Source organism: Microcaecilia unicolor, chromosome 4 (genome assembly GCF_901765095.1).
Source record: "Microcaecilia unicolor chromosome 4, aMicUni1.1, whole genome shotgun sequence".
NCBI classification, from domain to species: Eukaryota; Metazoa; Chordata; class Amphibia; order Gymnophiona; family Siphonopidae; genus Microcaecilia; species Microcaecilia unicolor.
In genome coordinates, this window is record NC_044034.1 from 280,088,812 (window position 1) to 280,145,285 (window position 56,474).

Here is a 56,474-nt window from a genome sequence, read left to right on the forward strand (position 1 = left end):
AAGGGCAAATGAGGGAAACTCACATCCTGGAGTTAAATGTGTGGTTGCATGGATGGTGGCAACGAGAGCGCTTCAGTTTCCTTGATCATGGGATGATTTTCCAAGAGCTACTGAGCGGTGACACGTGTCCATCTTACAAGGAAGGGACAAAGTGTCTTCAGCAACAGACTGGCTAAAGTATTAAAGAGGGCTTTAAACTAGATTCACTGGGGAAGGGTGAGAAAAGCCCAAAGTCATTAACAACCCTCTGGAAGATAAGACACCAAGTTTGGGGCTCATTTTCAAAGCATAAATATTATACTCTTCCAGTAAAGGGAAAAAAGAATAACATCTGGAGAGCCTTGTATACCAATGCCTGTAGCATGGGACACAAATTTCTAGATCTAGAGGCTGAATGAGAAACAACCACCAAAGTGGAGAAACAGGATCTGCTATGAACAAGGTAAGGTGAAAGAGGGAGTAGCACGACCAACAAAACTCTTCCAATGAAACCCATGAGACGAAGAAAGTATAATATTTATTTATTAGGATTTATTTACCGCCCTTTTGAAGGAATTCACTCAAGGCAGTGTACAGTAAGAATAGATCAAACATGAGCAGGTTTGATTTCACAAGTAATAGGATAAACTCGACATGGCACCATGTTTCAGCAATAGTGCCTGCCTCAGGAGTCTAAAATTTACAAACATATCAACATATATGCACACACTGTAATACAATAAATAAATAAAGTGTCAATCATAAATAGACAGATCAAACAAATATGCAGAAAACAAGGAGCAAAGAGGAATAGCTAAAATATTTGATTCAAAATTCAACAAAATTTACATACAAAGTGAAGATGTACGCATTCCATAAAACGCACGTCTATGTAATTAAGAAGTATATGCATGTTTACAAAAAGATGACCATGTACAAATAATTCCAAAATAAGAGAACTAACCTGTATTTAGGTTACTACACCCAAATGTAGTAGTGATTGATTCAAAGAGGTACTAAATATAAATCATTCTATAATAGAGAGAAATATATTAATAACTGTAATTGCTTATCTATAAAATAATATACATATATTGGCCCTTTTACTAAGCCATGTAGGTGCCTAGCAGGCTTATTTTCAAATGATAAGGACGCCCATCTTCCGGCACAAATCGGGAGATAGGCGTCCTTCTCTTAGGGGTGCCCAAATCGCCATAATCGAAAGCCAATTTTGGGCGCCCTCAACTGCTTTCCATCGCGGGGATGACCAAAGTTCACGGGGGGTGTCGGCAGCGTAGCGAAGGCAGGACTTGGACGTGCCTAACACATGGGCGTCCTCGGCCGATAATGGAAAAAAGAAGGTCGTCCCTGATGAGCACTTGGCCGACTTTACTTGGTCCATTTTTCCTTGCGACTAAGCCTCAAAAAGGTGCCCGAACTGACCAGACAGAGGGGATGACCTCCCCTTACTCCCCCAGTGGTCACCAACCCCCTCCCACCCTAAAAAAAAACTTAAATTTTTTTTTTGCTGGCCTCTATGCCAGCCTCAAATGTTATACCCAGCTCTATGACAGCAGTATGCAGGTCCCTGGAGCAGTTTTAGTGAGTACTGCAGTGCACTTCAGGCAGGTGGACCCACGTGTGGTGGTAAATGTGAGCCCTTCAAAATCCACCACAAACCCACTGTACCCACATGTAGGTGTCCCCCTTCACCCCTTAGGGCTATGGTAGTGGTGTACAGTTGTGGGGAGTGGATTTTTGTTTTTGGGGGGGTTGGGGGGCTCAGCACACAAGGTAAGGGTGCTATGCACCTGGGAGCAATTTATGAAATCCACTGCAGTGCCCCCTAGGGTGCCCGGTTGATGTCCTGGCATATGAGGGGGACCAGTGCACTACGAATGCTGGCTCCTCCCATGACCAAATGGCTTGGATTTGGTCGTTTCTGAGATGGGCGTCCTTGGTTTCCATTATCGCCGAAAATCGGGAACGATCATTTCTAAGTTCTACCTAAATGTGGAGATTTGGGCATCCCTGACCGTATTATTGAAACGAAAGATGGCCACCCATCTTGTTTCAATAATACGGGTTTCCCCGCCCCTTCGTGGGGACGTCCTGCAAGGACGGCCCCAGGAAAACTTGGGTGCCCCGTTCAATTATGCCCCTCCATGTGTGCCCAACGTGCATCAATTTGCAGTTAGCACTCAGCTACCACGAGGCCAGGGTGGTAATTTTTATTTTTTTACATGTATTCGCTACATGCACCGGAAAATAATTTTTCTTTTCCTGTGTTCAGCGGAAACCAGGTGGTAATTATCATTCTACGCACATAGATGATTACCGCATGGTTACCACGTGAGACCTTACCACTAAGTGCGTCTGGTAGCGCTATACAAAAGCTAATAATAATAATAATAAAGTCAATGGCTGGTGGTAAGGTCTCAGACCCAAAATGGATGCACGCCAATTTTTATTTTGCCGTACATCCATTTTTGGCAAAAATTTTAAAAAGGCCTTGTTTTACAGGTGCGCAGAAAAATGGATCTGTGCACGCCCAAAACACGAGCCTACACTAGCACAGCCCATTTTTTTGTGCACCTTAGTAAAAAGACCCCATACAGATGAAAGGGAGAACAAAAAAACATACATAATTCTGAAAAAGTACATAATAAAAAAAATATGTAACAAAGAGGACATGGTAATTGTGATGGTGCATATAACAAGATCAGTAAGACAGTGCTGATCAGGTGCACATAAAGAATACTGTGTAGATGGACAAGCAGAGGTGCACAGAGAAAATGTTGAATACAGCCAATAATATGAGCATTACATAAAAAATGGCAAAAGCGTGAAAAAAGAATGTGAAAACAAAATAAACAGTGACTTGGGGGTCCTTTTACTAAGCCACAGTAAAAAGTGGCCTGCAGTAGGGTAGGCGCATGTATTGGGCTTGCGCCAGGGCAGTTTTTACCGCAACTACAAAAAATGGCTTTTTGAACATGGGACGAGAAAAGGGCCTGCGGTAAAAATGAAATCAGCGCACGCCCAAAACCGACCTGAGCCCTTAATGCCACCCATCGATGTAGCGGTAAAGGCTCACATGCTACACGCAGGGTGACCGGTCGGCGCACTCCAAGTGCCGATTACCGCAGGAACTGGAACTCGTAGGAGAAAATAAATAAATAATTTGTTCACACGTGATAGGCTCGTACCATATCTGAAATTACTGCCAGGAGGGCACACTGGCCTGATGGTAGTCTAATTTGGGCTCACACTGCATGCACATAGAGCCTACCGCGGCTTAGTAAAAGGGCCCCTTGATTAATAATCTATGAAAATAGAGAAAGTATAATAAGCAACATGAACATAAATAGAGCACATTGGTGTTGGCGCAGTGAGGGTACAGACATAACGGAATGAGTGTGTGGAAAATGCGGGTCTTACCTTTAAAAAGACTATGGATTAAATACACCAAGGCAATATCCTGCTATGATATTGATGGTATCTAAAAATGCACCAAAAATTAAAAATGATTATTATTGCAAACAAAGTTACATAGAGGCTCATTTTCAAAGCACATAGACTTACAACGTTTATATTGTTTCATTTATAATTCAGTGTTCTTTATTTTTAACACAGAGCCCTGAGGCAGGTGCTTTGCGCAGAAACATGACCCATGTCGGGTCTATTTTGGAATATCAGTTTTTAGAATAAAAGAACTGTGTCCCATTTCTGAAGGCTCTTGATTAAATTTCCAAACATAAGTTCTCCTGATGAATAACGCAGTGGAAAACTAACAAGGGCCTGCTTAGCTGTTTCTGCAGAAGGCTAACAAATCTGATGTTCTTACCCACCATTGCTGGTGCTTCGTCAGTTGTAATAGAAAAGCATTTGTTTTTAATACAAGTGCCTCCTTCATCATTTTCCAGACCAATAAACTGAGCAACGACCTTCATAATATCTTGGCCTGTTGTGGTTCCAGTCATAGGTGAAACAGCACACGCCTCCTCCATAACTGTGTTGAGGAATAAAACTATGCAATTAGCATTAAATGTGAGATATCATTTGTATCAGCATTCTCATCTAAGTCAAACTTACAGCATCGCACTTTGTGAAGTCAGTTTTTAATTGCCTGTCAAGATTGTCAATAATATTAAATAAAACCAGCACTGACAAGTTTCACAAACATGTCGGTCTTTTTAATCTATCTATCTAGTGTGAGAATCAGAGAAACCACAGATCCCAGAATGCACTGCAGGAGAGGGAAAACCAGAGCAGAAAAACTACAGATCCCAGAATGCATTGCGGGAGAGGGACAGACAAGCCCAGAACAACTACAGAACCCAGAATGCATTGCGGGAGGGGAGGGGAGGAGGCAGGAGCATAGAGAACACAGATTCCAGACTGCCTGGAAGAATAAGAGGGGTGATGACAAATGAGAACCTGAGTTGCAGGAGAAGGAAAGAGATGGGGCCGATTGGGAAATGAAGTCAGCTGGGGAGGGTGTGGAACATATGAGTGGGGTTGTGGAGAATGAGGGGATGGAATGGGAGGAGTTGGGGGAGACAAAAGAGGAAGCAGTAGGAGAGGAAAGGATGGAGGTGTTGGAGGGAGAGATGGAAGAAGGGGAGTAACTTCCAGATAAGCTGAAATTCATGAGGAGGCAGTGAAATCAGGAGGATCCGGTGGGTGGATGTCAAGAGATAAGTTGTTGACAGTTGTGGGTGGTGGTGGATCATTTCCAGCCTGACTTGTTGAACTGTGTTTAAGCTGGGCTTGCTGAAGTGAATTTTGAGGCCTTGCTGATTTCTGAGGCCTTACTGAGGAACTGTGTTGAGAAGCCTGGCTAGCTGAACTGTGTAGAAAAGCCTGGCTAGCTGAACTGTGTGGATGTGAGAGTGAACAGCACTGATGAGTGTGGAGTTGGAAGCAGACAGCACGGACAAGTGTGGGAGCGAGAGCCGATAACTCGAGCGAGAGGAGCAGTTGACTATATATATATATACTAGCCGTTGAGCCCATAAAAACGGGCTGGTATTGAGGTTTTCCTCCCCCCGCGAAGTCGCCACCGCTTCCCCCCCCTCGACGTCGCCGCCGCCACCCTTCCACCTGGCCCGGGCCCTCTCTTTACTTTTGAACTTACACATCCATTCGCCGAACGCAGCAACGCACATCAGCTGAGCTGCCCCTTCCTTTTCTGCCTGTGTGTGTCCCGCCCTCGCTGACATTACGTCACAGGAGGGCGGGGCCACAGGCAAAGAAGGAAGGGCTCAGTGCAGCTCAGCTGATGTGCGTTGCTGCGTTCGGCGAATGGATGTGTAAGTTCAGAAGGAAAGAGAGGGCCCGGGCCGGGTGGAGGGGTGGCGGCAGCAACCTCGGCGGCGCAGTTTCCCTCTCTGTCCCGCCCCCCCCCCCCCCGTCATCACGTATTGACGCGGGGGCGGGACAGAGAGGGAAGTCTCTACTGCGCATTTGCGAGTGAGTCGGTCACTCGCTATTTATATGTTTGATACTACTACTTAACATTTCTAGAGCGCTACTAGGGTTACGCAGCGCTGTACAGTTTAACAAAGAAGGACAGTCCCTGCTTGAAGGAGCTTACAATCTAAAGGACGAAATGTCAAGTTGGGGCAGTCAAGATTTTATATATATATATATATATATATATATATATATATAATACACAAAACTATTAATGGTACCGGCATGTGCCATGTTTCGTAGTGGGCTATCTCAGGGAAAGGTCCTTTCATAGTCTCTCTGACATTGTTACAATAGTGGTTCCCACAGTGTGCCGCACAGTGCATTTTTTCTAGCAAAAAAGGTGCCGGTACTCAAATGCTAGGCCACCCTTCAGGGGTGGGGTGATCACTGAGGTACCCATCCCACAATAGCCAGGACCTTGCAACCAGTCACAGAATCTATGACAATGCAGAATTGGTGTGTAGAGCCTGAGCTCTTTCATTAAAACTCGGGGACCATAGGTCAATTTTAGCAGACAATGGAAAAGGTGCCGGTACTTAGTACCCCCTCAAAAAAAGCCCTGGTGCCGCCGCAGCAAACTCTCTGGGGTGCTGTGGCAAATTCTGACCTCCCTCCTACCGCCTACAATCCAACATTGCTCCCTATTTTCCCCTCCCGTAGGTCCAGAATCTGCCGCTTCCTCCTTCTTCCCTCGCTGCTGCTACAGTGCTTGCAGCTTACATTTTTGGGCCGTCCGGGATTCACACAGGCACTGCAGAGACTTCCCTCAGCCACGTCCGGCCCTTGTAACAGGAAGTTGCATTAGAAAGGGCTGGACGTGACAGAGTGCCTGTGTGAATCGCAAACAGCCCAAAAATGTAAGCTGCAAGCACTGCCGCGGCGGCGGGGGAAGGAGAACAAAGCAACAGCGATCCTGGACCTGCGAGAAGGAAGATACCAAGCAATGCTGGATTTGGGGAAGGCAGAGGTGTGCTGGACTTATGGGAGGAGGGGACCTGCAGGGAAGGGAGAGTTGTGCTGGACTTTCTGGGAAGAGGAGGCTGCAGGGAAGGGAGACCTATGTGGTGGGGGGAAGGGAGATCCATGTGGCTGGGGTGGGGGGCAGTGGTATAGCTATGTGGGGCCTGAGGGGGCCTGGCCCCCCGTAGATTTGGCCCTGGCCCCCCTGCCGATGATCCCCTTGAACCCCCTCCCGCCACCAACCCTCCCCCGCCATCGCCGCCTGCCCTGCCGCCGCATCAGATACCTTGTTTGCTGGTGGGGGTCCCCGAACCCCGCCAGCCGAAGAGAGTCTTCTTCAGCGCCGGAGTAACACCTTCGTTCAATGAAGTTCCTGGTGCGATCAGCTGTTTTGACGCCTTACGTCCTGCACCATGCATGTAGCCCCGTGCAGGACATAAGGCGTCAGAAACAACTGATTACACCAGGAACTTTGTTGAACAAAGGCGCTACTCCAGTGCTGAAGAAGACTTCAGCTGGTGGGGTTCGGGGACCCCTGCCAGAAACAAGGTATCTGTTGCAGCGGTGGGGCTTGCGGCGGGGGAGGGTTGGTGGCGGGAGGGGGGGTTCAAGGGGGTCGTCAGCAGGCCGACAGGGGGGTCCAATGTGGCAGCGGTGGCAGCTCGGCGGGGCGGCGGCTAAACAGTGCCCCCCACCTCGGGCTCTGGCCCCCCCTCCCGGTGAGGTCTGGCTACGGCCCTGCTGGGGGGAGGGCGCGAAAAATTGCTTGGACATTATGGGTGCTGTGAACTGAAAAAGTTTGGGAGCCTCTGAACTAGTTTCCTTCCTACTGAGCACGGTAAAGGAAGGACAGCAAGGCTCTGGGTGCACCATGCTTTTTTTTTTTTTTCTGAGAGAGAGAGCCCATTGTTTAAAATTTACCAATAAAATAACCCAATCAATACTTCTTCCACAAATGGCTTATTGCAACTCTTTGTATGGAATGTTGTCCTTTAAGTTGTAGGAAGGCTCCAGCTTCGTTAGAACACAGCCACTAGGTTGATTTTTAAATCAGTTAAATTTGATAGGGTTTCGCCCCTTTTGGAAAACCTCCATTGGCTTCCAGTTCATGTATTGAGTTTAAAATTGCTTGTTTAATTGTTAAATCTTTATACGGTTTAAATTCTGTGGGATTAGTTTTAATCATCAATTTACCTGGTAACTGGTTTTCCTCCCAAAATTCGCAGAAGCTGAATTTCCCTACTTTAAAAAATGTTGCAAAACATTGAGCGTTCCTTCTCTTATCAAAGAGCAAAGATTTGGAATTGCCCTTTCTTCTTACTATCATTTTTGCAAATCCCTTAAGACGTATCTGTTCTCGAGTTAGCTTTACATGCTATTTTATGAATGGAATTCTAAATTTGTAATTCTCCTCTATTATTGGAGGACTCTTTTGATGTAATTTGCTTTGATTCCTAGTGATAACTGCAGAATATAAGACCTTGTATAATATAGTATAGTTTGCCTGGGTAAATGGGTGTTTCATAATTGCAGCTACCCCTGCAGGCTGATGGTTCATTGAGTGCCTCTTTTCCTTTGACTGCTGCTGCTGTTTGCTGGCCTCCCCCTAGCTGCCACCCTAGGCAACCATCTAGGTTGCCTAATGCTTATGCCGGCCCTGACCACTGGTATCTATTGTTGCTGAATGTGTTAAGAGCAGAGTTCATTAGGTGGCCTTGACCTGAGCATCAGGCAGAGGTGACTTTTTTTCATGTCACACTGGCTGGGGAACAGTGAGTTAATGAAATTAACCTTTGGTTTCATAATCTGCAAAATTACAAACATTTTTTTAATTTGCTTTGTCTACTTTTCAAATTATTCTGAAAACAACCTCCTTGAAGACTGGGGCAACACCCTGAAAAACAGTTTTTCCTTATCTCAGTTATAAATTGGTCCATAAATTACAGGTACAAATCAGAGGAAAAAGGTCAGAGCTTTCCAAGTTGTGGGTGGGGACCCCAAAAGAGGGTTTCAAAACCCGTGTTTAGGGTGGGACTTGTATGGGCTTTCCATAGGTGCACCTCTGGGGAGGGGAATGGGTGTCTCACAATTTTATTTGGCCGCAATCATGGGGTCAAGGACCTCAAAAAGAGTCATAAGCATTGTTATGGGTTCTTTCCAAATTTATGTTCATGTTTTTTTGTCCTTTATTCTTCTGTCCAAGTCCAAAGCATCCACCCACCCAGACAGTCACTCAGTCATGAACCTCTCAGAATGTATCTCTTGCACACATGAACTTTCTCCCTCTCCAAAATAGAAAATAACGCGGTGGATTTGCATCTTACATTTTGACACTGGAAAAGGAATTGATCTCTCTGCATTTGGGGTTGTAGATGCAATTCTGCCACATGCCTTCTCCTTCGATCTGAACGTGAATGAAAGATGTTTCAGGGGTGAGGAGACTCTTGCCTGATAAGAGAAAATTATATTCACTCTTCTTTTGCTCCGTGCGCTCCCTTCTCTGTACTTAGATGTAGGGCAGGGACAATTTAGCTGGAGGGGATTTCTAGGCACATGATCAGTGGCCTCCCCGTGATCACACTAGGAGACCTAAAAGAATGTGGAAAAAAAGGCAGAGCAAAATGTGACTCTGATGCAGGCTCCCCCTGTCTCCTTCCCAGCCCGGGCATGGCTTCGCCGAGGCTGGAGACCTTCTGCTGCCCCAACAGGGACGCAGCCACCCACTTGGTGCTCAGCTTCCAGCCGCGGCTCTTCAGCGCCCTTTGCCTAGGCAGCGCCTCGCTCAGCCTGCTGCTCACCGTCCTGCAGCTGTCGCCCAAGAAGAGAGAGAGCTACAGGAAAGTGGGGCCCAGCCTTTTCCCGAAACCTTCTTCCTCCTCTCGGATCCTGCTCATGATCAGTGCCTGCGACCTCCTGGGCTGCCTGGGTAAGAAGCAGAGCTCCCTCCTAATCGGGGTTTAGAACTAGGGAAGGGCGACTAAGCTTAACTTTGGTTAAAGTTAGACCGATTTGTATAGAAATAAAACAAACCGAAACAAAACAAAAAAAAAGAAATCAACTTGAAAAAAATGATATTACGATTTGGGGGAATTAGCAGCGTGGTTTTCACTCTTCCTGAACTTCCAGCCATGAAACCAACCAGATCAGCTCTTAAATCTATTGTGAGGAGGGAGCGCCGTGGAGAACCCAGACCTTGATGGTGCAGGGTATCATTTTGGGTTTCTGTTTCATCGGTTCTTGAGCAAGATATTAGAAAAGAAAAAATGATGATTTTTGCAAATCTTCAGTTTGGTGCATTTATTAAAAAAAAAAAAAAATAGTGACTCTCAAAAAGAGAAGTGGAGTGTCCTAGTGGTTAGGGTGGTGGACTTTGGTCATGAGGAACTGAGTTCGATTCCCACTTCAGGCACAGGCAGCTCCTTGTGACTCTGGGCAAGTCACTTAACCCTCCATTGCTCCAGGTACAAATAAGGACCTGTATACAATATGTAAGCCACATTGGGGTAGAAATGTAACAAAGAAATGATATTCCTATACAAGGCAAAAATTGTGGGTTGCAAGATTAAAACTTTATTTTATATTGAATAAAAAAAAAGTCCGCTTTCTTGGCCTGGTGCAACCTGTTTATTTTTATTTGTTCATTCTATACTGCCCTTCTCCCTACCAACCCACATCAAAGCAGTTTACACAAATGATCCAGCTTTAAATATAAAAGCAGTACATATAGATAAATATAAAACATACACAAATTTTCCAATAATCACACCCGTATTTCTTGAAACCCATTACGATCCTGAAAAAAGGTATCCTAAAAAAATAAGAGCCCTGTTTACAAAGGTGCACTAAAAATTAACACGTGCTAACCATGTAGATCCCCATAGGAATATTACGGGCATCTACACAGCACACGCTAAAAAAGTTAGCGCACCTTTGTAAGCAGGGCCCTAACTTTTCAATCCTTTTTTAAACAATTCCAGTCCTATCTCAGGGCCTCTTTTACCAAGCTGCGCTATCGATTCCCAGTGTGGCAAATGAGAGGAAGCTCATTCAATTCCTATGGGCTTCCTGTCATTTGCCACGCTAGCGGTGGGTGGCAGCCCATTCACTTTGAATGGACTGTGTCAGTGTACATGAGGTACAATAGAATAGTACCTCATGTACATATTAGTTGAAGCAGACAGGCTCATTATTGTAATACATAGTTCATTTTACCATAAGGTATTGTATTTTTCTGGACAGCTTGTGCTGTGTACTTTGACCCTCTCCATTGTATGTTGCTGAAACTCCCAACATACTTCTCTGTAGGGTGGCAGGTGTGGTTCAGCAGGAGTGTTTATTATCAATACTGTCTCCTCAGGAATGAACTAAAAGTCAGAACAAACTAGTCAGGGAAAGAATGAGGAAGCATGACTTCTGCATAGATGTGAAGATAAAGGAAGTGAAAGGGATCTGGCCTGGGTTTGTGAGGATTAGGGTTATACACTGCCAAAAAAGTTTAGTTTGTGCTGGTTTGAAATGAAATGGGGGGGGGGGGATGGGATTTGATATACTATCTTTCTGTGGTTACAGTCAAAAGTGGTTTACATATCGGTACTTATTTTGTACCTTGGGCAATGGAGTGACTTGCCCAGAGTCACAAGGAGCTGCAGTAGGAGTTAAACCCAGTTTCCCTGGTTCCAAAGCCACTGCACTAACCAGTAGGCTATTCCTGATTCTTGGCCATGTTTTCATGTTTGATTGACCTATTCATTTTTTCCTGCATGGACAGTGGAACATCTTATTGGTTGGAGGGGCCAGTAAAACCAATCTCTACTTCCGTCCCCAAGCTCTCTAGTTGCTGATGCTGTGTTAGGCAAAATGTTGGTGGGACCAACCCTGTTCTATACATTTGCACTATTTGCATGCAAGAACTGAAAAAATGTGTGCAAAAGTTTGCATGCAAGAACTTACAAATGCATTCAATCATTTGCATGTAAGAACTTAAAAATTTGTGCAGTTGTGTGTGCACATAGAAGCAATTTGTGTGCATGGTAAATTTGTAGGTGCCCAAATGAACCAAATATTCATTCCTGGTGAGTTTAGATTGTGAGCTTTTTGTGCTGGGTGTGCACGAATGTGGGAGCAGGTGGGTGGAGGGGAAATAAGGCTGTAGAAGTGTGTGTACACCTGTTGGTGCCATCCTTTGTCAACTGCTTCAGGTATTTCCCCCTGTTGCTGTCTGCCTGTGTCATTTGTAACAAAGTTGTGGAAGTGTATGGGGAGTGGGTGGGCTTTGCCATATGGATGGTAACCCAGTGGTTGGAGCAGTAAGTTGAGTACCAGGATCATAGCTAGCTATTTGCAGGCGGAACAACCAAACAGGGTGCAAGGGAGGTGGGGCACCAAAATTGTGCCTCATCCATTGTCTCCCCTGCTTGTCCTTGATGCAGTGGACAGGATGGGAGCACTAGGGGGCATGTCACACCGGGCTGGGGACATCCCTGCTGAGAACCAAGGAATCCCAATTTAAATCCTACAGTGGCTCCCTGTGATCTTGGGCAAGTCACTTTACCCTTCCAAACAGATTGTAAGCCCTCTGGGGACAGAACAATACCTTTTGTACTCAAATGTAACTCACCTTGAGCTACAAATTAAAAGGAGACAGAGACAAGAAAAAGGAAAACTAGTCTCCATGGTCAATAGGAACAGAGATGACCCAAAGTATGCGACTGAGGAGTCAGGAATTCCACCAGTGGCACCGACTTTATTAGTTACCAAAGCCATAAATAGTTTCAATAACCCGACATAGCTGTGTTTCAGCAAAAATTGTCTGTGTCTGGGTTCGAGACTGTCTGGATACTGCAACCAGCAGATGTATACAAGCATACATATGAGTCATGAGAAAGATTTGATTGACTCGGTCATACATGCCTGTCACGCAAAAAAAACAAAAAAAAAACACAGTGCTGATACATTTCTTTCCCCAAGGTCAGCTTTATAACAGTTCTAATAGCTATTTCTGGAGAAAGCAGTATGATTTTTTTTTTCAGAGGCTTGGTTCTCTGAAAATATTGACCCAATGTTTCTGGTTCTTGAACTTATCTGCGTTAGTCACATTTTCATCCTGCATGCCAAATTTGGTGAATTTCCAATCCCAGAGCTGCCAAGTTATCCAGTTCCAGGAGATTTTCTAGACCAGTCCTGGATTTCTGACAACCTCATCCTGCTGCATTATGGGACGTGCAGCATTGATTTCAATGGGTAGAATGGAGGTACTTCTTCAAGATAAAACTTTAAGTCAGGACTGGCCAAAAGGTCTCCCTCCTGGAACTGACTAATATGGCAGCTTTGCAATCATGCCTAGACAGATGGACATCAGTACCTTTTACATAGTTTATTCAATGTTGCATTGGTTAGAAAGCATAAAGAGGAGATATTAAGCTATTTTTGACTTGGCTTAACCATCAACAGATTTGTGTACAAAAAAGTGTGGCTAATACTTTGATACCCTCCTTTTTCTTATTGTGCAAATTTTCATAGGACAAGACTGCAGTAGAGTGGTGCCATGTAAGACTGTATTTGTTCCCTCTAGGTATAATTACACGATCTTCTGTGTGGCTAGGAGCCCCAGGCTTCACCAGCAACATCTCGGCTTTGAATGGGACAGATGTGTGGCCTGCCGTGTTTTGTGTGGGAAGTGCGGTAGGTATAGCGTGTCCTTCCACTTTTCTTTTCTCTTTTGTTCCCTCTTCATCGCATAAAAATTCATTGCCATGTAATACAAAACCAGAAGGCCTGAGCAACTCTGCCCTGCAATGAGAAAAAGAAGCAAGTTCCTATTTTTACTGAAGCACTTGCTTCCTTTTGCCATTGCAGGGCAGAACTGTGACCTGAGCTTTTCCAAATATCTTAATGATCTATTTATAAAGGAGGATGTTTCAGTCATGAACAAGTTTTCTAATTTTTAGTATCAAATTCTTTAAATCTGTAGTTCCCCTTGTTAGGGTGCTCTACCTGATGCTTGCTTTTACTTGTTTGTCACTTGGGAAACCCAGTTCCGGCTACTGTAGGGTTTATCAGTTAATTAACACTCTGTTCATGCAGCATTTTGGAGTCTAATATTTTTTTACTTGACAGGAAAACCAAAATAGGAATATGCTTGAAGGTGGTAAAAAGAAAAAGCATTACCAGAGCTGACCACAGTTTTTTTTGGATGTGTTACCATGCCACCAGGCAGACTGTATCCTCCGATCCCTTAAAATCATAAAATTGTAACCTGGAGTTGGTGTTTAGCCTAGGCAATCGCCTAATGCAGTGGTTCCCAAACCTGGTCCTGGAGGCACCCCATCCAGTCAGGTTTTCAGAATATCCACAATGAATATTATATGAGAGCGATTTAAATACACTGCCTCCACTTGAATATCAGCTGTGAATATCCTGAAAACCTGACTGGATGGGGTGCCTCCAGGACCAGGTTTGGGAACCAGTGGCCTAAATGTACCTGGAATATGGATAACACCTGTACATAAACAATATTTGTAGGTTGGGACCAGGGCTGGGATCGGAACCCTCCGGGAGGCCGATAAGCAACTTCACTCTTTATCCATAGTTGTCCGCTCTCTCAAGGATGGTGTTCTGAACCGTTTACTCAAATAAAGTCACTTCTAGCAAAATACAATGTAGCAGAGGCCCATTCAAATGCAAGTGGCAACTGTAGTATTTACAATGTCTCTGATGCTTTACCCCTTAACTCAGAGAAAGTCCAAGCTCCTTTATCTCTTTAGTGAATTGCCATAGTACTGCAAGACAAATCAAACTATATATGGCACTTGCTAATAAACTGCAGTTTTATTTCTAAATGTGCAAGCATATCTCTCTGATTCATCTATTGGTTGGTATATAGGAGGAAAAAGACTTCAGATGCTCAATATTCTCTGTTGCCTCAATTTGAACAGTGAATGATTGAATGCCTCTATTCCACTTCTATCAGCAAAACTTTCTGATGTGGAAAGTGCATGAGCTCCTCATTAGTCTAAAAAAAACCCTCCATAAGTATTGCCTTTGTTCTGCTTATGCTAATAAGTACAATTTTTATATTATACTGCTGCTTTTTCAGCGGTACTTATCTGGGCTTTAGTGGTAACTGTGGTTAGGAACGCTCTACAGAAAATTCCTGTTACATTCTAAGCTTCTTAAGGAGCGAATTTCATAACCATCATGTAGCCCTAGAATCATAAATACATACAATATTGAATTATAGAGTGATATATGGTACCTGGCAGCTTAATCTTGTGGGATCTCGCTTACCACTTTATCTCCTGCCTTCCTTATCAAAGACCGCAGTTTTGAAAATGGCCGCTGGTTTTTAAACGCTTTTATCCTGAGCCTATCATCATCTAGCTTCAGTTCTTAAAGCTATAGTATCCCATCAGTTATATTAATCAGAAAAAAGGAAATCAGAGTAAAGAAACAAATGGAGCCTATTAGATAAAGGCATTCCATTCAATCCGATTGTTTAGTCCTGACGGTGTAAGAGATTTCAGCCTGTATATCCAGCGCTGTTCAATCTGATGAAGTTTACGATCTCTATCCCCTCCCCTAATGGATTGTAATACATGATCAATAGCCAAGCATTTAAAGTCTTCAAATACATGAGGAATGCTTTTACTATGAGCAACCAAAGGAGCCTTTAATCTTTGATGGCATAGGTTGAATTTATGGTCACTAAGGCGCTGTATTAAGGAGCGGGTTGTCTTTCCCACATATACTTTTTCACAAGGACAATGCGAGAACAATGCAGTTCAGTACAATGTCCACTTACAGTTAGGTGACAGCTTCAAAGAAATTCAGGGGCCCCAATGCAGAGTACAGGTTCAGCTGGGATGATAGTGGCTCCTCAGGATCTCTGTAGCTCAGAAGTGGGCAACCATAGTCCTCTGCTCTGAGGCTACCAAGTAGTAAATTTAAAACAAACCTCAGAGTGCCACCTAGTCCTAGTATTTTTGGAAAGAGTAACCAAGCGATTCATGTCTATCCAGTTCCACTCCACTCAGTATTCTATAGACCTCTATCAAATCTCCCCTCATCTATCACTTCTCCAAGCTGAGGAGCCCTAGCCGCTTTTGCCTTTCCTCAAAGGGAAGTCGCCCCATCCCCTTCATCATTTTTGTGACCTTTCTCTGTATCTTTTCTAATTCCACTATATCTTTTTTGAGATGCGGTGCCCAGAATCGCCCAAAGTATTCATGGTGTGGTCGCACCATGGAGCGATACAAAGGCATTATAACATCCTCATTTTTTGTTTTCTATTCGTTTCCTAATAATTCCTAACATTCTATTTGCTTTCTTAGCCACCGCTGCACACTGAGCAGAGGGTTTCAACAATGACACTTAGATCCTTTTCCTGGTTGGTGACTCCTAATGTGGAACCTTGTATCATGTAGCTATAATCTGAGTTCCTCTTTCCCATATGTATCACTTTGCACTTGCTCACATTAAACGTCATCTGTATATATATATATATATGTAAATTAAATGAATAAAATTTAAAAATCCCATAGGTGACACAGGAGACTATACAAAATTAACCCTTTAGTGTCCAATGTTCCCATCAATCTGTTCCCATATGGCTTATTACAGGAACATTGGATACTAAAGGGTTAAACAGTTTTGGCTTGCACACCACTAATCCTAAATGCAAATTCCTTCACTTTTGTCCATCAAGGCAAAGCTTTATGCGTTGCTAGATGTCTATGGCTTGTACGAGGCTGAGAGGAGACAATACTCTCCTTGGTTTGTATATATATATATATATATATATATATATATATATATATATTGTGAGAATCAGAGAAGCCACAGAGCCCAGAATGCAGGGGGGAAGAGAGAAAAGCCAGAGTGGAAAAACTACAGATCCCAGAATGCATTGCGGGAGGGGCGGAGGCAGGAACGTAGAGAACACAGATTTCAGACTGCCTGGAAGAATAGGAGAGAGGAGGACAAACGAGTACCTGAGCCACCTGAGAGGAAAGGAGAGGGGGCTGATTGGGAGATGGAATCAGCTGAGGAGAGGGTGGAACACCTGAGGGAGGGGGTGGAGAATGGGGGGATGGAATGGGAGGAGTTGGAGCAGATAGGAGGAGAAGGTGTGGAAGAGGAAATGGAGGTGGGAGAGGAAGTGGCTGGAGAAGAAGAGTGAATTCTGGAGGAGTCCAAAAGTATCAGGAAAGAGTAATAGTCAGGAGAGATCCAGCGGGTGGTTGTCAAGAGGTAAAGTGTTGACAAGTGAGGGTGGTGGATCTTTAAAAGCCTGGCTAAGCTGTGCTGGGGAAAAAGCCTAGCTAAGCTGAACGGTTTTGAGGTTAAGTATCTTGGATATAAAGTGGGGAATGGACAGGTAAGACCCTTGTGTGACAAGGTGAGGAGTATCCGTCAATTTCTCTTGCCCACCACCAAGAAAGGTTTGAGAGGGTTTCTGGGGTTAACAGGATACTACAGAAGGTTCATTCCTCACTTTGCCTCTCTGGCAGCTCCATTGACAGACATGTTGAAAGGGAATAGACCTAATCAGCTTAGATGGGGAGAGAGAGAGAAGCAAGCCTTTTCGGCTTTACGGTTAGCATTGTGTGAGGAACCCCTGCTTAGAACGGTGGACTTTGAGAAACCTTTTGTGTTGCATACAGATGCTTCAGGTGTGGGGTTAGGTGCTGTATTATCCCAGGTACATGAGGGGGAGGAACACCCAATTTTATATTTAAGCCGGAAGCTGCTGCCTCATGAAACTCGGTATGCCAACATTGAGAGGGAGTGTCTGGCCATTAAGTGGGCTATTCAAGAGTGTCAGTATTATTTGGAGGGACGCCCTTTTAAACTGATTACTGACCACGCTCCTTTAAAATGGTTAGGGCAAATGAAGAACAATAATGCGAGACTCATGAGGTGGTATTTGGCATTACAGCCCTTTCAGTATTATATTGAGCATCGGGCGGGGAAGTTATTGCAACATGTGGGTGTGTTGTCCAGGATTGCTAGTCTGGATGGAGAAAATGGTAAAAGGGAAAGGACTAGCAATATTTTGAGCAGGGGGGTATGTGAGAATCAGAGAAGCCACAGAGCCCAGAATGCAGGGGGGAAGAGAGAAAAGCCAGAGTGGAAAAACTACAGATCCCAGAATGCATTGCGGGAGGGGCGGAGGCAGGAACGTAGAGAACACAGATTTCAGACTGCCTGGAAGAATAGGAGAGAGGAGGACAAACGAGTACCTGAGCCACCTGAGAGGAAAGGAGAGGGGGCTGATTGGGAGATGGAATCAGCTGAGGAGAGGGTGGAACACCTGAGGGAGGGGGTGGAGAATGGGGGGATGGGATGGGAGGAGTTGGAGCAGATAGGAGGAGAAGGTGTGGAAGAGGAAATGGAGGTGGGAGAGGAAGTGGCTGGAGAAGAAGAGTGAATTCTGGAGGAGTCCAAAAGTATCAGGAAAGAGTAATAGTCAGGAGAGATCCAGCGGGTGGTTGTCAAGAGGTAAAGTGTTGACAAGTGAGGGTGGTGGATCTTTAAAAGCCTGGCTAAGCTGTGCTGGGGAAAAAGCCTAGCTAAGCTGAACGGTTTTGAGGTTAAGTATCTTGGATATAAAGTGGGGAATGGACAGGTAAGACCCTTGTGTGACAAGGTGAGGAGTATCCGTCAATTTCTCTTGCCCACCACCAAGAAAGGTTTGAGAGGGTTTCTGGGGTTAACAGGATACTACAGAAGGTTCATTCCTCACTTTGCCTCTCTGGCAGCTCCATTGACAGACATGTTGAAAGGGAATAGACCTAATCAGCTTAGATGGGGAGAGAGAGAGAAGCAAGCCTTTTCGGCTTTACGGTTAGCATTGTGTGAGGAACCCCTGCTTAGAACGGTGGACTTTGAGAAACCTTTTGTGTTGCATACAGATGCTTCAGGTGTGGGGTTAGGTGCTGTATTATCCCAGGTACATGAGGGGGAGGAACACCCAATTTTATATTTAAGCCGGAAGCTGCTGCCTCATGAAACTCGGTATGCCAACATTGAGAGGGAGTGTCTGGCCATTAAGTGGGCTATTCAAGAGTGTCAGTATTATTTGGAGGGACGCCCTTTTAAACTGATTACTGACCACGCTCCTTTAAAATGGTTAGGGCAAATGAAGAACAATAATGCGAGACTCATGAGGTGGTATTTGGCATTACAGCCCTTTCAGTATTATATTGAGCATCGGGCGGGGAAGTTATTGCAACATGTGGGTGTGTTGTCCAGGATTGCTAGTCTGGATGGAGAAAATGGTAAAAGGGAAAGGACTAGCAATATTTTGAGCAGGGGGGTATGTGAGAATCAGAGAAGCCACAGAGCCCAGAATGCAGGGGGGAAGAGAGAAAAGCCAGAGTGGAAAAACTACAGATCCCAGAATGCATTGCGGGAGGGGCGGAGGCAGGAACGTAGAGAACACAGATTTCAGACTGCCTGGAAGAATAGGAGAGAGGAGGACAAACGAGTACCTGAGCCACCTGAGAGGAAAGGAGAGGGGGCTGATTGGGAGATGGAATCAGCTGAGGAGAGGGTGGAACACCTGAGGGAGGGGGTGGAGAATGGGGGGATGGGATGGGAGGAGTTGGAGCAGATAGGAGGAGAAGGTGTGGAAGAGGAAATGGAGGTGGGAGAGGAAGTGGCTGGAGAAGAAGAGTGACTTCTGGAGGAGCCCAAAAGTATCAGGAAAGAGTAATAGTCAGGAGAGATCCAGCGGGTGGTTGTCAAGAGGTAAAGTGTTGACAAGTGAGGGTGGTGGATCTTTAAAAGCCTGGCTAAGCTGTGCTGGGGAAAAAGCCTAGCTAAGCTGAACGGTTTTGAGGCCTTGCTGAAGAGGGCGTTGTTGGGAAGCCTGGCTAGCAGAACTGTGTTTAAAGCCTGACTAGCTGAACTTTGTGGGAAGTCTGGCTAGCTGAGCTGTGTTTGAAGCCTGGCAAGCGGAACTGTGTTGCACCGCCTTGCTAGCGGAACTGTGTGGCAGTGAGAGCGAACTGCACGGACGAGTGTGGAGTCGGAAGCGGACAGCACGGATAAGTGAGAGAGACAACTACGCGGCCGGGAGGAGCGGCTGACAATATATATATATATATATATACCATATATTAAAATGGGTGCTAACATTTGTGCACCAACTACATGCTTAAATTATTAAAATAAGCACTGCATTTTTTCTAGCGAAAAAGGTGCCGATACTCAAATGCCAGGCCACCCTATGGGGTGGGGTGATCACCGAGGGACCCATCCCACAATAGACACATAACTTAATTAGCTTAACACGTGGCAACCCTTTAGTAAAAGGGCCCCTTAGAGGATACTATATATTGTTTGCAGATCTCTGGTATTTAGGTACAGCAGTGGCGTAGCCACAGGTGGGCCTGGGTGGACTGGGGCCCACCCACTTAGGGCTCAGGCCCACCCAACAGCAGCACACATTTTGTGGTAGCTGGTGGGGATCCCAAGCTCCGACAGATGAAGACCTCCTCCTGATGGTGCTGAAAACATTGCTCTCCACTTCAGAAGTCTGAGCTTCCTAAGGTGCCGATACTGGCAACTGCGCATGCTCAGTTTTCAGTGCATGCCTGCAAAGGTAGAGAGCAGTGTTTTCTTGCCAGCTGAGATATTTTTTTAAGTTGGAGGGGGAGAGGGGGAGAACACTTGTGCCCACCCACTTCTTGTCTAGGCCCATCCAAAATCTGCTGTCTGGCTATGCCCCTGAGGCACAGATACATATAACTTTGTAACTGCTGGTGTGTAAATGCATGTGTATAGGCATAGCTTTCCTTTATAGAATGGGTAACTAAATATCAGTGCACACTTATTGAATTATTTATTTATAGTTTGCTCATACCTTTTTCAGTAGTAGCTCAAGGTGAGTTACATTCAGGTACACTGGGTATTTCTCTGTCCCTGGAGGGCTCATAATCTAATTTTGTACCTGAGGCAATGGAGGGTTAAGTGACTTGCCCAAGATCACAAGGAGCAGCAGTGGGATTTGAACCGGCCACCTCTGGATGTCAAAGGCTGGTGCTCTATCCACTAGGCTACTCTTCCAGTTACCCTCCTATGTAAATGAGTTGTGTGATGGATATTTCATGTTCTTGGCTACGTTGTTTGTTACATACAATTGAAATGGAACAGTAGCACTAATACATATCAACTGATAAATAGCTTGAGGTATAACAATGTTCGTTCTTCTGCAGATGTGGATCCAGTTGTTTTATAGTGCCAGTTTCTGGTGGTTGTTCTGTTATGCTATTGATGCCTATTTGGTGGTTCGAAGATCAGCAGGATTAAGGTACAGTACCAATGTTGAAAATGCCTCTTGTTTTTTTTTTTTTTTTTTTCATCTATGCAGTTTTCCTGCAGATAAGATCTGATCATACACTTTCCTTTCTGAGAATGGTATGTGCTTTAACAATCACTGGTTATTAATCAACTCCATATTACTTAACTGAAGCTGCTCACCAGGAAAGCTGTGTATCCAGTGGCGGCCCTACCATTAGGCCAACTCCCCTCCACAGCCTACCTTCTTTTTTTGTTTTTCAAAAAGTGGCGGTAGCAGCGATCCCCATACGCTGCCCTGCCGCCGGCACCAACATCTCCTCTGTACTGCGACTCGCCTCTCTGATGTAGCTTCCTGTTTCCTCAGAGGTGAGCTGCAGTACAGAGGGGACACTGATGCTGGCGGCAGGGCAGCACATGGGGGTTGCTGCCATCACCAACGTTTGAAAACAACAATAAAAAAGGAGGTAGGCTTGGAGGGGTGGGACAGAGATGCTAGACCGTGGCTGGGGGGTGGGAAGGAGTTGGTATGGGGGGCATGATGCTGGGGGGGGGGGGGCACTATTTGATTCCTGCCTCAGGCAGCAGATTGCCTTGAGCTGCCCCTGTGTGTATCACACATTTTGTCCTATACAGCACTGTCAGACTAAACCCCTCATTTAATGTTATTCCTACAGTGGATAGCCAGCATAGAATAGAATGACCAGGAGAAGAGTTGGATTACCAGCTCAGTTTTTCTGCTCCCAAGGTGGTCCATGGCTAGAGATTTTGCAGAGGCAGTGATCATTAGGGATGGGCTGTCATTAGAAACGAATGTCATTCACTAATTATAGTGCACACTATTGGGGAAAGCGGGCACACGTCTTGCAAATAGTGCTCGCACTTTAAGAAAAGTGCACACTATCCCTCTAATTCTATAAACTTGTTCACCCAATTTTACACTTACCCCCGGATTCTATATATGGTGCCCTAATTTGGGTGCTGAAATTTGTGTGTGAATCAAAGATGTGCATGCAAATTAATTAGCTAACAATTCATTAGCTAGCAATAAATTGATGTCAACAATCAATTATTGTAGTTAACTGGCATAAATTAGATTTTGTGCACGCATCTTCCTTGCACTATTTTGTAACCTCATATGCCTAAATCCCCTGGCAATCAATTCAAAAAGGGTGTGACCAGGGGGCATGGTAGAGGACGTTCTATAAATTTGCACACAGAGTTATAGAATACCACCATTCCCGCAGCCAAATGGCAAAGAGTTGGGCGCCAGCATTTACTCTTGCATCTTCATAGTTGCTATTCTGTAAAGATGTGTGTGAAAAGATTTATGCGCAGATCCAAAAATGGGGCATGGGTGGGTCAAGGACGTTCCTGGAATTTGCACACAGTGTTACAGAATTAGGGAGATCCATGCCTAATTTAGACACGAGGGTTTACACCAAGTCCTCGCACCCAATATTGGGTGCGGATCTTGGTGCTAACCGCTATTCTATAAACAGCACCCAACTTGGAGCTCCATTTATAGAATTGTGCATTTTTATCAGAGCCCAAACGTGGACACCATTTACAGAATTGGGTGCATAGTGCTCACTGTTAACAACACTCATTTAGAAATGAAAAGACAGAAAAAAAACATGAAATGAAGATGTCTGGCTGCCATAGAAGAACTGTGGCACATGGACTCTCAACCAAGGCTGTTGCAAAACAAAGTAGGAGGTGTGAAATAAGGGGCACCCTGGGCGGGTTGTGAATGAAGATCCATGGAGCCAGATTCAAGACCTAGTTTCATCTGAGTTGGAACCCAGAAAATGGGTGGGAGGAAACTGCTGCATTGAAACAGAATAGGGTGGTAAAATCATCATTTGAACACCAGAAGTTTTGTTTGAGTCCTGGTTTTTGCCCTGCCACCCCCCATTCTGGGATTTCCAAGGCAGCCTTTCTGCTCTCCTGAAGATGCACTGTGGTGAGACCGGGATACACAGGACTAAAGTAGATCTCTGGAATGTTTACAGACTCACCTGACCACCTTCATTCAGATGAACTAAATCTGATGTCATCAGAAAGGAAGGGAAAAAGCCCCTTCAAAATACATAACTTGTAGAATGACTCTGTCAGTATCTTCGATAATGAAACTGATAAATCCAGAGTTACATTACCTGACTGGTATGATGAAGTATTTGTATCTATCTATTTATTTGTGTTTTTGTATACTGTTTCTTAAAAAGCTACAAAACACAATTTCATACAAATATGAGAGACAATTCAAACCCAATCTACCCCATACTCATCTCAACCCCACCATAACCCCCATCCTTGCTAACCATCATATCCCAAAGATTGACTTAACTATCCAGACTTTTAAAAGTTTTTACAAAAATGTAGGATACTTGTAATATTCTACAACTCATTAAGAAATTTATTCCACAAAACAGGGGCCACATAGGAGAAGGCATGCTTCCATGTTTCACTCAATATGACACCCTGTGGTCTTTCCAACAAATCCTTTTTGAGAAGAGCGTAAAGCCTTAAGTGGTCTATACTGCGTGATACAGGCCACTAGAATTTCTACAGCCAGTCTTAGGAAAATCCTAAAAACGAAGGGGTAAAATATTCAGTTGTCAGTGGTGAGCAATTTTTAGCTGCCGTCGACTTTATGCCTGGATATTTAATGCCGGAACATGTCTAGGCACTGGGATTGAATATCCAGGTATGTTCCGATGGCCAATACAAGCGAAGAAGATGAGCAAATAAAAACATAACTGTAAGGCTAGAAAGTATAAAATCCAAACCCATAATAACCAAGTTAAAAACTTATTTCATCATCCATAGAGTCATACTTATGTATGTTTTCATTTTTCTGGATCAGATATGTGTATTTTGGACTCCTGAAGCAGACACTACCGCTGAAACACAGCTCATGTTGAACTGTTCCTGAAGTTCATGTAACTACTTTCATATGCAGATGGCCAGCACTTTTCCAGTTAAGGGCCTATATTCAGCCCTTAACCAGATAAGTGAAACTGGACAAAGACAGGACTGTGTTCTGTGTGGTCTGATTAGTCCGGTTGCCTTATCCAGTTAAATGATCAATATCAGCACTTAACCACAACAGTGGGGCTTATTTTCAAAGCACTTTAAAGTTTCATAGGTTACAATATAACTTTGTAAGTTTAAGTGCCCTTTGAAAATACGCCTCAGTGTCAACTATCCAGTAAATTCCACTGAATAGCCTACACAGACAATTTAACTTGGCAGGAGCCTCTCCTGCCTGGTTAAACCACTTCGAATATTGACCCCCTTAAACTTAAAATGTTAAAATGAATCCTTTGTTCTATAGGCAACCAGTGCAGCTCCCTTAAAATAGGACATATATGCACTATGCAGTCAGAAAGCATGCACACTGCTTGTTGAGCATTCATCATTGGTTTCACCATAGGTATAGATTGTGGTGGGCATGGGTGGGTGGTGCCCCTTCAGATGTTGCAGGTGTTAATGTTGAAATTCTGACTGAAGATTGCTGAAGGTGTTTATGCTTTACCCTCTCTATTCTTTTGGTTCAGTACCATTGTGCTTTATCACATGATGACATGGGGTCTTGCCATCCTGCTTTGTGTGGAAGGTGTTGCTATGCTTTACTATCCTTCGGTTTCCAAGTAAGTAGAAAGCATGAGAAATGTGATTATGTGATTGAGGGGCCCATTTACTAAGCCATGCAAGGCTCTAGGCGTGCCCAACACACGCTAAAATGGAGTTGCCACCCGGCTACCCCGTGGCTCTTGCGGTAATTTCATTTTTGGCGTGTGTCTGATATACGCTTCCGAACAATAATTTTTATTTTTGGCCACAAGTATCGGACCCGTGCCAGGTGTCATTTGGTGCATGTAGGTCATTACCGCCCGATTACCGCATGAGATTTTACTGCTAGGTCAATGGCTGGCGGTAAGGTCGCAGACCCAAAATGGACACGCGGCAATTTTGATTTCGCCACGCATCCATTTTCGTCAAAAATTTTAAAAAGGCATTTTTTTTTACAGGCGTGCTGAAGAATGATTCTGCACACGCCCAAAAGCCGCGCCTACATTACCGCAAGCCATTTTCAGCGCACCTTAGTAAAAGGACCACTCAAACAATAATGCATGTACCATTGATAGGCACACACTAATAAGTTCTGAGTCTTAAACATTGTTTTTATTAAACCAAAGGTGTGAGGCAAACACAAAACTTTGAATATTGTGTGCTGTTCATGAAATTGCCCTAAAATGAAAACTAAATAAAAAAAACTAAACTAAATGAACAACAAACAAAAAAGAATCCACAAACAATATGGGAAACTAAACTAGTCTGTCCTGTGCAGGCACCAACTATCACAGGAAACCAGAAGGCAGAGCATTCTCATGTTGCTCCTGCAGAAATAACACAAAATAACTATTTGAAAAAATGGCGAGCCGGATATTCAAAAGCACTTATCTGTACAGCAGCATTATGGATAAGTGCCCTATCTGCCAATATTCAGTGACACTCTCCAGATATTCTTACAGACCTGGGAGTGGAGGAGTGGCCTAATGGTTAGTGTAGTGGGTTGCAGATCTGAGTAACTGGGTTCGATTCCCACTGCTGCCTGATGGTCATCAGTGGGTTGAGATCCTGGGCAGCCAGGTTCAATTCCCTCTGCAGTTCTGTGTGACCTTGGGGAAGTCACTTAACCTTCTGTTGCCCCAGGTGCAACAGTAGTACAATGTACTACTTAGACTGTGAGCGTACTAGAGACAGATGTAGTACCTGTAAAATGAAAACTGTAAATCACTTAGGTCTAAGCAGTATATAAATACTTGTATGAATGAATGAATGGATAGTGCCAGGTGGAGCAAGAGTGTACTGTGGGCATTTCATGTAACTCTACAGTTAGTGATGATACTCAACCGTTATCTGCAAGCTATTCAAATACAATTAAGCCAGCAAAAAGGCTGTCCTCACTTAAACCACAAGGCTGAACTTTGCTGCTATCCAGTACCAGACACTGCTAAATATGTATTTTCAGTGCTGTTCACTGGATAGTGGCAATATATAGAACAGATTTAAACACCTTAGCCGACATTTCAAAATCACACTGACCCTAGTGTTTCTCCACTCAGTAAACAACATAGGTCCAAGATTTAGTTTAAGACAGACTTTAGTCCTCTGAAGATCTCTCACTCTACCTTGATATGGAACATGATGTCCCATCTTGTTCAAAGTAAGCCGTTCCCTATAATTCCTGATGCAAAGCAGCAACATTGCACTAAGGTCAGCACCAGTTGAATTTTATATTTCTCTTTGAATAGTTTTATGCCTTTATATGTGCTTCTTCTCATGTTCTAGCTGTGAAGAGGGACTGGAGCACGCAATTCCACATTACGTCACAACCTATGCGCCGCTTCTTCTAGTCCTGTTAGTCAATCCAATCCTATTCAGAAGGACAGTAACAGCAGGTAAGATAGGAAACCACAAAGAATGACCTTCACACATAAAAATGCATCTGTTTTATTTTTATTATTATGTACGTTTGTGTTTGTAAACAAACTGCTTAAATCAGCCAAGGCCTGATGTGCAGCCTAGTTCGTTCAAATTGGAAAAACTTCCTAAATTATCTATACCCTCTATTGCTGACCAAACAAAGGAAATGTGTATTGCAGAATAGTCCAGTGGTTTCTAGGGTAACTTTGTATAGCATTTCCCAGTAAGACATGTGTTTATATGCAGGAAATGGGTTTTTAAATTGCATGTGTATATATGATCTTACCAGTGTACATGCCAACAAGAGAAAGCATACTTTTATGTAGACCATCAATGGGTGTTCCTACAGGATAGAGTTGCAGCATACACACACTGGGCTCAATATTCAGGCGGTGGCAATGAGTGTTGTGCTTACCGCAACTGGCACTAAACCTGGAAATTTAACGCCGGACCATGTCAGGGCACCAACATTGAATTTCCAGGTTTGCAGAGCTGGCCAACATGTATCTGGTTAAGGGGCCCTTTTACAAAGCAACGGTAAGCCCAATGCAGGCTTACCATGCGCCAATATGGAACTACCCGCTGATCCAAAGCGGTTACCGGCGGTAAGTTCCAGCCCCTGTACATGCCATTTCCTGTGCTGGGGAAAATAGGGCTGGAATTTTTTGCACGGCGGCTACCCGGCGGTAATTTGGCAGCGCCATGCGCTACCTGATTACCAACAGGTTAGCGCATGAGCCCTTACCGCCACCTCAATGGATGGCAGTAAGTTCTCCCTCCAGCATGGCCATGCGGTGAGAGCAATCTTACCGCATGGCCGTGTATTTTTGCAGCCTTTTTACCTGCTGCGGTAAAAAGGGCCTCAGCGAGCAGCAAAAACAGCCACTGCCATAACTGCAGGGCTCTTTTTACCACAGCTTGGTAAAAGGGCCTCTAAGTGCGATATTCAGCACTTAACCAGCTCTGTGTTACTACATAAGAATAGGACTGACTTTTATGCAATCCTATTTATGCGGTTATCGTGGCCGGTTAAGTGCTGCCTCCACCCCTGGAACACCTCCAAAGTTTGGTGCTAACTGGTTAAGTGCCGCTGAAAATGACTGGTTAGTCCTAAGCAGGCAAATTAACCGGCCAAGAGCCATTTCTGGCTTATATGGTGTGAAGCCCTACCCCAGTGCATCCCAGGATGCATTGGGCAGGGCTGGGCACCGCCTAGGCGGCGCCAATGGAAAAAGAGGGAGGCCACCCCCCTCCTCCAACAAAGGTAGGAGGTGGGGAAGGGACGCTAGACCACCAGGTGGGGGGGGGGGGGATTGACTTGTGGCCCACAGGGCCACCAGGGACACTTGAGAGGATGCTATGGAGGTTGGGGGGGCTGGAGACCCACTGGATTTCCAGACCCCCTGAACTTGTGTCAAGGGGGGAGGTCAGGGGGACTGGATGTCCACCGGACCTCCAGCCCCTGTTTCGCTTGGCTCAGGGTGGGGGTACTTGGGATCTGGTGGTCCCATGAGCCTCCAGCCTCTGTGTTTGACAGGTCTGGGCTTTTGACAGCCCAGACCTGTCAAACAAGTGCGGGAGGATTGTGCCTGAGTGCACATGTCCAGCATCTGTCCTTCCTACCCCTCTGGCCCAGCACTTCTCTCCCTGCCCCCCCCCCCCCCCCACACACACACACACAGCTCTTCCTGCTTTTAACCTTTATCATCAGGCAACAGGCCAAGACACAGCAGGTGATAGCAGTAGCAGATGGAAATGCACATGGCCAAGCCCACCATGGAATCTCTTCCGGCCCTGAGCAGTAGAACCACCTGACATGGCCCACTGTTCTGCTATGAAGAGAGACAAAAACCACAAGCCCAATATCACAGAATCGCTTGAGCTCTATTTTTACCTACTTTTCCTTGCAAGAAATTTTTGTACTGATCTGAGGTTTTCTGGAATTATATTAGTTTTTTTCTCTACCACCACTTGGAGGCCATTCCATGTATCCACTACCCATTCTATGAAAACACATCTATTCAATTCAATTCAATTTATGTCTTTTATACTTCTAATATCCCCTGTTTAGGGTTCAGTGTGGTTTACAACATTAGTAGGGCAGCAGTTTCAGATTTATAATTAAGACATTGGTGAATACATTCTTATTAATTAGATATAGTGTTGTAGATTGTTATTCTGTACGATTATAGTCTGTGTTAAGTTAGATATTTCTACAGTGTTTGGCGGTCAATGCCCAGTGGGTATTATGTTGCAGTCTTTGGGATGAAGAAGGCTCTTTATATTGTTTATGATACACACCATTGACTCGCATTTTGTCCAGCTTCATTAGCTCAAACGTTGGAATGAAGTTTATCCTTGCAAAGGGAGGTCATGATTGCTCACCAGTCTATTCTGTGTTTTTCAGTTGCCTCACTGCTCAAAGGAAGACAAGGGATCTATACAGAGAATGAAAGACGGCTTGGGACTGAAATCCAAATTCGCTTTTTCAAGATCATGCTGGTGTTCTTTATTTGGTAACTTGTATTTGAGTTGCATGTTTGGAAGTATGAGAGTAGACAGTACCACACATGAAAACTCACTTGGAAGCGTGTTTGTATAAACCAACAAATTTCTAAAATGTTGCATCGTGCATGATAAAGGTCAATGCTTCTGGTGCTCACAGGTCATCCATAGAGTGCAGTACTGCGGAATAGTACATATCGGGCCCCTTTTACTAAGCCACCACATAGGTGCCTACGCACGCCAAATTGGAGTTACCGCATGGCTGTTGCGGTAATTTCAATTTTGGCACACGTCCACTACGCGCGTCTGAAACATATTTTTTATTTTCTGGCACCCATAACCTGCGCCTACACCACCACCAAAGGCCATTTTTCAGGGCGCCTTTGTCAAAGGACCCCATTGTTTATTAATAAGTTCACTAGGGCACTCTATTGATGCCGTTGCCCCTAAAATGGAGAAAAAAATGAAATAAAAAGAAAAATCCTGAGAAACTCAACAAAAGGAAGATTTTGGTCTTGTGTATATACACAGAAACACACATACTTTGGCAGAGGAGAAGAATAAATGATTATTTAGCAAGGTAAACAATGGGATTAGATGAGACTGTGTTTTTCAGTCTTTTACACTGTGACCTGGTGAACATGTAGAAAAATGTTCCTATCCATTCATTTTCAAATACATCTGTCTTTCAAAGCTCATATACCAATATTATCTTTGAATAATACAGATTCAGGCTCAATAGAAGATCTCACAACCTGCAAAGAATCCACTTTTCACCATGTTGTACTTTGTTTTGCTTATTGGTCATGCACGCCTTGAAACAGCCCACGGTAGCAAAACTTTGGGCACAGACGGTGTGACTGACTTCTTTTACACAATGTGTCTTCTACTAATTTAAAAGCCTTTTTGCCATGTTTTTGGGTTGGATCTATGAAAAATTAAAACTTCCTGTGGAGTTTTTAGCAAAATTTCGAGAGAGAGAGATAGAGAGAGAGAGAGGGTTTTTTATGCCGATGAAGAACGTTTGACCTGATTTCTATCCTCTTTACCCTGCTAACACATATTGGGTGGAGGTTTGGGTGCAGAGGCCTTTTCCCTTTCTCATATACTGTTTGCACTCCAGAGGAATATATTATTACAATAAGTACTTTGCAGTTTATACAAGACAGGTTTTGCCTTTGTATATTCTCTCTTATTTTCCCATTTGTTGAATTATCTGGATAGCGCCGGGGCAGTCACTCATAGTTTTCAGCTGCATTATCTATGAAATGCTTTACCAGTTGGCCCCAGTTAACACTGTTTATGTGGGTAGCTGCACCTGCTGCCTGAATGAATGCCGCTGAGAGAGGTATGAAGCAGCACCATCCGGATGGTGTCACTGAATATAGACTGTGTCGACACTATCTGGATAATGCCAGGGTATTCTAGGGGGCAGAGGAACAAGTTATCCGGGTAGCAGCAATTTTCAGTGCTCCTATTTGGATAACTATCTGGTAAATTTAGGACAACAAAAATATCTGCTGTGTCCGGATATTCAGCAGACACAACTATCCAGATACGGCTGCTGGGGTTTTCTGCCCATGGAGGCCGATGTTTAAAAAATCTAAACATTGCCTGCCAGGGGCTCATTATCTGGGAGTATGCACTTATATGCATAAAGATAAAGCAAGTGTAAATTTGCATGTCAGCATGTGTGCGCTGCTGAGGCAAGATACGGGAGCCTGTTTTGTAAAGGCACATAAGCCCTCTGTTGTCTTTATACAATAGGCTTCAAATAGGCACCTTTTTGGACTTCTTCCCTAGGTGCCCTGTTATAAAAATTTGCCCTCTAGTAATCCACTTGGTAGAAATTATAAATGAAATTCAGTTTAATCTGATAAGCTTCACATAGGCTCAGTGAAAAATGTATTATTTTAGAAGCTCAATTTTGCATGAGTCATCTAGGTAGAAAAAGAAACTTCCAGGTCTGGATGTGTATGAATTCCCAAGTATTTTATAAAGAGCTTGCTGACTGCGCATAATCCATGGGATTCTATATATCGTGCTGAAACTTCTGCGCAGAAATCTAAGTGTATTCCATAATAATGCGTATAATGTAATTAGTTAACAAGCTAATCAGCGCTGATAATTGGATGTTAGCAAGCAATTTAGACAAGTTGCCATTAATTAGAATTTACATGCACAAATGGATGCTGTAACATGCTATGCACAAATTCTAAGTGGCATTGTTGAAAAGTGGGTGTGGTTATGGGCATCATGGGCATTTCTAAAATCTATGCGCATTGTTATAGAATACACCTTCTCTGCGCCTAATTTAGGTGTCGGGATTTACACCAGGTTTTAGTTGGCGTAATTGACTGTTACTAAATTTAGTCACCTGGACTGGCACTCGGCGTATTCTACATACCGTGCAGAAATTTAAGCGTATTCTATAAAACTTAGGTGTGCTTTAGAGAATACGCCTAGGCGGGTTTTTTTTCCCATGGAATTTTCAGGTGCCATATATAGAATCTAACCCAATGTGTGTATATAGATAGACACATATAAAGATGTGGGATGTATAGTGGAATAGCCATTTTAGAAAGGAGCACGTTCAAAGAAAGTGACATCACTCAAGGTTTGAATGTGTAAGTGCCAGTACCCATTTTGCAACTTGTAAGCACCAGACGTTACAAAACTGGACATTCAAGGGGGCACAATGAAGGAGCCAAGCTAGAAAATACAAAATGTTGGATTTTAGAGATAAGCACAATTGCACTTTCTATCACTCTTTCAAACCCAAGCCAAACAAGTAGTTAGTTGACATGCTTGCCTGGAACAGGGGCAAATGCCGATATCTAAGTTTTGTAATGTACTGCTGTTGCAAAAGTGGGTACTTGTGCATACTCTGGAGGCCTGTCTAAAACACATCCATAACAATTTTCAAGTTTACTGGTACGTCTTATACTCCCTATCGGTATGTCCTCTAGGCAGTTCACACTAAAACAAATTAGTAGACAACGGGTTTGTCTACTGTCTGCTCGCTTACTGACAAAATGACAAACGTCATCTCTCTTTCCCTCTTCTCCTATGTGCACTAGGGCTGGTCTGAACTCCCCCATTCAAAACAGTGCTTACTGTGGATCCATTCACATAAGACACTGGCTGTCTAAAAATTGTTATTTACATGTGTAATTGTCATACAGGCCTTCTACAATGATCTAAGTGTTGTGTTAGTTCGGCCTCTGTTTCACTAATTCAGAATGGAGGAGTTTGTGCCTCCATGGTCTTATACACTCCCTATAACTGTTCTCTGCCCTCCAAAAACTTACGTAGTATACATACTGGACCCAGGGCTTCTCCCTGTTTCTGGCATGTGCTTAAGGCTTGTGAATTAGGGAGTTACTTTTATTATCGAGAGTCCAATGACCAACAAGCCCTACTGTTATAATATCTGAAGATATTACTGGTAGAGGAGTCTAATTCCTTGCATCTATTTGTCCCCTCTGCAACAGCTGGTCCTCAAACATCATCAATGAAATCCTTTTGTTCTACCTTGAGCTGCAGGCACATATCAGCGATCAAGTCCTGAAAAATGTCAGGAATGCTGTGCTGATTACATGGTTCATAATGGTAAGTCAGGTTGGTCAACCATAGTTTTTTTTTTTTTTTTTTGAATGGATAAGGTTAACAGCAGCTTGGAGGGATCAAGTCAGTTAGCTCAGCTCTCTAAAGCATTATTCTCTAACATCTGTGTAAACCTAGAGCCTGTTTGACCCTGGGCTTTGTTAACCCAGCCGTTCATTCTCACGTGAAGTCTCATGTGTAATAATATTTATTTATTTATTTACTTTATTTACTGGGATTTATTTACTGCTTTTTTTAAGGAATTCACTCAAGGCAGTGTACAATAAGAATAAATCAAACATGAGCAATAGACAATTACAGCAGTAAAAAATATTCAAATAAGTATGGTATAGTATACTACTTTATTTTGCTTATGGGATCTCTTGGTTCCAGTGGCAATCCTAGGTTGGCTGCCACCCGGGGCGAATTGCCGCTGCGCACCCCCCCCCCCCCCCCCCCCCCCCCCCCGGGTGCATTCTTGGCTGCTGGAGGGTGCAGAGAGCAGCCGCGCGCCTGTCGGCTCCACTGGCTCCCTCTGCCCCAGAACAGGAAGTAACTTGTTCTGTGGCAGAGGGATTAGGGAACCAGTGGAGCCGACAGGCATGCGGCTGCTCTCTGCACCCTCCAGCAGCGTGCACTCGGGGCGGACCGCCCCCACCGCCCTGCCCTTGCAACGCCACTGCTTGGTTCCAAATCAATTTCTATAACTTCTTACCAAGTGGTGCTCAGATATTGCTCTCCCAGCTTGTGTCTGCACTAATAAGTTTTACTTAATTTGAATGGACCTCAATGCATCCACACTTGGCAATTCACCCTCAGAGTGAAAACAGCCCTTTCATTACAAAAGAACACCAGAGATATCCATGGAGCTAGTCTTATCACCGGTCCTTTTTTTCTTTTTCTTATCAAGACAGGTAGTTCAGATACCAATGTAAAAAACTCCTGCTAGGAGAAAAAACATTGGTTATCCAACTATCAGTCTCTGTGCACATAAACACCTGCTGTGAGAAAATGTGAACTCTAACTGTAATAATTCTCCATTTATTAGCAGCGTTAGCCTCCCTGAGGATTCCAGCACTCCAACTATCCACCGTCGGCCCCGTACTTATCTCTTTCGCTGATTCTGTTCCCCTGCACTGCAATGTCCATTTGCAGTCTGGTTAACATCTCCCAGCCGGCTGGTGCATGCTTGGTAAATTCCCGGTGCTAATTCCTCCTTCGGTAGGTTTACCCGCTGATATTGTTTCTTCTACTCCTTCAACAAGAACGTCTCGTTTCGCAAACTGTTTTGCTGCTTCAGGAAGGAAGTCTTCGCTCAATATTAAAAAAAAAAAAAAAGGGACCAGTGATAAGACTAGCTCCATGCAGCGAGCTGCAGGAAGACTTGAAATATACTAACCAATCAGGGTTAGTTCCTGCTGTTCAACCCAGAAGCAGGAAGCAAAGTCAGAATATAATTACAGAGAAATGTTCTTTCTTTCTTAAATATACCTCTTGATCCTCATGTTTTTTTTGTTGCAAACTGATACAAAAGAAATACATTAAAGTTTGAACTGCTTTTGCAAGTGATGTACTGATTCACATCTACTACAACATCCATCATTGGGGCTGGCTGAACTGATTTCCTACAGCTTCACATACTAGCAGCAGCAACAGCTGATATACTGCAAAGTCAAAGAAATATCTATCTCACCTTAGTACGTCATCTGTCATGTATTGATTTAAATCTTGCTTACAGCTCATTTATCATCATATAGCTGAGCAGGTAATGCAAATGTATAAAAAGCAAAAAGATAAACCAAAATATATAAATAAATCAGAATACATAAAAAAAAATACAGCATACACAAATATATAAGCTTTTACACCTTTGTAAAATTTGAAAGAATTATTCTCTAAATATAAAGAACCAGGGAGCGCATTCCTTAACAAGAGAACAAATGTTTGGTTCTACTCTACTGTCATTTGCTGCTGAATATTTTCCAGTCTAGATAACCTCTGTTTTCCTGCATATGGTCATTAGTATCCAAAAAATTGTAAGTCTCTCTTAGGTTAGTCTACAGCGTATTGAACACTCCAAAGACATAAAATACAGAGAGGTTGATATTTAAAAGTCAGTTATTGGGATCGAAATGGCTGCTTCCGGATAAGTGCCAGTGAGAGGGATATTCAGAAGCTGTTACTCAGAGAAGCACCGATGAGAGGGATATTAATTGGCTTCTGCCCTGATAAGTGCCAGTGAAAGGGACATTCAGCAGGTCCTACTTGGATATGTGCCAGTGAGATGGATATTCAGTGGCTACTACCTGGATAAGAGCTGGTGAAAGGGGTGTTCAGTGACACTAACTGAGGGGCCCTTTTACTAAGCTGCGTAAGCGCCTACACACGCCAATTCCGAGTTACTGCCCGGCTACTGCTTGGCCCTTGCAGTAGTTTCATTTTGGTGCGCGTCCGCTACGTGCGTCCAAAAATTATATATATATATTTTTTTTTCTGGTGCGTGTCAGCTATGTGTGCCAAGTGGCATTTCACATGCGTAGGTCACTACCGCCCTGTTACTGCGTGAGTCTTTACCACTAGGTCAATGGCTGGCGGTAAGGTCTCAGACCCAAAATGGACGCGTGGCAATTTTCATTTTGCCGCACATCCATTTCTGGCAAAAATTTTAAAAAGGCCTTTTTTACAGGTGTGCTGAAAAATGATTCTGCGCATGCCCAAAACCCATGCCTACATTACCGCAGGCCATTTTTCAGCGCACCTTAGTAAAACGACCCCTTAATTTCCTTCTCACTACCTTGGCATTATTTAGATAATAACGGGGCAGTCCATGGGTGGAGCATGGGCAGAATGAGATTATCCATTATTAGAGATATTCAGACCAATAACTGGATAGCTGTCTGAAAAGAGTTAGGACAACAAAAAGGCTGAATACTGCCACTAACTGAATACCACAACAGTTCTGGCGTTTTAAAAAGTGCTGACCACCGTGGGCTCAGTATCGGAGTAAAATTTGTTATTTTCTACAAAAGAAATCTAGAAATCAAAAAGGTATTTTTTTGTCATATTAGCCAGTAAAATATTTTGCAGGTGCACACATCCAAGAAAGTATGATCCCTTAGCCCCGGTGGATCTTTGCCTATTGAGTGTTCTGGGCAGGGCCATGGAGTTGGAGTTGGTATCATGGGGTCAGAATCGGAAGCAATTTGGGGGTCGGAGTCAGTAAGATGAATGAGCTTCAAAATAAAATAAGATGATACCCTTTTTATTGGACATAACATACATTTCTTGATTAGTTTTCGAAGGTTGCCCTTCTTTGTCAGATCGGAAATAAGCAAATGTTGGTAGATGACAGTATATATAAGTGAAACATCAAAGCATTTCAGTGGCAGTCTAACAGGATGGGAGTGGATAGGTGAGAGACAGGGAGATATGCATGGAGACAGGAGGGTGAGCTTTTCTGAATAGCATATTTTACTATTTGGCCAAATACGAATACTGGGCCGTTGAGGTTTAACATATATAACAAAAGAAGCAACATAAAATCAGAGATTAAGTGTTTATTTCAGAAGGATTTAGCACAGTAGAGCCCCTGATTATTTGTATTTGAATTTAAATCACTATTTAGCCAAATACGAATAATGCATTCGGGGCACTAATCGGGCAGAATGAAATCTGAATTTTTGGTACAGCTCTACTTACTATATTATAATATAGGTAAATGTATCATTTTATACTTATATATCTTTATCCTGCATCTAAATTCTAAGGTACTGGTAAATATATGGACCAAAAAGATAAATATGCAGAGCACAAAAACATCTAGTAAATAACCAATTTTGAATAAAAAGATAGATAATTTTCTGTTTTGAAAATGGCTATAGTCCCCACTTGAATTTGGACTTAGACATCATATTGAAAATGACGTAACTTTGAAAATGAGCAACAAATACACAGCTCTGGTTCTGGGCTGAAAGAATCATCTGGGGCTTTGCATAGTACTGTAGTTGGTGGTTCTGCATTCAGAAAAAGGTTACATGCAAGAGCCAGTAGTGTTCTTGTACTTCAGTCAACCATGCTATTTGTTCCCCAAATGACCGCCTTAATGAGGTCCATCTTTTACAAAGCACAACCAAAATTGTCTTAATAAACATGGTTCCCAGAGAGAACAATTTTCTATATAGGAAAATATTTAAAATGTTATCACTTTGATTCTCCCTCCAGGGAATACTCAATCCAATGCAGGGCTTCCTGTTTAGAGTGGGAAAGCGTGGGGTACAAATGTAACAAAAACAAAAAACACTTCTATACACAAACCCTTGGATTCCATATAAGGTGTGGCGAGTAGCACATATTAAATTGGGTGTGTGCCAAGTTACACGCACTACTTGAGTAACAACCCAATCAGTGATGATAATTGGCTGATAACCAATTAACCACTAATTGGCAATAATCTGTAATTTACACATGCTTCTTTGTAGGCATATTCTAAAAAGAGGTTTGTGTAAATTCTAACGCATGTAGCTGAAAAGGGGTGCAGCCATGGGAGGAATGTGGGCATGTCAAGGGTGTTACTCAAATTTACACATTGTTGGAAGAATGTGCCTACATTTAGGCGCAGGTCAGGTTTTCAGTGGTGTAAATGGCCGTGCCTAAATGTACTACTACTATTAAGCATTTCTATAGTGCTACCTGTACAGATTATAGGCAGGTACTTTCTCTGTCCCTAGAGGGCGCACAATCTAAGTTTTTTTACTGGGGCAATGGAGGGGTAAGTGACTTGCCCAAGGTCACAAGGAGCTGCAGTGGGAATTGAACCCAGGTCGCTAAGATGAAAGCCCACTATACTAACCATTAGGCCCTATGTGCTATTCTGTACACCTCACCTAACTTTAGGCGTGTTATATAGAATAGCGCCAAGCGTTTTTTTCAGGCACATCTAAATTTTAGACGCCATCTACAGCATCTGGCCCAAAAGGATCTGATTTATAAATGATTTTTTTTTCATACATAAAAATTCTGGATGCATATGGTCCATATTAGCAAGGTTTTGTCCCCTTATTGCTTTCTCCCTATTCACTATATGTGCTATGGTTTCACGCCTGATGTATGTTAACAGCTGAAGTTAAGCTGCTTTAGATGCAAAACCTCTGCATTGTTAGGGGTTGTTCCCAGCACTTTATGGAAGGCAGTTATGCAGTTCCTGCAGAGCAGTGGTCACTACTGTGTATGAATGACACAGCAGATAGTGTAGAATGCAGTTAACTAGACCTCTGAGGTGTAGCTGTTTCTCCTTAACATGTAGTAAGGATCCTCATGCCAAATGCAAAGCACATTCCTTTCATCTTCCTCCCAAATCAGATTTCCACAGCTTTATGTGGCTGTTGTTGCTCACTAACAGTTAATGTTGTGGTGGTGGTGGTGGTGTGTGTTAGCCTATGGCCTTTGAGCTTTAGAAGAGAAGATTGCTGGACAGGAATTACTGAGTGTTTAATATACATGGGGCTATGATTTAGTTTGATTTTAATGAATGCATAGCTGTGCTTTTGTCTTCCTGTAGGCAGTGAATGGATTTACTCTATGATCTGAATCTTGCATGTGTGCATTTAGGTCTTTCCTTATGTTTACTGGAGGTTTCTCCTTCTGTTTTTATTTTGTAAACTGCTTTGACATTACAGATTAAGAGCAGTATATCAAGTCCCAATAAACCATAAACCCATGTTAAACCCCCAAACAAGACTTAGTAACTAGGCCCCAAATTCAGGGCTGCCGAGCGGGGGGGGGGGGGGGGGGGGGGGGGGGGGAATTCCTTGGGCCCAGGCCTCCGGCGCCGGGGTCTCTCTCTCTCCTACTCCTGGTGGGACCTGAGTGATCGCATCCCGACAGGAGCAGGAGAGAGAAAACTCCAGTGCCGGGCCCCCCTTGGAGGCTGGGGAAAGACGTGGAGCTTCCTCCAGCACTGCTTTTCTGCCCATTACTGAGCGGCTGCTTTTCCTCTCAGGCGTACATGCTCGGTTTTGAAATCGAGCATGCCCTGAGAGGAAAAGCAGCCTCAGGGGCAGGCAGTCAGTGCTGGAGGAAGACGTCTTCTGCTGATGGGGCCTCGGGATCCCCGCCAGCCAAGGTAAATTGCATCCGGTTGCTGCAGCGGCAGCGATCGAGGGGGTGCGGCCCTGCCCCAGACCAGGCAGCAGCAGCAGCAGCCTTGCCAAAATTGTCTTAATAAACATGGTTCCCAGAGAGAACAATTTTTCTATATAGGAAAATATTTAAAATGTTATCACTTTGATTCTCCCTCCAGGGAATACTCAATCCAATGCAGGGCTTCCTGTTTACGTTAGCTTTCTATGGCTGGAGAGGATGTGACGTGGACTTGAACCTTCGAAGGAGAGAAATCCCATGGGAATCTATTTCCACCTCAGCCTCTCCTGAAAATGTCTACACATCACCAAATGTGTCTTCCCTTAACTATCCAAGCTACATGCAAGATGCCAAGAAGGCAGAGATGGGGAATAGCCAACAGACCGACGATGAGGCCTTAAGTATTCTGTCTGAAGGTAACAGAGCCATAGCTGCATTGAATGTAAGCAGGAACTGCCCTGTTTACCAGGGCTGGTAGTTTGCAGAATTCTGCTGTCTAGCTCCTCAGCCTCATTCATTAATGACTGTCAAAGTGGCAGTGATTAATTTAACACCCTGTCTTTCTGGCCCAGGAAACACTGTATTTACTTACTATAAGATAAGCAAGGATTACAGGTGGAATGCCTTGCCTCTCCCTTTAGTGAAATAAATGATTTTCAAATTTTTAAAATGTGTCATGCATTATATAGGTCAATGCTTCTGCTGCTGTGCTTCTCACAGGTCACCAAGTCCTTTCAGTGCATTTGCAATCTTCTCGATCCATGCAGAATATTTTGTGATGCAAGCTGTTACTGCCTTGTCGTTCTGTTATCTTTGCCTTATTTAACTGACAAGCCTAATTCCGAGACAGAAAGATAAAAGCTGTAAGCTATCTTTTGTGTTCTTCAGGGCTCATGAACACCTGGTCTTCAAAAACAAAAAGGTCAGATGCCTAGATTTAGACAGCGACTAAATGTAGCTGAATTTAGGGTTCAGTTTCAGTACTGGCACTGAAACTGGTCCAAAATCCAAGTGCATTTTCGGCTGAAACTGAAATTCCCCTCCTTCTCCAGCAGAGTGAGTCCTCTGGCCCGCGGTGCCAATATCCACCCCCCCCCCCACACACCCACACAGACTTAGCCCAGACAAGACAGGCTGGGCTAACCACCCGCCCTGTCCCCCCCCACCCCTTGGAGGATAGCGGCTGCCACCGAGCCAGCCCTCCCTTAGCCTACCTTTAACTTCTCTGATGGCCTAGTGGCCAATTGCTCCTGCCCCCATTGGTTCCGCCATCAAAATGGCTGTCAACAGTTCCCATGGTCCTGTGCCCCCTCCCCCTGATTTTGATAAACTCAACAACCATGATCTTCTCACACACACACACATTTATGTTTATTAAAATTCTTAATATACTGCCACTTCTAGAAAAAGATTTCAGCAGTTCACAATAAAAATATTATTAAAACAGAAAGGAACTCCATATTTTGATAGGACAGAATCATTCATACAGGAGCAAACAAACAGACATACAAATTCAACAGCCCAACTGTAACCGATGGCCAACACCCAGTTCCAACGTGCTGGAGGCAAAAAAACAAATTCAAGAGTAAAAAGTGAATTTTCAGAAGGACTTTAAAGGGTGGAAAAGACAATTCAGAGCGAAGAACAGGAGAGAGGTTATTGAAAAGTTTTGGTGCCAGAAAGCAGAATGTAGTGTGATGAGTAGAATCATAGTGGACCCATTTTGGTGACGGTAAAACCAGATGATGAGAATCGAGCGCGCAGAGAGCATGTGAAGATGTATAAGGAATAATAAGAGAGGAACAATAGGCTGGAGAACTACAGTGAAGGGTTTTATGAATGAGGCAGAGAATTTTAAACTAGGGCTGAAATTTGATTGGAAACCAGTGGAGGGAAGTCAAGAGAGGGGTGACAGAGTCAGACCTACAAGCTTTACAAGGAAGATGGGCGGCAGTATTCTACAAAGTCTGTAAACAGCGGAGTTGTAAAGATGGTAAAACCATCATAGACTATATTACCATAGTCAAAGTAGGAAATCACAAAAGCATGGATCAAGGTATGTAAGTCAGAAGACTCAAGAAATTTAGAAATAGACTGGAGACACCTAATGAGAGAAAAAACCATGCTGAAGAACAGAGGAGACTTGGGGGAGAAAGAAAAGATCTGAATCAAAGAAAGCACCAAGGTATTTAAATGAATCAACAGTAGATACAGGAGAGTTAAAAAAAACAAAACACTGGGACTAGTGAAGGAGGAGTAAAATGACCCAAAACCCAACAAGTGACAGTCTTTCAAGTGTTCAAAACCAGATGATTGTCAGAAAGCCAACCAGAACAGCAGAAAGACATGATTGAAGACCGCTATGGTTTGGGTGAGCGGGGGATATAGGGAAAAGCAAAAGAATATCGTCTGTATGAATTAAGAGTTTTATACTGAAACTTTGGATTAAAGTAGAAAGTATACTAAGGAAAATATTGAAGAGGGGAAAGTATAGAGCCTTGAGGAACCCCACATGACAAATGAAAATCTGCAGAAACAGAAGATGCTGTCAAAACTGTGAAAGAGTGAGAAGTAAGAAATGAAAGAAACCATGAAAGAACCATCCTGAAAGTCCTAGAGAAGGCAAGGCGATATAAGAGTGTGATCTTAATGCCGAAGGTAGATCAAGCGACAGAAGAAGAGTGACTTTGCAGAAATGCAGGGTAGAATGAAGTTCACTCAGGATCGCTGCCATGTACTATAGGAATTACAGAAACCTGTTTGATGTGGATAAAGAATAGACATATCATTGATCTGTAAAAATGCAATTTAAAGTATGTGCTGATGGATCTTTGAGTTTGTGCGGCTGTCAAGATCAATTGTTTTGCTTTGACTGCACCTTCTTTTTGATGCCCTCATGAAGCTGCTGCCCTAGGTGACTGCCTAACAAGGATGTATCACAAGTTTTTGCCCCCCTCCCCCTTCCATTACACAAGGAACACAATATACATGAAACTGTGCAAGTGTTTTAAATTTATACAAGTATGCGTATATCATCAAGTTATTGTTATAGGGTATTGACATGAGCATTAATACATAGTAAGCATAGGGGTTTCAGCAGAGTTTATAAATAGATTTATCACACTCCTGAAAAACACAACCGCTGGACTGTACAATTAGGCTGTTATGCAAAGCCTGCCTTGGTAACAAGAAAGACCCTCCCCAGACCTTTGGGCCCCTGGGCCTGGGCCCAGTAGGCCTTTGCAGGGATCTGTACCTCCCTCCTAGTCTTGCCTAATAGTAGAGAGGTCAATTGGCAGGGGTGGGTGGAATGATTCAGCACCAACACACAGACTATTTGGGATGTATTATCCCTCCCCCCTCTTCCTTCTGCCCATAAAATGTGTCCAACAATGACCTCTTCATCTGTCATAATAAATGGTGATTTCTAAATATGATAAATATGGACAGACAGGCAGTTTGTGTTGAGTTGCTCCTTATTTCCCTTCTTGCACACAGAATACTTAAATTCCCTTAAATTTGGTCATAATAGACACAGAGTAACCTAGTCCTAACCACGTCCCCATGGCCACTTCCTCCTCACCAGTATTTGTGATTCTGCTAGACAGACATGCAGTATATCTGTCTGCTTTCACAGATTTACTGCAATGAAAGGGTTGGTGGTCACATTTTTAAAGGTTTTTCTAAATTCTTTCACGCCTCAGCACTTTTGAGCATGTCAAACAAAGCAGCCATTTGTTGTGGAATTCAGTAATCCCGGTTTCTCGTTGTAGCTTGAGAATGTTTAGGGGAATAAGAGCATCAGGTACTGAAAAAGAAAGAAATGTCTAACTTTATGTAGCATAGCAGCAGGATTCTGTTGTTCTGTCAAAACCCGGCCAACTGAATTTGTTGTAACATTGGTGGATGAATAGGATTTAAAACATAAGCATTGCCATAGTGGGACAGGCCGAACATTTCATCAAGTCCAGTATCCTGTTTCCAACAGTGGTGAATCCGGATCACAAGTACCTGGCAAGATCCCATCTTAATTATTTATTTATTTATAACATTTGTATCCCACATTTTCCCACCCATTTGCAGGCTCAATGTGGCTTACATAATTGCGTAAGTGATGATTACCAGTTCCGGATAGGCAGTGGCGTTCCTAGGGGGGGGCGGTGGGTGCGGTCCGCCCCGGGTGCACGCCGCTGGGGGGGGGGGGTGCCGCGCGCACCTGTCCTCCATTGTTCCATGCTTCTTCTCTGCCCCGGAACAGGTTACTTCCTGTTCCGGGGCAGAGAAGAAGCATGGAACAACGGAGGACAGGCACGCGCAGCATCCCCCCCCCCCCCCCCAGCGGCGTGCACCCGGGGGGGGGTGTCCTTTCGTCGGGGGGGGTCCACGCTGCATCCGGGGGGATGCTGCACCCGGGGGGTGGGGCGCATCGGCGATCCGCCCCGGGTGTCAGCCCCCCTAGGACGCCACTGCAGATAGGAGAAATACATAGTTGGGGTAAAGGGACAGATTAGGTTAGGTTACAAGAGGAAAGTTCGTCCTATGATAAGAGCTAAAGGTAATAGGTTAAACTTCATTTATAATGGCTTATTGACTTTTCTTTCAGGAAATTATCCAAATCTTTTTTAAAACCCTGATGAGCTAACTGCTTTTACCACATTCTCTGGCAACAATTTCCACAGTTTCATTACATGTTCAATGAAGAAATATTTTCTTTAATTTACTTTAAATTTACTACTAAGTAGCTTCTTTGCATGCCCCTCTAGTCCTTGTATGTTTGGAAAGAGTAAACATTAGCACATGTTAATGCTAAGACCAGATTCAGCACAACATAATTGTAGGTTTTTAAAATATTGTTTTCCACTTGCACACCAATGTTCACATTAGCGTGCAGTACCGGTGAAAAGTTAACACGGGGGCCCTTACCTCCTCCTATTTAGGAGGCAGTAAGGTCTCCCGGGTTAACTCTGCATTAGCTAGTGCACGCTAATGCGAACGCGCTAGCTGGATAATGCTTCCACACCATGACACGTACTCTCCCGAAAGAAAACAAAACATAAAACAACCAAACATTCATTTTGCTTGTCTCATGACCGTAAATTGTGAACAAAAGGGTGACAGCTGGTCCCTAGGAATTCACTTCTGGTTCATTAGCATGCCTTAAAGTTAATGAAAGCAATGGACAAATGGTCAAATGTCTGGGGGAAAAGTCCAAAAATGATTGTAAACTAACTTAAATTTGTTTCTGTACATATCCCTCTTCCTTTGAGTTTCATGGAAAAGAAAGAGCTGACATGAATTACATGCTCTCATGTGCAGTATTGTGCCAGGCACATCATCTGTGGTAACTTCTTTCCCATAAATCTGGATCTCTTTAAGTAGTCTAATGGTTAAATCATGATCCTGACAGTCAGGATAAAATGTTGGATTCATGCCCTAGTTCTTTTTTCTGTCTGATGTTGCGTAAATTAATACTAAAGTGCACTTCAGTAATATTGTCATTGATCCTTTTTATCTGAGGAAGCTTTTCCAGCTAAGTGCCAGCATCCACCCCTCAGGCAAGAAATGTTTTACGCTCCAGAGTTTGCATGTAAGGATCTGCTTCGCAAGAACCATTTTGTATAGCACTAGTGGAAAACCATGTAGCAAATTTTAAAGAACAGTGTGTAATAAACTGGTTTCTACCAAATTGATCTGCAACTCTGATTTCCTTCTGTCCCCTCTTTGTCTAATTTCTTTTTCTCTTATTTTCACTCATTCTACATTTCTCCAATCTTTTTGATGTGCTGTTAGCTGTTGCCATATCTTCTCCGCTTGCATCTCCCTTCTTTAAGTCTCTTCTTTTGCATCTCTTTCCCTCTTCTCCAATTTCTCTGACTCACCAGATTGGAAGAGGCTTGACTGTCTCAGATAGGAAAATGGGCTTGGATCTAAGGCAGAATAAGGGAGTGAAGTTTCTCATACACTCCAGAAAAACTAAGAATGACAATGCCCTCGATATTCAAAAGCACTTAACTGGCCAGGATCGGCATCTGGCCGGTTAAACACCCCATAACTGGCTATCCACGAATTTTGAGCAGGACATGGCTGGCCATGATCCACTGAAAATTCACAGTTAGCAGCTGGCCAGTTCTATCGCACAATATAACCAGCTATCCGCTGATTTTTGCCATGAGTTTGGTGGCCATATTTGGCTACATCAATACCTAGAATATCTTTGGCCAGTTCAGACTTAACTGGCAGCGCTGAATATCGGCTTAGTCAGTTAAGTTTGAACCGGCCCAAAATAAACCAGATATTGAGTGCTGTTCATTGGAAAAGGCCCCGCATTAGAACATAGATAAGAACATAAGCATTGCCATACTGGGTCAGACGGAAGGTCCATCAAGCCCAGTATCCTGTTTTCAACAGTGGCCAATCCAGGTTACAAGTATCTGGCAAGATCCCAAAACAGTATAATACATTTTATGCTGCTTATCCTAGAAATAAGCAATGGATTTTCCCCAAGTCCATCTTAATAGTTTGTGGACTTTAATTTTATGAAGGTATACAAACCTTTTTTTAAACCCTGCTAAGCTAACTGCTGTTACCACATTCTCTGGCAATGAATTCGAGAGTTTAATTACTCGTTGAGTGAAGAAATATTTTCTCTGATTTGTTTTAAATTTACTACTTTGCAGCTTCATTGCATGTCCCCCTAGTCCTAGTATTTTTGGAAAGTGTAAACAAGCAATTCACATCTACCTGTTCCACTCCACTCGGTATTTTACAGACCCTCTATCATATCTCCCCTCAGCCGTCTTTTCTCCAAGCTGAAGAGCCCTAACCACTTTAGCCTTTCCTCACAGGGAAGTCGTCCCATCCCCTTTATTATTTTCGTCGCCCTTCTCTGTACCTTTTCTAATTCCGCTAAATCATTTTTTGAGATGTGGTGACCAGAATTGTGATGAATATCCAAGCTCAGTGCCGACCATGGGAGTTGGCTCAGCTAACTCCCCTGGTCTGAATATAGAGTCCAATGTCTTTAGTACCCTTTTTGCCTGGGAGCACTGGAAGGAGAGTTCAGCTTTGCCATTGCTGATAGACACTGCCTGCAAAAGGACAGGGAGAATTATTATTTCTTGACTGCACAGAAGTGGTGTGTGTTTGTTTTCCATGTCATTTCCAGAGATGTTCATGTTGTTAGGGTTTCTTTCCATTATGTTGTCACGGGAGTAAAGAATAGTGTGTTGTCTTTTGGCAGAGTGTGCGCTATTAACAGCCCTTGAAAAACCAAGAAATATCATGGGGTTTTTTTTCCTGCTGGTTTTCATTTGCCAGTGACATGAAACTTTCAAATGAATACACATCCTTAGCAGCAGACTGATTTGTTAAAAATGGGGAGGATTGTTTTTCCTACTTCTGAGCTGGTAGTACAAGTGGCATAGCTACGGGGGGCCTGGGCTTCCCCAAATTTCCTGTGGGCCCCTGGTTTTGCTGGTTGGGGGGGGGGGTCCCCAACCCCCACCAGCTGAAGTGTTGTCCAGCACTGGTCTCTGGCCCTCTCTGTTTAGTGAAATGGAGCATTCTCAGTAGTAATTCAGGTGAGTTACATTCAGGTCCCTGGAGGGCTTACAGTCTGACTTTTTTTTACCTGGGGCAATGGGGAGTTAAGTGACTTGTCCATGATGTAGGCGTGACAGTGGGATTTGAACCCTGGCTTCCCTGGTTGTCAGGCTGTAGGGTACAGCTAATAAAGATAATACCTATTCCAAACATGTTTAGTAACTCAATAGTAAACTAAGGCCAACAAGATCTGAAACCTGGTGGTCATTTGACAACCTGTCAAAAGTGATAAGCTAATCATTTTATGGATGTCAGTAACCACAAAATTTCTGTTACAGGGCTGATGAACACCTTTGTTCACATGGCCAAAAGGAAGATGCTGAACTGGGGTGTAGTACCTGTGTATAATACTGCAAATACTACTCTTGTTTAATATATTATATTTTTTGATGTGAGTTATTTGGCATATAGTTCCCTGGAATAGATTCAGTGTGCATAATTCTATCAATAAAAGATGTATTGGGGGGGGGGGGGGGGGTCCTTCCCTGCTATATTTAGAAGTGCCTCTATTGTCCCTTTAATTGGACTTCTCATCCTAAGGATTTGACCTTGTCCCACCCACCTTAGCTTCCCCAAGAGTTGAGCCACTGACCACCTATGTGTGAGGAGTATGGGCATCAGGACTGTAAGTGCACTGCTGAGCAGGGCCGCCGAGAGGGGGGCAGGGGGGACCAAATTCCCCGGGCCCGGTGCCGCAGTCCCCTCCACCCGCTCCCCTTCATCCACCACCGGACCGGGCCCCCCTGAATTCAAATCATAGCGCCTCACCTCGCTCCATGTGAAAGCTCAGCAGCAGCAGTCTGCAGATTGCCTTCCTTCGGGCCTTTCCTCCCTGTGTCCCACCCTTATCTTACGTAACTTGCACGAGGGCGGGACACAGGGAGGGAAGACCCGAAGGGAGGCGATCTGCAGACTGCTGCTGCTGCGCTTCTTTCACATGGAGCGAGGTTGAAGTGAGGCGCTATGATTTGAATTCAGGGGGGCCCGGCCCAGTGGTGGACGGAGGGGGGTGGCGATGATGACCTCGGGGGGGGGGGGGGGGGCGAGGGCGGCCTTGCCCCTGGCCCAGCCCAGTCTCTCGGCAGCCCTGCTGCTGACTTCTTTGCTGCTCAGATGGCATGGGGGAGGGGCTTGGACAGATGATTTCTTCTGCTGGCTGGACTTGGGCATCCCCTCTAGCCAATGTATTAATTTTAACATGGGGACAGAAACAAAATATTTGGTTGATCTAAGGAAAGGGTGTCAAATATGGTAGGTATGCCACTGAGTTCTTGGATTAAAGGGAAGAAAGAGGTAAATTGGCAATGTTGATATTGTAATTTGTTTAGGATTAAAAGGTGAAATATAAATAAAGAACACACATACAAAGATTTAGTCAACTTCATGGAAGAAAAGTCCATAAGAAATTATTAGGCATGGGAAAGCCACAGTTTATCTCTGGGGATGAAAAGTAGAGAATGGATCTACTCTTTGGAATGCTGCTGAATACTTAGGACCTGGATTAGCCACTGCCAGAGATAGGATAGACATTTGGTCTGACCCAGTATGTTCTTGCTTTCCTGACACCATCCATTGGCAGTAACAGCTTCTTCTGCACACAGCTTGGCATCTGCCACTTCTTTAGCATGTGGCAGAAGAATGCATACTGGCCTGCCATTATTCCTCTGTTATTGAATTCGCTTCCACTTGAGTGGGTGGACTCGGGAAAGGAGGGGAGGGGCAATAAACAGCATCCAAAAGCAGGCTGAGAATAGAGCTTAGAATATGTTACTCCACCTTCACCTCAGCCTTCAGTGTCTGGTCAAAAAAGTATACACACGAAATCAGCCTGGACCAGATTGGATATCAGTGACCAACAGGACGAGAAACGAGGAAGAAAAGAAATACTGAAAAGCTTGATGGTGCAGCAAATCCAGCCCTGCCTTCAATATATTTATTTCATTAACTAACCAGCTACCATTTAACATACTCCTTGAATATAGGTCTTAGTTTACTAGTCTTCATTTGAAAGTTACTAGAAGGCACAGTGGTAGTGAGAGTGGCTTAATTTAAATCAAGGTGCTTCCTGATTCCAACAGGACTATTGTCTAACAACTGTATGTAGTTATATCCCCTCAAAATGGAAAGCAAAGAACTATGCAGAGAGAGGAAATAACCCATCTGTTTTTTTTTTTTTTTAGAAAGACTGTCCAGCTGTAAAAAGAAATTACAAATCTATGTCAAAATCACATAAATTGGTACTTAAATAACTTAGAATCATTTAGTTTTGATATAAAGGATTTTGCTTTCATTGTGCTCAAACATGCTCAACAGTTTAACATTGTTTGAAAAGATGTGTGGAGAAGTCATATGGTGAAGGCCTGGTCATGAGCTCTCATGTGATGGGGCATGCTTCATTCCTTTAGAAGAAAGGAGATTGCATTAATCATGCTGCTGTCCATTCTGTTGATAGCACAAAAAATACCACACATAAAACTACAACAAACTTAAGAAAACAGGCAAGTAAAACATGGCCATTTAGCTGATAGAGTGTCACAGAGGTGAATCTTACTTTGGCAATAGCTGAGATGAAAAGGGAAATATATATGGTTTGAAAAAGGCTAAGGTAGCCAGATGGGCAAGTTTGGCCAATTGAGTCTTTTCAAATGTACACCTACTTAGGCAACAGAGGACAACTGAAAAGTTCCAGCTAGTTCTGAAAACCACCAGCAGCTTTACCATGACTTTGGTTCTGCTGAGATTAACATCAAGTTGTTTCTCTTTTGCTTTCGTAGGTTCTGAAGGTAGCATAAACGAAACCCATACCTCCAGTGAGCTGCATGGCCTACTTGGCATAGGAGCCGATATCGAAACTCTGGAAAATTATGAAAGACCTAAAAGCACGGGTGAAATGAATGGTTAGAGTGGCAGAAGGATTTATGGAAGCAGCTGACTTCTTGTTCTAATTTATACAAGTCCACCCCCTTGCCTCGTGCCTTAGAAGTAAACTTTTTATAGTTTTCTAACATTCAGTTTGAAGTTTGGTTCAACATCTGCAAAACGGACACAAAGGCAAACATGCTACTTCATAGCAATATACCAAAACAAAGAATAAGCTTTTCAGCTAGCCATTTGCATATTGGTATCAACTGTAATTTGTATACAGAAGGAAAAGAAAGGTGAGAAACCATCAGAATTTGATATGAACCAATTTCAAACCCCCAAATTAATGCACTTCACTGACTCCCCAATATGATATGGTGGTGGGTTTGGGGACTGAGTGGGTGGGCTGATGGTGGGGACACAATAGAGGGTTGGGTTGGTAAACTAAGTGGGGGTATATGTGTGGATTACATGGGTGGATGGGCTGAGCAGGATGCATTAAGGAGTTAAGACTTAATGGATAGCAAGTATGTAGTAGTGGGCTAAGATAACCCCTAAGCCAGAGTATCTGTCTTAAGGACCTGGACTTGGGTCTTTCAGGACTGCAAGTCCATAACTAGGTCCTCATGTCCCCAACTTGGGAAGCCCAGCTTTAGTTTATTTTAATTTACATATTACTGTAGTAATTTTAGGCAAACTGCCCAAATCAAACAGTAAAAATAGATCAAAACTATCCAACTGAACATCAAAAGGCCACAGCAAAAATCAGTAAAACAAACAGCACAAAAGGAAAGGCAGGTTGAAAAGACTGAACACTAATTGACATTACAGGGTATAAGACATACTATGACAGAACACCATGGAGTCATGACTGACTACAACTGTCCAAGAATATCAGAATAACCACACTGGGGCTGGATATTGGGCCCTTGGTTTAATTTGCAAATTCCTATTCTGCTTAATCAAATAATGGGTTAAGGCAGAGTACAAAGAAGGAAATGATACATATAAAACTAAGAGAAATAATAAAAACTTTCAAAGAACCCCTCAAACATTAAAATACATTCTAAAGAGTCATGTTTTCAATGAATGATGGAATGTACACAGGGGTCCCTTTTACCAAGCTGCGGGAAAAAGGGCCCTTTTTACCGCAGTGGGTAAAAAGCCCCCAGACACACAGGGAGCCCTTATGGCCACCCACTGAGGAGGCGATGAGGGCTCCTGTGCTAACTTGCTGGTAACGGGCAGCACATGGCAATGCTCAGTTACTGCCAGGTTACCATCGCGCAAGCCATTTCCGAGAGTTTTCTTTTACCCCGGAAATGGTATACGCTCAGGGTGGGACTACTGCCAGCGGCCACGTTGGGCCAGCAGTAGTCCCAGAAGAGCCAGCTGTAAGCCCGCTTTTGGCTTACTGCCGCTCTGTTAAATGGCCCCATACTTGGTTGATTCTCATACCTCAAGTGGCAGTGCGTTCTATGTTTCAGGGCCAATACATATTTTCATTACAGCTTGAAGTCAAACTGCAGACCGACGGAAGGGTTGATTACACTGAATGTATCTAATAAGTTGTAATATAGCGAGTTATTCATGTATTCATATAAGCTAGAGCAAGACCATATTAAATCTTAAAAGCAGAAGTGCAAATCGTTCTTTTGAGAGAGTGCACTATTTGCAACCTGGGCAACATTGTATATGTGCAAATTATCGCACATGCACAAACCACTGCGCATTCACACATAGTACACCCTCTTCTAGAAAGTGCACCCTCAAATTCTATATTTGGCACTGAAAAAATTGACGCTGATGGAAAATGTGCCTACATGTATTCTGTGAACTGCACCTAAAATAAGGCATGGTTTACAAAATATGCATGGCACCATCCACGCAACTAAACTTTAGGTGGAGTCATTTACACCAATGACCACACCTAAGTTTAGGCGTGGAATGGGTTATTCAGTAACACTATGCATAAATTTTAGGAACAGCCACAATCCACCCATGCTTCTCCCGTGGCCATCCAAGTGGTAGAATTTATGCAGACTACTTTATAGAATATGCTTAGCGATTAGTGTGAGTAAATTCTAATTAATGCCTATTATCGCTGATAATTGCTTAACATCCAATTATTGGCACTGATTGGCTTCTTAACCAATTGAGTTGGGTACGCAAATCAGAATATGCCCAGATTTGTGTGTGCAACTCAAATCACACTATACAGAATTTGGGGGAAAAGTGCACCCTCTTGCATATCATATGCTCTCCTTCAGAGTGCACCCTCTTGTGCATAGTGCACACTCCTTCAGAAAGAGTGCATCCTCTTTCACATAGTACTCCCCTTCTTCAGAAAGAGTGCACCATCATTACTCAGAGTGCACCTCTTTGCACATAGTGCACACTCCTTCAGAAAAAGTGCACCCTCTTTGCACATAGTACACCCTCCTTCGGAAAGAGTGCACCCTCTTCAACATAGTATGCCCCTCCTTCAGAAAAAGTGCACTCTCTGCACACAGTGAACCCTCTTTCAGAAAGAGTGCTCTCTCTTTGCACATAGTGGGCACTCCTTCAGAAAAAGTGCACTCTGCACACAGTGCGCCCTTCTTAAGAAAGAGTGCACCCTCTTGCACATAAGTATGCCCTCCTCCAAAGTGCACCCTCCTTGTATATAGTGTGCACTCCTACAGAGAGTGCATCCTCTTTGCACATAGTGTGCACTCCTCCAGAATTAGTGCACTCTCTTTGCACATAGTGCACACTCCTCCAGAAAGAGTGCACCCTGTTGCACACAGTGTGCCTTCCTTCAGAAACAATGCACCCTCATTGCATATAGTGTGCCCTCCTTCAGCAACCCTCTTTGCACACAGTGCATCCTATTTCAAAAGAGTGCACACTCATCAACTTTGCTCCAAATGGCCAAATGAAAATGAATAAAATAAACATTCCTGGAAACAACATGGGAAAAGACAAAAAAAAAATGGAAAATTTTCTAGTTGCCCATCCCAAAATAAAACTATGTTACTGTAGTCTAAAATAAACATGACCACAGCTTGAACCACATCTTACATGTCATTTCTCTTATCACTTGTCCAATTGACCCATGTTTTAGGAACCAGGTCTCTCTAGAAGAAAAATAAGGGTGAGTATCAACAGTTCTAGGAGCCACATTGATTCTGGAGAAAAACTGACATATGGCTATGTTTATTTGATATCTCCTATAAAAGAAAAGTTTACCTATGCAGTGTACAATAAAAGAATATTGTTAACGCTGATAACTTTTTAAACAGTCAACAAAAAGATGATCACATGGGCTTTCAAGACCTCACAGATACTTTCTTGAGATGGCCTCTTGATGACAGTATCTGAAGGAGAGGCCCGAGTGATTTTGGAAGCTCATGCATAACAATATTTGTTTTGATGGCTTTATTATCTCAATACAGATAATCCTGATTCTGAAAGTGAATATGAATGAGTAGGGTTGGCCTTAGTGGACAAGTTTGGTGGGGCCCCATCAGAGTCTGGCGTCTGTCCCTCTCCCTCAATCTCTCTTCCCCACAGTTCTGGCTTCTTCCCCTCTCTTGGAACCCTCCCCCACCCCCATGCTGTACCTCAAACAATGTCTCAGAGTGTACAGCTCACTGGCGGCAGTCGTGATTCACCTGTGTTGTCGGGGGCCAGTCACAGAACCTTCCTCCTCCCTGGACAGAGGCATCTTGTAGCCACACAACTGAATTATTTCACACTGACAGAATCGACCCAGACCAGTGTCAAAGCTAAAAGCTTCTAGAAAAACTTTACATGCTCCCCATCAGTTTTTTGTTTTCCACAGTTGCAGTAGGACCTTTGTACCAGTGTCTCCTGTCAGGGAATTTGACTTTCTTCATAATTTCAACCTCAGCTAAATTAATGGAACTTGATTTGGCATCTTTATTATTCACCATGTCATCTAAGAAGCAAGGCAACTTTTTTAAAAAGGTGTTCTACCTGTAATAATAATATGTCAAAAACGGATCCTCACGACCATTGTATCAGGTGCCTCGGCAATGATCACCTTGGCACAAACTGTCTCAACTGTGCTAGCATGTTGCCTTGCACCCTTAAAATAGATCTTAAAATGAGGGAATATTTACAAACCTCTGCTCGCCAATAATAACTAAGGATGTGACAGAGGGTAAGAAATCATCTTCGAAAAAGAAATATGCTGCTTCTTACTCTTGTCAAGTGTCAGTAGCTTCTGTTCCTGATCTATCCATTGTGGGCAAGCACAGAGATCAGGCAAATGTGATCCCTTCAACTTCATGAGCTACCTTACAGTCGCTCCCAGTCAGCTCTATTACTGACGTCAACATACATCAGTCTGATGTTATTTCCCCGCACCGATGCACATCTCTAGACCTGACGTAGGCTGCTTCCCCACCAGCTAAGAGAGATTGATGCAGTGCATTTCAAACTTTGAAGCATTGGAGCCATTCCACGTTGACCCCAACATGTCAGCACTTACACCTCTGAAGCTCCTTCCAGCCATCATCAGAAGCACTCTCACAGCCACTAATCAGTTCATTCACGGCACCATAACCATGTATCATCTCATCAGCACCAATCATCAACAGATACTAGTGGATCTCATTCATCCTTGCAGTCTCACTCCATATCACCACTGCAGCTCTCTGCGCAGGACACCCAGCAACAGCAGCAAGATACAACCCAGCTCTCCTCTGATCTGCTACAGCTTCTCCATCAGTTCACTCAGCAGCAGCACCACCAGGAGCAGATACCAACTCAGCAGTAGCAACCATCCACATTGGCACCAGATCCTCTTCCTTGGCCTCCTACAGAGCATTGCAAATGCTCATGGTCCACGTTGACATCAGAATCCATGGAGGCTGAGCTTCTATCAGAGTATGAATCTATGCCTCCACATTCACACCAGGGCTCTGCAACTCTATTGCCACACATTGATTCCTCTATTCAGGGAGAAATAGAAGTTGCTTACCTGTAACTGTAGTTCTCCTTGGACAGATGACCTTGCAGCCACACAAACCCACCCTGCCCTCTCGGAGTTGCCACCAGTTTTCAGATATAACTGATGGGGATGGGGTTAACTGTATATACAGTAGCTACAGTAAGGTGGGAATTTCCACACGTGTATAAAGTTTTTCTAGAAGTTTTCAATTTTGACATTGGCCGTCAGCATGATGTAGTTCGGTTCATCATGCTGACAGAATTGACCCAGACCAGTGTCAAAATTGAAAGTTTCTAGAAAAACTGCGAGAATTCCCACCTTACCGTAGCTTTACAGTTAACCGCACCCCCATCAGTTATAACTGAAAGCTGGTGGTAACTCCAGGAGGGCAGGGTGGGTTTGTGTGGCTGCACGATCATCTGTGCAAGGAGAACTACCATTACAGGTAAGCCATGTCTATTTCTGTGGTGTCCCACTCCCTCTAACATAACTTCCTGTTTCTGCAGGGGCAAGATACCAGAGGGAAATTTCCAGGACCAGCCCCCAGCAGTACAAGTGGATTGCTGCTTCCACTCGTGAGCTGTACACACAGAGAGAGACACTGTTTAAGTTACAATGGGTGTGGGGGGGGGGGAGGCAGAGACAGCGAGAGATGCCGGACTGCAGGGGGTTCAGAGAGAGGGTGAGATGCTGGACCTCAGGTGTGAGGGATCGAGAGAGGGGGTGAGATGCTGGACCTAGGGATGGAGGGGAGGGAAACAGATGCTGACTTGGCTAGCGTAGGGTCCCTATGAGCACAGGGTTCTATGTGGCCGCTTCTGTTGCCCTTGTTTAAGGTTGGCCCTTTGTATGAGACAAACTTTCTTACATTGGAGAACCAGTGTATCACAAATTTCCCTTACGTATATTAAATGTGGCTAGTCTGAATACCCAATTGGCAACAGGATTACCTGGACTTGTATAGGAAGCCCTTTGTCAGGGACCGTCTCTTACATGTTTTGTGTGAATCCATGTGTACATCTAGTAGTGCTATAGAAATACTAAGCAGTAGTAGTAGTAGGTATTCTTTTATATTTAATCTTCTCCAAATGCAAGGATTTTTTTTTTTGCATCCCTGGGGTATGGAGTTTTAACCTTATTTTTAAAGGTCACGGACAAGAAAGAATAAAGAACACACCATGCTCAGAGTTTTCTAATATCAAAATATAGCAATTTATTCAAGACACTGAATATGTTCTGTTGATTCCCTCCTTGAAACAAATGAGCTACAGCACAAAGTGATTTAAGAGAGGGGGTTAGGGGTGGAGAGTAGAGGAGAAATCAAACAAAAATAAAAAAAAGCGAGGCCGATGTTAACCTTAAACTGAATTTTGGAGATGCGGGCACATGAACCAAGTCTGGCTGCAAGTCTGACACAGACAATAAAAACTTCAATAGCCAGAATTTATAACTTCAGTGAAAGAACATTTCTGAACTAACAAAAAACACAATTTAAAGTAAAAAGGCAAAACAAGGACAAAATACAAGGCCCCCCCACTCCATCCAAAAAATAAAATAAAGCAGATCCTTATGTTTGACAAAGTGCACTTCACTTGGTTCTAAAAATTAGCAATAAAAAATTCAAGAAAGAAAATCCTAACATGAAGTATGGGGTTAATACATGTACAACCCTGTATGTGTCAGGTCCTTTGACGTCCCATATGGGGTACTCATTAAATTAAAGATGCAGTATCCTGCTGCCAGAAAGCCTCTGAAACAAATTTCAGTCAGCTTGTGATGGTAATGGTTCATGTAAATGTTTTTGGTGGTGAACTTATATAATGCTGTTTTTTTCTTGGAAGCTGTTCTCTTTTCCAAAAGGTAGTGAGCCAAAATGTTTAGAATGAACCCTACAGTGATGTGAAAAAAAAAGTTAATCCCACCTCCTGATTTCCCCTATTATTGCATATATGTCACACTGAATGGTTCCTGACCTTTAAACAAATTCTAGTATTAGATAAAGGGAACCTCAGTAAACATCTAACACAGTTTTTAAAAATTTAAGTCATTTATTTAAGGAACAAATTTATCCAACACCTATAATCATGTGAAAGAGTAAGTGCACCCTTAGGGGCCCTTTTACAACCATGCACTGAAAAAATGGCCTGTGGTAGTGTGGACGTGTGTTTTGGGCACACGCAGAATCATTTTTCAGCGCACCTGTAAAAAATGCCTTTTTTTTGCTGAAAATGGACATGCGGCAAAGTGAAAATTGCCACGCATTCATTTTGAGTCTGAGACCTTACCGCCAGCCATTGACCTAGCAGTAAAGACTTGTGCGATAACCGGGCGGTAATGACCTAGGTGCATCAAATGCCACTTGCTGCGTGCCGAAAATGCACGTCCAAAAATAAAAATTATTTTTCGGACGCACACCAAAAATGAAATTACCTCAAGAGCCGCAAGGTAGCTAGGGGGTAACTCCATTTTGGCACGCGTTGGACGCGCATAGACGCTTACATGACTTAGTAAAAGGGCCCCTTACTTAATCAACCAACTGACCAAATTTAATCAATAATTAGATACAGCTGATTGAACACAGCCG

General features: G+C 43.5%; 1 protein-coding gene across 1 annotated transcript; it reads left to right on the top strand.

The window, feature by feature from the left end:
• Positions 1-8,904: 8,904 nt before the first annotated feature.
• On the top strand, positions 8,905-49,310 carry GPR143 (G protein-coupled receptor 143). The gene is made up of 9 exons (XM_030201622.1): positions 8,905-9,346; positions 12,992-13,101; positions 20,640-20,734; positions 24,285-24,377; positions 26,083-26,192; positions 28,625-28,733; positions 32,217-32,334; positions 38,627-38,882; positions 48,843-49,310. The coding sequence occupies exons 1-9, from the start codon at positions 8,974-8,976 to the stop codon at positions 48,968-48,970; spliced, it is 1,392 nt and encodes a 463-aa protein (XP_030057482.1). The 5' UTR covers positions 8,905-8,973; the 3' UTR covers positions 48,971-49,310.
• The last annotated feature ends 7,164 nt before the right edge of the window (positions 49,311-56,474 follow it).

What these genes read in the sequence shown, in the direction of transcription:
- GPR143 (XM_030201622.1), top strand. Translation starts at nt 8,974, where the DNA reads ATGATCAGTGGCCTCCCCGTGATCACACTAGGAGACCTAAAAGAATGT. An exon ending in CAGAAGGACAGTAACAGCAG is followed by an intron (nt 26,193 to 28,624) that starts GTAAGATAGGAA and finishes TGTGTTTTTCAG; the next exon opens with TTGCCTCACTGCTCAAAGGA. An exon ending in ATGCTGGTGTTCTTTATTTG is followed by an intron (nt 28,734 to 32,216) that starts GTAACTTGTATT and finishes CCTCTGCAACAG; the next exon opens with CTGGTCCTCAAACATCATCA.